The sequence below is a fragment of the Rattus norvegicus genome, chromosome 1 (genome assembly GCF_021556685.1).
Source record: "Rattus norvegicus strain SHRSP/BbbUtx chromosome 1, alternate assembly SHRSP_T2T, whole genome shotgun sequence".
Classification (NCBI taxonomy): domain Eukaryota; kingdom Metazoa; phylum Chordata; class Mammalia; order Rodentia; family Muridae; genus Rattus; species Rattus norvegicus.
The window spans coordinates 36,454,773-36,526,861 of NC_141534.1; the positions used below are offsets into that span (position 1 = coordinate 36,454,773).

The 72,089-nt window shown below is 40.6% G+C and overlaps 1 protein-coding gene, 1 long non-coding RNA gene and 1 pseudogene across 2 annotated transcripts; 1 reads left to right on the plus strand and 2 right to left on the minus strand.

Annotated features, from left to right (window-relative positions):
* On the minus strand, positions 16,782 to 17,384 carry Spry3-ps1 (sprouty RTK signaling antagonist 3, pseudogene 1; annotated as a pseudogene).
* On the minus strand, positions 24,154 to 42,273 carry Zfp729 (zinc finger protein 729). The gene is made up of 5 exons (XM_087604919.1): positions 42,194 to 42,273; positions 37,728 to 37,854; positions 37,190 to 37,285; positions 25,314 to 28,900; positions 24,154 to 24,639 (listed from the first exon to the last, which is right to left on the minus strand). The coding sequence occupies exons 2-4, from the start codon at positions 37,849 to 37,851 to the stop codon at positions 26,199 to 26,201; spliced, it is 2,922 nt and encodes a 973-aa protein (XP_087461045.1). The 5' UTR covers positions 37,852 to 37,854; positions 42,194 to 42,273; the 3' UTR covers positions 24,154 to 24,639; positions 25,314 to 26,198.
* Positions 42,274 to 42,348: 75 nt separating this feature from the next.
* Positions 42,349 to 45,879, plus strand: LOC120099100 (uncharacterized). Its single transcript, XR_015649167.1, has 3 exons — positions 42,349 to 42,519; positions 42,704 to 42,831; positions 45,408 to 45,879. It is a non-coding gene; the product is annotated as an uncharacterized LOC120099100 (long non-coding RNA).
* Positions 45,880 to 72,089: the final 26,210 nt, after the last annotated feature.

Sequence of the window (72,089 nt, forward strand, 5' to 3'; positions counted from 1 at the left end):
GTACTTGCACCTGGCCTCTCCCACCATCAAGAAAGAAGCACAATGTTTAGCAGGTCCATTTGGATTCCTGACACAGCACATTCCTCACTTGGGTAGGTTACTCAGGCTCATACACCAAGTGACTTGGAAGCTGCTGGCTCCTTGTGGGGCCTGGGACAGAGGAAGTCTCTTCAACAAGTCCAGACTGCTGTGTTACCATCAAACTGATAAGATTATATTAGAACAGGAGACAACTGAAAAAGAAAAGAGAATAGTTCATCAGACAGCTTGATCATTCAGTCCAAACTAATTTATAAAGACCAAAGATACCTTCCATTTGATCAGGCATGAAAAAATAAAAGTAAGAAATAGAGATTTCAATTTAAATAAATTTAAAGGGTAACTACAATTCAAACTTGTTTTTTTAATCTCTATGAGTTGGAGTGATCTGGAGCTAAAATATTTGAGCCCATGCCTTTAATCATAGCAGAGATAGTCAGATCTCTTTAAGTTAGTTGTTTTCGAAATCCTAGCATTACAGTAAACAAGGTGATGGTGGTTCACATCTTTAATCCCAGTACCTGGGAGGAATACACCCTGGCTTCCAACATTTTGGAAGCAGAGGCAGGTGTATAAAAATTGCAGTTATTTAAATTTAAAAGCACTTGAAAAAAGCAAGCTAAAATTCAGATTGAATGCCTTTATTTATCTAAAAATAAAAATGTTAGGGGTTCAGGAATTGCCACCCAAACCAAACAAAGACTGATCCTAGTTAAACAAGAATAGATTATTGCATGCATACCATAATACAGAATGTCCAGATCCATGAGAAGGAAAGACTTAATTGTGGTCCTAGTCTTCTTTCAGTGTAGGCTTTAAAAAAAAGATTTCTTCATTTATTTTATGTACAGCACACTGTAGCTGTCTTCAGACACACCAGAAGAGAGCATTGGATCCCATTACAGATGGTTGCAAGTCACCATGTGGTTGCTGGGAATTGAACTCAGGGCCTCTGGAAGAGCACTCAGTGCTCTTAACTGCTGACCCATCTGTCCAGCCCTCATTGTAGACATTTTAATAGGAAAAACCAGGTTCAAAAGTTAAAGAACAAGAAGGGGAACAGTTGGCTTACTAGGCAAAGTACTATCAGCTAACCTTTAAACTGATTGGTCCTGAGTAAGTGTGTAGGTGCAGGAGAGATTGCCCAGTGGTCAGTTCTGACTCAAGTCTTTTTAGACATTGCAGTTCACATTGACCTTTGTTTTGATGGTTCCTATGTAAAGTGTTGTGGAATTTCTTAAGATTAGCAAACCTACACCAAACAATTAGAACATACAGAACAAAATAGGGTCTGTGGTCTGTATGTCCTTGAGCCAAGTCACTTCTGTGTGTCAGTGACTGGCAGTCATGTTATAGCAACAATGGAGCTTTTCTTAGGGGGTTCAGACCGTAACAATAAAGAGAAAGGGGAAATAGATATATTTATCCACTAAGTTATATTTAGTTTCAATTGTTCATAAGAATTTTTATTTCAATTGAATGATTATGTTTTTTTCTATTGTTCAAGATATTTTGCTCTACAAAAGATTAAGAAAAGGGAATACCCCCAAAGTTAGATTTGGGACAGGGTTTTGCTTTTATTATTGCAGAATAAAAGCATCCAACAACAGAATCTGTAGACCACTGGACAAGTAAAACATCTGAAGAGGACGAATCAAAAGAATATATCCCATGCAAAAGAATAAATTGGACAAATGTAACCTTTGAGGTCTTCAAAATGATGATAACCCATTTTGATAAATCCACATGGACTGTGGTAATTCTAACAGTGTAAAATTTCCCCTTACCCCCTTTCTACCAGGTTTTATGCAAACAATGGACACCTTCTGGGTAACTGCCCAGAAGTTCTACCCAGTCAGGATTGACATTAAGCTGACAAATAACACCCAAAGATCAGCTTAAGACTACAAACTGCTCAGGACATTAAAATTGGTAAGTGCAAATGAGACTGACAGGAACATTTTACAGAAGTTTGAACTAAAAAAAAAAAAAACCACTTAATCCTGTGCCCATGTGTTTGAGGCTCTTCCTTACCCAGTGTTTCTGGTTTTGTGTGGAGGTCCTTGACCCACTTGGAATTGAGTTTTATACAAGGAGATAAGAATGGGTCAATTTGCATTCTTGTACATACTGACTGCCAGCATCATTTGTTGAAAATGCTGTCTTTTTCCACTGTATGGTTTTAACTCCTTTGTCAAAGAAAAAGTATAGGTGTGTGGTTTGATTTCTGGGTCTTCAATTCTATTTCACTGATCTACCTGCCTGTTTCCGTACCAATACCATACAGGTTTTTTTTTTTTTAAATCACTATTGCTCTGTAATACAGATGGATATTAGGGATGGTGATTCCCCCCAGAAATTTTTTTTAATATTTTATTTATTTATTATATATATGAGTACACTGTAGCTGTCTTCAGACACACCAGAGGGCATCAGATCCCCTTACAGATGGTTGTGAGCCACCATGTGGTTGCTGGGAATTGAACTCAGGACCTCAGGAAGAGCAGTCGGTGCTCTTAACCGCTGAGCCATCTCTCCAGCCCCCCCCCCCAGAAATTTTTTTATTGTTGAGAATATTTTTCACTATCCTGGGTTTTTTGTTATTCCAGATGAATTGTCAAATTGCTCTTTCTAACTCTGTGAAGAAATGCCTTGTGAACTTGATGGGGGATTTCATTGAATCTTTAGATTGCTTTTGGCAAAATGGCCTTTTTAAAAAAAATATTAATCCTGCCAATCCATGAGAATGGGAGATTTTTCCATTTTCTGAGATCTTCAGTCTCTTTCTTCAGAGACTTGAAGTTCTTGTTATACAGATTTTCACTTGCTTGGTTAGAGACACCCAAAGATATTTTATATTAGTTGTGACTATTGGGAAGAGTGTCATTTCCCTAATTTCTTTCTCAGCCTGTTGATCCTTTGAGTAGAGGAAGGCTACTGATTTGTTTGAGTTAATTTTATATCCAGCCACTTTGCTGAAGTTTTTTTTTTAATTTAGAGAATACTTTATTAGTTTTTGTAATCAAACCCACGTATATAAGACCTTACATATTTAATACAGTGTGTTACCCCTGTACAAATGGAAAAAACTTAAGTTCAACATTTCTAGACCAATATGGCTGTTAATTTCTGTACAGTGCCAACTCAACACAGTAAACGGGGATACTTTTTTCCAAAGTTGACAGCACAGGTAAAGTTTCAAAAAATTCAAATTATATATCTGTATATATATATATTTATATTTATATAAAAAGACCAATAATAGCAGTGTGTTATGCATCAACAGCAGCAACAGCTTTTCCAGGTTCTGCAGTCATCTGAACAAAACTGTAGAGACATCCAGCATACTCCATTAAAAAAAAAAAAGTCCCCGGCCCGCAGCAGCTCTCTGCTCCCAGACCCGGTGAGAGAGAGACCCAACCGCCTGGTCAGGTGGGCACTCCTGAGGCTGCAGAGCGGAAGAGACCACCAACACTGCTCACCCCTGCCCACATCCCTGGCCCAAGAGGAAACTGTATAAGGCCTCTGGGCTCCCCTGGGGGAGGGCCCAGGAGCGGCAGGACTTCTGCGCCTGAGACACCGCCGGAACCTGAAAGAAACAGACCGGATAAACAGTTCTCTGCACCCAAATCCCGTGGGAGGGAGAGCTAAACCTTCAGAGAGGCAGACAAGCCTGGGAAACCAGAAGAGACTGCTCCCTGCACACACATCTCGGACGCCAGAGGAAAAAGCCAAAGACCATCTGGAACCCTGGTGCACTGAAGCTCCCGGAAGGGGCGGCACAGGTCATCCTGGTTGCTGCCGCTGCAGAGAGCCCCTGGGCAGCACCCCACGAGCGAACCTGAGCCTCGGGACCACAGGTAAGACCAAATTTTCTGCTGCAAGAAAGCTGCCTGGTGAACTCAAGACACAGGCCCACAGGAACAGCTGAAGACCTGTAGAGAGGAAAAACTACACACCCGAAAGCAGAACACACTGTCCCCATAACTGACTGAAAGAGAGGAAAACAGGTCTACAGCACTCCTGACACACAGGCTTATAGGTCAGTCTAGCCACTGTCAGAAATAGCAGAACAAAGTAACACTAGAGATAATCTGATGGCGAGAGGCAAGCGCAGGAACCCAAGCAACAGAAACCAAGACTGCATGCCATCCTCGGAGCCCAATTCTCCCACCAAAACAAACATGGAATATCCAAACACACCAGAAAAGCAAGATCTAGTTTCAAAATCATATTTGATCATGATGCTGGAGGACTTCAAGAAAGACATGAACACACTTAGGGAAACACAGGAAATCATTAATAAACAAGTAGAAGCCTACAGAGAGGAATGGCAAAAATCCCTGAAAGAATTCCAGGAAAACACAATCAAACAGATGAAGGAATTAAAAATGGAAATAGAAGCAATCAAGAAAGAACACATGGAAACAACCCTGGATATAGAAAACCAAAAGAAGAGACAAGGAGCTGTAGATACAAGCTTCACCAACAGAATACAAGAGATGGAAGAGAGAATCTCAGGAGCAGAAGATTCCATAGAAATCATTGACTCAACTGTCAAAGATAATGTAAAGCGGAAAAAGCTACTGGTCCAAAACATACAGGAAATCCAGGACTCAATGAGAAGATCAAACCTAAGGATAATAGGTATAGAAGAGAGTGAAGACTCCCAGCTCAAAGGACCAGTAAATATCTTCAACAAAATCATAGAAGAAAACTTCCCTAACCTAAAAAAAGAGATACCCATAGGCATACAAGAAGCCTACAGAACTCCAAATAGATTGGACCAGAAAAGAAACACCTCCCGTCACATAATTGTCAAAACACCAAACGCACAAAATAAAAAAAGAATATTAAAAGCAGTAAGGGAAAAAGGTCAAGTAACATATAAAGGGAGACCTATCAGAATCACACCAGACTTCTCGCCAGAAACTATGAAGGCCAGAAGATCCTGGACAGATGTCATACAGACCCTAAGAGAACACAAATGCCAGCCCAGGTTACTGTATCCAGCAAAACTCTCAATTAACATTGATGGAGAAACCAAGATATTCCATGACAAAACCAAATTTACACAATATCTTTCTACAAATCCAGCACTACAAAGGATAATAAATGGTAAAGCCCAACATAAGGAGGCAAGCTATACCCTAGAAGAAGCAAGAAACTAATCGTCTTGGCAACAAAACAAAGAGAATGAAAGCACACAAACATAACCTCACATCCAAATATGAATATAAAGGGAAACAATAATCACTATTCCTTAATATCTCTCAATATCAATGGCCTCAACTCCCCAATAAAAAGACATAGATTAACAAACTGGATACGCAACGAGGACCCTGCATTCTGCTGCCTACAGGAAACACACCTCAGAGACAAAGACAGACACTACCTCAGAGTGAAAGGCTGGAAAACAACTTTCCAAGCAAATGGTCAGAAGAAGCAAGCTGGAGTAGCCATTCTAATATCAAATAAAATCAATTTCCAACTAAAAGTCATCAAAAAAGATAAGGAAGGACACTTCATATTCATCAAAGGAAAAATCCACCAAGATGAACTCTCAATCTTAAATATCTATGCCCCAAATACAAGGGCACCTACATACGTAAAAGAAACCTTACTAAAGCTCAAAACACACATTGCACCTCACACAATAATAGTGGGAGATTTCAACACCCCACTCTCATCAGTGGACAGATCATGGAAACAGAAATTAAACAGTGATGTCGACAGACTAAGAGAAGTCATGAGCCAAATGGACTTAACGGATATTTATAGAACATTCTATCCTAAAGCAAAAGGATATACATTCTTCTCAGCTCCTCATGGTACTTTCTCCAAAATTGACCATATAATCGGTCAAAAAACGGGCCTCAACAGGTACAGAAAGATAGAAATAATCCCATGCGTGCTATCGGACCACCACGGCCTAAAACTGGTCTTCAATAACAATAAGGGAAGAATGCCCACATATACGTGGAAATTGAACAATGCTCTACTCAATGATAACCTGGTCAAGGAAGAAATAAAGAAAGAAATTAAAAACTTTTTAGAATTTAATGAAAATGAAGATATAACATACTCAAACTTATGGGACACAATGAAAGCTGTGCTAAGAGGAAAACTCATAGCGCTGAGTGCCTGCAGAAAGAAACAGGAAAGAGCATATGTCAGCAGCTTGACAGCACACCTAAAAGCTCTAGAACAAAAAGAAGCAAATACACCCAGGAGGAGTAGAAGGCAGGAAATAATCAAACTCAGAGCTGAAATCAACCAAGTAGAAACAAAAAGGACCATAGAAAGAATCAACAGGACCAAAAGTTGGTTCTTTGAGAAAATCAACAAGATAGATAAACCCTTAGCCAGACTAACGAGAGGACACAGAGAGTGCGTCCAAATTAACAAAATCAGAAATGAAAAGGGAGACATAACTACAGATTCAGAGGAAATTCAAAAAATCATCAGATCTTACTATAAAAACCTATATTCAACAAAATTTGAAAATCTTCAGGAAATGGACAATTTCCTAGACAGACACCAGGTATCAAAGTTAAATCAGGAACAGATAAACCAGTTAAACAACCCCATAACTCCTAAGGAAATAGAAGCAGTCATTAAAGGTCTCCCAACCAAAAAGAGCCCAGGTCCAGATGGGTTTAGTGCAGAATTCTATCAAACCTTCATAGAAGACCTCATACCAATATTATCCAAACTATTCCACAAAATTGAAACAGATGGAGCCCTACCGAATTACTTCTACGAATCTACAATTACTCTTATACCTAAACCACACAAAGACACAACAAAGAAAGAGAACTTCAGACCAATTTCCCTTATGAATATCGACGCAAAAATACTCAATAAAATTCTGGCAAACCGAATTCAAGAGCACATCAAAACAATCATCCACCATGATCAAGTAGGCTTCATCCCAGGCATGCAGGGATGGTTTAATATACGGAAAACCATCAACGTGATCCATTATATAAACAAACTGAAAGAACAGAACCACATGATCATTTCATTAGATGCTGAGAAAGCATTTGACAAAATTCAACACCCCTTCATGATAAAAGTCCTGGAAAGAATAGGAATTCAAGGCCCATACCTAAACATAGTAAAAGCCATATACAGCAAACCAGTTGCTAACATTAAACTAAATGGAGAGAAACTTGAAGCAATCCCACTAAAATCAGGGACTAGACAAGGCTGCCCACTCTCTCCCTACTTATTCAATATAGTTCTTGAAGTTCTAGCCAGAGCAGTCAGACAACAAAAGGAGATCAAAGGGATACAGATCGGAAAAGAAGAGGTCAAAATATCACTATTTGCAGATGATATGATAGTATATTTAAGTGATCCCAAAAGTTCCACCAGAGAACTACTAAAGCTGATAAACAACTTCAGCAAAGTGGCTGGGTATAAAATTAACTCAAATAAATCAGTTGCCTTCCTCTATACAAAAGAGAAACAAGCCGAGAAAGAAATTAGGGAAACGACACCCTTCATAATAGACCCAAATAATATAAAGTACCTCGGTGTGACTTTAACCAAGCAAGTAAAAGATCTGTACAATAAGAACTTCAAGACACTGAAGAAAGAAATTGAAGAAGACCTCAGAAGATGGAAAGATCTCCCATGCTCATGGATTGGCAGGATTAATATAGTAAAAATGGCCATTTTACCAAAAGCAATCTACAGATTCAATGCAATCCCCATCAAAATACCAATCCAATTCTTCAAAGAGTTAGACAGAACAATTTGCAAATTCATCTGGAATAACAAAAAACCCAGGATAGCTAAAGCTATCCTCAACAATAAAAGGACTTCAGGGGGAATCACTATCCCTGAACTCAAGCAGTATTACAGAGCAATAGTGATAAAAACTGCATGGTATTGGTACAGAGACAGACAGATAGACCAATGGAATAGAATTGAAGACCCAGAAATGAACCCACACACCTATGGTCACTTGATTTTTGACAAAGGAGCCAAAACCATCCAATGGAAAAAAGATAGCATTTTCAGCAAATGGTGCTGGTTCAACTGGAGGGCAACATGTAGAAGAATGCAGATCGATCCATGCTTATCACCCTGTACAAAGCTTAAGTCCAAGTGGATCAAGGACCTCCACATCAAACCAGACACACTCAAACTAATAGAAGAAAAACTAGGGAAGCATCTGGAACACATGGGCACTGGAAAAAATTTCCTGAACAAAACACCAATGGCTTATGCTCTAAGATCAAGAATTGACAAATGGGATCTCATAAAACTGCAAAGCTTCTGTAAGGCAAAGGACACTGTGGTTAGGACAAAACGGCAACCAACAGATTGGGAAAAGATCTTTACCAACCCTACAACAGATAGAGGCCTTATATCCAAAATATACAAAGAACTCAAGAAGTTAGACCACAGGGAAACAAAAAACCCTATTAAAAAATGGGGTTCAGAACTAAACAAAGAATTCACAGCTGAGGAATACCGAATGGCTGAGAAACACCTAAAGAAATGTTCAACATCTTTAGTCATAAGGGAAATGCAAATCAAAACAACCCTGAGATTTCACCTCACACCAGTGCGATTGGCTAAGATCAAAAACTCAGGTGACAGCAGATGCTGGCGAGGTTGTGGAGAAAGAGGAACACTCCTCCATTGTTGGTGGGATTGCAGACTGGTAAAACCATTCTGGAAATCAGTCTGGAGGTTCCTCAGAAAATTGGACATTGAACTGCCTGAGGATCCAGCTATACCTCTCTTGGGCATATACCCAAAAGATGCCTCAACATATAAAAGAGACACGTGCTCCACTATGTTCATCGCAGCCTTATTTATAATAGCCAGAAAATGGAAAGAACCCAGATGCCCTTCAACAGAGGAATGGATACAGAAAATGTGGTACATCTACACAATGGAATACTACTCAGCTATCAAAAACAACGAGTTTATGAAATTCGTAGGCAAATGGTTGGAACTGGAAAATATCATCCTGAGTGAACTAACCCAATCACAGAAAGACATACATGGTATGCACTCATTGATAAGTGGCTATTAGCCCAAATGCTTGAATTACCCTAGATCCCTAGAACAAACGAAACTCAAGACGGATGATCAAAATGTGAATGCTTCACTCCTTCTTTAAATGAGGAAAAAGAATACCCTTGGCAGGGAAGGGAGAGGCAAAGATTAAAACAGAGACTGAAGGAACACCCATTCAGAGCCTGCCCCACATTTGGCCCATACATATACAGCCACCCAATTGGACTAGATGGATGAAGCAAAGAAGTGCAGACCGACAGGAGCCGGATGTAGATCGCTCCTGAGAGACACAGCCAGAATACAGCAAATACAGAGGCCAATGCCAGCAGCAAACCACTGAACTGAGAATAGGTCCCCTATTGAAGGAATCAGAGAAAGAACTGGAAGAGCTTGAAGGGGCTCGAGACCCCAAAAGTATAACAATGCCAAGCAACCAGAGCTTCCAGGGAATAAGCCACTACCTAAAGACTATACATGGACTGACCCTGGACTCTGACCCCATAGGTAGCAATGAATATCCTAGTAAGAGCACCAGTGGAAGGGGAAGCCCTGGGTCCTGCTAAGACTGAACCCCCAGTGAACTAGTCTATGGGGGGAGGGCGGCAATGGTGAGAGGGTTGGGAGGGGAACACCCATAAGGAAGGGGAGGGGGGAGGGGGATGTTTGCCCGGAAACCGGGAAAGGGAATAACACTCGAAATGTATATAAGAAATACTCAAGTTAATAAAAAAAAAAAAAAAAAAAAAAAGAAAGAAAAAAACAGAGACTGAAGGAACTCCCATTCAGAGCCTGCCCCACATGTGGCCCATACATATACAGCCACCCAAGTAGACAAGATGGATGAAGCAAAGAAGTGCAGACCGACAGGAGCCAGATGTAGATCGCTCCTGAGAGACACAGCCAGAATGCAGCAAATACAGTGGCGAATGCCAGTAGCAAACCACTGAACTGACAATAGGACCCCGTTGAAGGAATCAGAGAAAGAACTGGAAGAGCATGAAGGGGCTCGAGACCCCATATGTACAACAATGCCAAGCAACCAGAGCTTCCAGGGACTAAGCCACTACCTAAAGACTATACATGGACTGAGCCTGGACTCTGACCTCATAGGTAGCAATGAATATCCTAGTAAGAGCACCAGTGGAAGGGGAAGCCCTGGGTCCTGTTAAGACTGAACCCCCAGTGAACTAGACTGTTGGGGGGAGGGCGGCAATGGGGGGAGGGTTGGGAGGGGAACACCCACTAGGAAGGGGAGGGGGGAGGGGGGAGGGGGGAGGGGGATGTTTGCCCGGAAACCAAAGAATTATTATTAAGTATTAAATAAATTAAAAAGAAAAAGAAAAAAAAAACAACCCTGAGATTTCACCTCACACCAGTGAGAATGGCTAAATTAAAAAAAAAAAAAAAAAAAGTAAAAAAACAAAACCCGAGAAAACAGCACAGTTCTGTTACTCTTCTGGTACCTGGCACCATTTTTTTTTTTAAATTAGCTTCTCAATCATCATCTGGAAAGAAAACATTCTGAGCAACATCATTAAAAACAGCTCTGATAAAGCACGGTCACTACTACGTATCATAAAGCAGGTACAAGCTATTTTACATCCACAGAGGTATGATACAGTACTGTCCTACATCTATAATACTAGAGGATACAATTTAAAAGGCATTATTTGAGACTTGATTGTACTTTTCCAGCAGAGGGCCCAAAGGATGGTGTGACACAGCTTTGTAAAGAAACATACTCTAGACAGGATTTCCTTTCACTAGTGGCACAGTTCTAAGGATTCATTCTCTCCATGAATGTCAGCTAAAACCGTTATTAAAAAAATGAAATATCCCTAGAACAAAACCGTATAACCACCGGATTCACATGAAGATGACCTAGTGGAGACAAGCTGGACCTCACCTTACCAACAAGCTATCAAATCTGTTATGTTTAAACAGTGAGACCTCCAAGGAAGGAGATGCCAAGTAGTGCTTCAAAGCTTCGGACCACAATCAAACACAGCATCCTTTTCAACAGAAGCAGAAGCTCATCTGAATATGCTCAAGGATGCTGACATCAACATTTAATCATCTCCTCACTCATCCAGGAAGAGGGGGAGATCAGTTACTACTGTACTTTATTGTGTTCAACCAAATCACCATGTTACAAAAATAGCAAGCTGCCATAATAAAAAATAAGGCTCCTCTATCCAGCACCAGATAGCATCATTTTACTTTCAAGCCTAGAAATTGCACACTTGTATATAAACCAATCGAAGATGAGGATTGAGAGTTCATCTTGGTGGATTTTTCCTTTGATGAATATGAAGTGTCCTTCCTTATCTTTTTTGATGACTTCTAATTGAAAATTGATTTTATTTGATATTAGAATGGCTACTCCAGCTTGCTTCTTCTGACCATTTGCTTGGAAAGTTGTTTTCCAGCCTTTCACTCTGAGGTAGTGTCTGTCTTTGTCTCTGAGGTGTGTTTCCTGTAGGCAGCAGAATGCAGGGTCCTCATTGCGTATCCAGTTTGTTAATCTATGTCTTTTTATTGGGGAGTTGAGGCCATTGATGTTGAGAGATATTAAGGAATAGTGATTATTGCTTCCTGTCATATTCATATTTGGATGTGAGGTTATGTTTGTGTGCTTTCATTCTCTTTGTTTTGTTGCCAAGACGATTAGTTTCTTGCTTCTTCTAGGGTATAGCTTGCCTCCTTATGTTGGGCTTTACCATTTATTATCCTTTGTAGTGCTGGATTTGTAGAAAGATATTGTGCAAATTTGGTTTTGTCATGGAATATCTTGGTTTCTCCATCTATGTTAATTGAGAGTTTTGCTGGATACAGTAACCTGGGCTGGCATTTGTGTTCTCTTAGGGTCTGTATGACATCTGTCCAGGATCTTCTGGCCTTCATAGTTTCTGGTGAAAAGTCTGGTGTGATTCTGATAGGTCTGCCTTTATATGTTACTTGACCTTTTTCCCTTACTGCTTTTAATATTCTTCCTTTATTTTGTGCGTTTGGTGTTTTGACAATTATGTGACGGGAGGTGTTTCTTTTCTGGTCCAATCTATTTGGAGTTCTGTAGGCTTCTTGTATGCCTATGGGTATCTCTTTTTTTAGGTTAGGGAAGTTTTCTTCTATGATTTTGTTGAAGATATTTACTGGTCCTTTGAGCTGGGAGTCTTCACTCTCTTCTATACCTATTATCCTTAGGTTTGATCTTCTCATTGAGTCCTGGATTTCCTGTATGTTTTGGACCAGTAGCTTTTTCTGCTTTACATTATCTTTGACAGTTGAATCAATGATTTCTATGGAATCTTCTGCTCCTGAGATTCTCTCTTCCATCTCTTGTATTCTGTTGGTGAAGCTTGTATCTACAGCTCCTTGTCTTTTCTTTTGCTTTTCTATGTCCAGGGTTGTTTCCATGTGTTCTTTCTTGATTGCTTCTATTTCCATTTTTAATTCCTTCAACTGTTTGATTGTGTTTTCCTGGAATTCTTTCAGGGATTTTTGCGATTCCTCTCTGTAGGCTTCTACTTGTTCTCTAAGGGAGTTCTTTATGTCTTTCTTGAAGTCCTCCAGCATCATGATCAAATATGATTTTGAAACTAGATCTTGCTTTTCTGGTGTGTTTGGATATTCCGTGTTTGCTATGGTGGGAGAATTGGCCTCCGATGATGGCATGTAGTCTTGGTTTCTGTTGCTTGGGTTCCTGCGCTTGCCTCTCGCCATCAGATTATCTCTAGTGTTACTTTGTTCTGCTATTTCTGACCGTGGCTAGACTGTCCTATAAGCCTGTGTTTCAGGAGTGCTGTAGACCTGTTTTCCTGTTTTCTTTCAGCCAGTTATGGGGACAGAGTGTTCTGCTTTCGGGCGTGTAGTTTTTCCTCTCTACAGGTCTTCAGCTGTTCCTGTGGGCCTGTGTCTTGAGTTCACCAGGCAGGTTTCTTGCAGGGAAAAGTTGGTCCTACCTGCGGTTCCAAGGCTCAAGTTTGCTCGTGGGGTACTGCCTAAGTCCTCTCCGCGGCGGCAGCAACTGGGAAGATCTGCGCTGCTCTTTCCGGGAGCCTCCGTGCACCAGGGTTCCAGATGGCGTTTGGTGTTTTCCTCTGGCGTCTGGATGTGCACAGAGTGCAGTCTCTTCTGGTTTCCCAGGCGTGTCCGCCTCTGTGAAGGTTTAGCTCTCCCTCCCACGGGATTTGGGTGCAGAGAACTGTTTATCCGGTCTGTTTCCTTCAGGTTCCGGTGGTGTCTCAGGCAGGGATCCTGCCGCTCCTGGGCCCTCCCCTATGGGAACCCAGAGGCCTTATACAGTTGCCTCTTGGGCCAGGGATGTGGGCAGGGGTGGGCAGTGTTGGTGGTCTTCTCCGCTCTGCAGCCTCAGGAGTGCCCACCTGATCAGGCGGTGAGGTCTCTCCCCCACGGGGTTTGGGAGCAGAGAGCTGCTGCGGGCCGGGATCCGCAGGTGTGGGACTTCCGGTAAACACAGGAAGTGCCCGGTCCTAGCGGAATTTTGCCTCTGTGTGTCCTGAGTTCATCAGGCAGGTTTCTTGCAGGGGAAAAGTTGGTCCTACCTGCGGTTCCAAGGCTCAAGTTTGCTCGTGGGGTACTGCCTAAGTCCTCTCCGTGGCGGCAGCAACCGGGAAGATCTGTGCCGCTCTTTCCGGGAGCCTCCGTGCACCAGGGTTCCAGATGGCGTTTGGTGTTTTCCTCTGGCGTCTGGATGTGCACAGAGTGCAGTCTCTTCTGGTTTCCCAGGCGTGTCTGCCTCTCTGAAGGTTTTTCGAAGTTTTTTTTTTTTTTTTATCGTGGTTAGTAGTTCTCTGCTGGAATTTTTGGGGTCACTTAAGTATAGTGTCATATCATCTGCAAATAGTGATATTTTGACTTCTTTTTTCCAATTTCCCTTTAACATCTTCTTGCCTAATTGCTCTGGCTAGGACTTCAAGTCCTGTATTGAATAGGGAGGGAAGAGAGTGGGCAGCCTTGTCTAGTCCCTGATTTTAGTGGGATTGTTTCAAGTTTCTCTCCATTTAGCTTGATGTTGTATACTGGTTTGCTGTATATTACATTTAGATATGGGCCTTGAATTCCTGATCTTTCCAGGACTTTCATCATGAAGGGGTGTTGAATTTTGTCAAATGCTTTGTCAGCATCTAATGAGATGATCATGTGGTTTTGTTCTTTGAGTTTGTTCATATAGTGGATTACAATGATGGATTTCCAAATATTGAACCATCCTTGTGTCTCCAGGATGAAACCTACTTGATCTTGGTGAATATTATTTTAAAGTGTTCTTAGATTTAGTTTGTGAAAATTTTATTGAGTAGCTTTGCATTGGTATTCATAGGGAAATTGGTTTGACATTCTCTTTCTTTGTAAGTTCTTTGTGTAGTTTTATGTATAAGCATAATTGTGACTTCATAGAACAAGTTAGGCAGTGTTCCTTCTGTTTCTATTTTAGGGAATCATTTGGAAAGTATTGGTATTAGGTCTTCTATGAAGGTCTGATAGAATTCTGCACTAAAACCATATGTTCCTGGACTTTTGTTTTGTTGTTGCTGCTGCTGTTGTTGATGAGCAACTTTTTTTTTTTTTTAGAGTAATTTTGTATATATTTTAAATATACATGTGCAATACATTAAAATATATAGAGATGTGTGATTATATATTTACATATATATACATATCTATATGAAACCACAGAAGGAATACATATGCGGACTCACACGTCTGTGTGCGTACCTCAACAGGACCCATCTCTATGTAAACCAGACGCAGTCTATATCAGGCCAACTTGGACGTAAGTAAAAGCCCTGACTCGGCAGCAGATTGCATTCCAGAACCCTTCCGTTTCTCCTACCAAGTATAAGGCCATTTAAAAATACACTGAGAAGAACTCCTCTGGGTGTATGGCGGAGCCCAGGGCCCTCCTGGCAGTGCACAATTTGCCTGAGTAAGGACTGCAGGGTTGAAAGATCAAGGAGCTGTGAAGAAGGGGCTTGAAACTATTAAGCAAGCATCCGTAGTGTAACTCTAGCTCCAGAACGATGCACTAGGACCAGAGAATCCTCAGATATCTGGACTAGAAGCAGATTTTGGATAGAAGCAGCGGGAAGTGTGTGTTGCTGCACATCACCATCCAGTTTTACCCGGATAACCGGGTATAGCTTTTAGGGGTTTGATAAGTCTGAAGGACAATGAGGCAGATTTTTAAAGATTAAACACAAATTATTTAAAGTTAAAGGATTTAAAAGCAACACAAGAGGTTACAGGTATTCAGGTTATCTGTTTAGGGCTTATAAATGTTTCAAGAAGCCTAACCTTATATATGGCACCGTTTGCAGCAATATCATTAATATTAATAATCATGATGTATTTATATATACAAAAATAGGACAAAGCAATTCTACAAGAGGAAATGGAAGTGAAGGTGTGTGGCTGTGTGCAACCCGATGTCAATACACCCCAGGAAGTTTCATAGCCATTAAAGACTTTGTGGCCTATAATCCTGTAATATATATATATGCATATTACAGAATATGTATATATCCAATAAAGGGATGTGGGATTCCCTTTCTCCCTCCCGTGCATGATCACGACTTCTCCTCACTCCACCCTGCCACACACATCCACGCATCATTAAAAGAGATGACGCGTAGAGTCTGGAAGTCTTAAACTAAGTCGGAGCACCTCGATTTCGAGCAAGCGCCCCCGACATCTATCTGTATTCCTTGATAAATTTTGAGTTTACTCACAGAGAGAAACTATAGAACTCTCACATCTCTTAGCAGAGGCCTTTTGCGCCCCTCCCCCCACCATGGCGGCCTTTTCCTCACTGAGTTTGCAGCACAGGTTTTGTACATTTTATAAGTGGAGTCGCTGGTTTGCTTTGGGGGTCGCTGCTTTGCACTGGGAGGAGTCGCTGCTTTGCATTGGGGGGTCGCTGCTTTGCATTGGGGGTCACTGTTTTGCATGGGGGGGTCGCTGCTTGGCATTGGGGGGTTCGCTGCTTTGCATGACGTGTCTTTCGCCTCAGTCGTTCACGGTGACTGAAACCTAGGCTCTCAGGTTGCTGCCATTGCACACAAAGCCGGGAGGCAGCACAGCGTGTGCAGCAAAGTGTGGACGCCATGGCGAAGACACGCCTGACACTTGGTCAGGGTGTCTTTATGTTTCCCCCCACACATTTGAGCTTCTACGAGGTAACGGAATTAAAGGCGATGTGCACTTGGGGGGCGGGGAGTTAACGGAATTAAAGGAGATGTGCGCTGGGGGCTGCCTCGATACCCGGCAGTTGGTTAACCACTCACTTATCATTGTGGAAAGACCATTGCACTAACTTGCGGCTTCTGAAGCCATGGCGAGGGGGTGGCTTCCTGGGATTGTTGACAAGAGTGCAACTCCCTTCCTACGTCAGACCTCGGTCTTCCCATCTGTAAAATGACCACACTGAATCGGACTAATGTTAATGCCTTCCAGCTCTAAAGTGTTAAGACTTTTAACGTCCATCATGGAGGCCCGAGCCATGCAGGTGGTGGCGGTTGTGAGAGCTGAGGGAGGGTGAGAGAGGGAGGGTGAGGGAGGGAGGCCGGGCGTCAATCACCTGAATCTGCCTTGACAGCCATGACAGCTGAGCAGGCCGGGTGTCAATCACCTGAATGCGCCATGACAGCCATGACAGCCATGGCGGCCATCTTGGAGGAAGGTCATACCGACTTCTCTTGGGCCTTGGGGCAGGGTGAGCCCCCGGAAGACATTTTTCTGCACACGGTGTTGGTGTGCATTTTGCAGCGGCAGCCCGGCCGTCGGAGGCTGTCATAGCCCCGCTGGCACAGGCGGAGGCACCCCCGGGTGGGCAGGTAGCAGCACAGGCAGGGTAAGAAGACGGAGATGACACCCATGGCCGCCCAGCGGAGGAAGCGAGAGCCGGGCCCGCAGGAGCAGGGCTCGTTGGCGCAGTTGTCCTCGTCGTCGGTGGAGCAGTGGTAGAAGACGCCCTGGACACAGCAAAGGCAGGTGCCGTAGTCGAGGAGGCTCTCGGCGGAGCAAAGGCAACGCTGGTTGCACACCCAGCAGGAGGGCAGGGGGCGGACCGCCGTGCAGGGGACGCACTTGCAGCGCCCGCACTCCTCGCAGATGAAGAGGCGATGATCACTGGACTGCCCAGCCGACTGCTCAGCTCCTCCCTTCAGAGCACCGTCGACCTTCGGGTGGGTTCTGAGGATGGACGACGGGCCTGAAGGAGAGGGTGTCATGGTGGCCAAGAGCCTTTGGTCAGAGGCAGTGGTGGTTTGTGACACGGAGCTGGCCGATGAGCAACTTTTAATCACTAGTTTTATTTCTTTAGGGGATTGTTCTAGAAAATTGTCCATTTAATTCAGAATTTCCAGTTTTGTTGAGTATAGGCTTTTGTAGTAGGATTGGATGATTTTTTAAAATTTCCTCAGTTTCTCTTTCCGTTTCTGATTTTGTTAATTTGGATTGACTCTCTGTGCTTTCTGGTTAGTCTGGCTAAGGGCTTATCTAGCTTGCTGATTTTCTCAAAGAACCAGCTCCCGGTTTTGTTGATTCTTTGTATAGTTCTTTTGTTTCTACTTGGTTGATTTCAGCCCTGAGTGTGATTATTTCCTGCCTTCTACTCCTCTTGGGCATATTTGTTTCTTTGTGTTCTTGAGCTTTTAGGTGTGCTGTCAAGCTGCTGATGTATGCTCTATCCTGTTTCTTTTTGGATGCACAGAGAGCTATGATTTTTCCTCTTAGCACTGCTTTCATTCTGTCCCATAAATTTGGGAATGTTAAGCCTTCATTTTCATTAAATTCTAAAAAGTCTTTAATTTCTTTACTTCTTTCTCAATCAAAGTATCATTGAATAGAGTATTGTTCATCTTCTATGTATATGTGGCCTTTCTGTCATTTTTGCTGTTATTGAAGACCAGCCTTAGTCCATGGTGATCTGATAGGATGCATGGGATCATTTCTATCTTCTTTTACCTGTTAAGGACTGTTTTGTGACAGATTATATGTTCAATTTTGGAGAAGGTTCCATGAGGTGCTGAGAAAAAGGCATTTTCTTTTGTTTAACGATGAAGTGTTCTATAGATATCTGTTAAATCCATTTGGTTCATAACTTCTGTTAGTTTCACTGTGTCTCTGTTTAGTTTCTGTTTCCATGATCTGTCCATTGATGAGAATGCGATGTTGAAGTCACCCACTATTATTGTGTGAGGTGCAATGCCTGCTTTGAGCTTTAGTAAAGTTCCTTTTATGAACATGGGTGTCCTTGTGTTTGGAGCATAGGTATTCAGAATTGTGAGTTACCTTGGAGGATTGGTTATTCCTTTGATGAGTATGAAGTGTCCTTCCTTACCTTTTCTGATGACTTTTGATCGAAAGTCAAATTTTCTTGATATTAGAATGACTACTTTAGCTTGTTTCTTCAGACCATTTCCTAGGAAAGTTGTTTTCCAGCCTTTTACTCAGACGTAGTGTCTGTCTTTGTCTCTGTGGTGTGCTTTTTGTATGTAGCAAAATGCTGGGTCCTCTTTACATATCCAGTCTGTTAGTCTATGTCTTTTTCTTGGGGAATTGAGTCCATTGATGTTGAGAGATATTAAAGGATAGTCATAGTTGCTTCCTGTTTATTTTTCATTGTTAAAGGTAGAATTATGACTGTGTGTATCTCTTCTTTTGGTTTTGTTGCAAGGAGATTACTTTCTTGCTTTTTCTAGCGTGTAGTTTCCCTCCTTGTGTTGGAGTTTTCCATCTATTGTCCTTCATAGGGCTAGATTTGTAGAAAGATAAGGTGTAAATTTGGTTTTGTCATGGAATATCTTATTTTCTCCATCTATGTTAATTGAGAGTTTTGCTGGATGTAGTAGCTACCATTTGTGTTTTCTTAGGGTCTGTATGACATCTGTCCAGGATCTTCTGGCTTTCATAGACTCTGGTGAGAAGTCTGGTGTAATTCTGATAGGTCTGCCTTTATATGTTACTTGACCTTTTCCCCTAACTGCTTTTAATATTCTTTCTCTGTTTTGTGCATTTGGTGTTTTGACTATTATGTGACAGGAGGAATTTCTTTTCTGGTCCAATCTATTTGAAGTGCTGTAGGCTTCTTGTAGTTTATGGGCATCTCTTTATTTAGGTTAGGAAAGTTTTTTTCTATAATTTTCTTGAAGATATTAAAGATACTGGCCCTTTAAGTTGGGAGTCTTCACTCTCTTCTATACCTATTATCCTTAGTTATGATCGTCTCATTGTGCCCTGGATTTCCTGGATATTTTGGGATAGGAGCTTTTTGCATTTTTACATTTTCTTTGACAGTTGTGTCGATGTTTTCTATGGTATCTTCTGCCCCTGAGATTCTCTCTTATCTTTTGTATTCTGTTGGTGATGTTTGCATCTATGACTCTTGATACCTCCCCTAGGTTTTCTATCTCCAGGGTTGTCCTCTCCCATTGTACTTTCTTTATTCTTTCTATTTCCATTTTTTTAAAACCCTGGGCGGTTTTGTTCAATTCCTTCACCTGTTTGGTTATGTTTTCCTGTAATACTTTAAGGAATTTTTGTGTTTCCTCTTTAAGGGCTTCTACTTGTTTACTTGTGATTTCCTGTATATCTTTAAGAGAGTTATTTATGTCCTTCTTAAATTCCTCCATCATCATCATAAAATGTGATTTTATATCTAAATCTTGCTTTTCTGGTGTGTTTGGATATCCAGTATTTGCTTTGGTGGGAGAGTTGGGCTCTGATGATGCCAAGTAGTCTTGGTTTGTGTTGATTAGGTTCCTGTGCTTGCCTCTTGCCATCAGGTTATCTCTAGTCTTAGCTTGTCTTGCTGTCTCTGACAGTGGCTTGACCCTCCTTTAGGCCTGTGTGTCAGCACTCCTGTAGACCTGTTTTCTTTCAGCCGGATCTGGGTACAGAAAGCTCTGCTTTCAGGTATTTAGGTGCTCCTGGCAATTGGTTTTCAGTTCTTGTGTAGACAGAAACCTGAATGATCCTGCCCCTTATTGCCCCTAGGTCCCTGTGCCCAAGGGGCACAAATGGCATTGGGCAATTTCCTCTTGGGTCAGGAATGTGGGCAGAGAGTAGTCTCCTCTGAATTCTCAGGAGTGTGGACACTGAGGGTCCAGCTCTTTCACATAGAATTTGAGTGCAAGGAGCCATGTGACCACTTTGGTTCAGTTCTGGGCTCAGGCCAGACTCAGCAGGTTCCTGCTGCTGACTGCTTCTATATTCCTGTATCCAGAGGCATGATGAAGTTTCCTCTTCAGCCAGGGTTGTGGGAAAGGTGGGCAGAAGTGGCAGACTGCCCTGTATTCTTTGGATTGTCCCAAATTCTGATTTTTCAGCTCTCTACCCCCATGGGATTTGGGGGCAGGGAGGTCATGGATCAGTTCAGATAATTTCTGGGCACAGTCAGAAACCAGAAGTGCCCTGTTCCAGAGGACTTCTGACTTTATGTGTCCTGAGTCCACCAGGCAGATCGCTTGGAGCAGAAAAGTTGGTCTTACCTCTGCTTTCAGGTGTGTAGGCAAAGCAGCCACCGGGCAGAAATTGCCTATTTCATCTGCAGATGAAACACTGTCCAGGAAAAGGACACATTATGCAGAATAGTTGGCTGTTGACTCTCCTTAGTCATGGCAAACCGTCCTTAATAATTCTGCTTTGCAGGGGTCTGTCAGATGATCCTGGGCCAGAAGGCCAAAGACTGATGCTCCAAGTCTTAAGGAATTAAGGAGCTGTCCAGGTAGTCAGCTGTCTCTACAGTTGTTTGAGAAGCTGTTTGGTGCTTCCTATATACCTAGGTGATGTTTAAGTCATTCTCATATTCCTGATGGGGTTGTAAACTAGTTTTTGTCTCATAATCAAACTCAAGTTGTTTACAATTGAGAAAGAGATTATAGAGAAGACATGGTTTCTGATGGCATTATAGGCTAAAATATAAACATAATCCAGGGATAGAATCATAATCCTTTCAGATGATAGAGTGCTTTATATAATTGACAGGTATGGACTGGATGCCATTTGTTTATCATACTGTGTAATTTAGCTGATTGTTATGGTTTTGTTCAGTTTATTTCTAGGAGAAGAGATTTTTTTTAAAAAAATTTTTATTGGACAGAAATGGAGAGGTATAAAGGGTGGTTCTGATGTTAATGTCTGTTCCCCAATTGGTTCTTGATCTCTAAGTAAAGAAAGACTTGGATAAATGATGGCCAGAAAGGACAGGTGGGACTTCCATGTCCCAGGAGGAAAAGGCAGATGAAAGAAGGAGAGCAGTCTCTGCCATGCTTTGGAGGGAGGAGAAGCCATGAGGACTCAGGAGGAGCTGGGGCCTGTGGCCACTACTACAGGTAGCTGGTCATGAATGTTTGGCAGGGGCAAGGTAGGACTAGCCACTCAAGTTTAGGGCAAGTGGGAAGAGCAGAGATAAAAATATTATTGTTAAGTGTACATTTTTGTAGGCAGGAGATAGTAACACCGAGCGATTTTATCATGACAAGTTGAAATGGTACAAACTGTGTGTGTGTTTTGTCCAAGGATTCAAGGGAAGCCAGGAGGGATGCTGATATAGCACTGTCAACTCTCTTGAGTAAAGGTAAGTAGAGCATAAAACTATGCACAACTGTACAAAACTTTGGATTCAAGAATATAGAATAGATAGCAGAGTACTTTCTCCAAAGTTACCAAATAGAAATGGACTGGATAGTGTGAATGCAATTCTTACCATACAGTATGTTGCTTATTGATGTTAGCATGGGTCTTTTAAAAAAAGCAGGAAAGTTGCAGGATATTTGATCTCATTTTGAGCTCCAAAATTGTGAACTGGAAAAAAATTGTTGTAGTGTGTGACTCAGCCCTAGCACAAACTTTTAACCCAAGAGTCAAATAAATTCAATCCTAGGTAAAGAGGCAGAGCAAGCAACCAGCTGACAGTGAGTTACCATAAGTAAATTCTGGGAACCAGTAGAATTCAGGACACTGCAAGACCCTGTGGAATCATTTAAACAGGGCTCATGGTGGCTCACAGGGACTAAAGTGGGAATCATGGAGCCAGCTTGGGCCTGTGTTAGGTCCTTATGGTTGTTGGCTTTATGTTTGTGGGGCTCCTGACAATCCAAGTGGGGAACTTTCTCATCTCTTTCCAGCTCTTGGTACCACTTTGTTCTAGCCCGTGCTGGATTTGAGGGTGTGTACCTGAATCTTGTGAAGTATTCAGTTGATGTCCTGAAAGTCCTGTTCTTGTCTGAGGGGATACTAAGGACAGATGGGTGTCAGAAAGATGGGAGGAGGGGTAGGAAGAGTAGCTATGGTAGGGATGAGGGAAGAAATACATTTTAAAAAAATCCAAAATTGAAACAACCAACCAACCAACAAACCACCTAACCACTACAGAATTTCCCTAATTAACATAAAAAATTTCAAAGACTTCAACTGAATCCCTTCGAATATCATACTTTATAACTACCTGCTTTTATGTCTATGACAAAAGGTTTGCTCTACTTGTACAAATCTTGTGTTATAAGCCACACTGACAGAGAAAAACAGAATTCACACAATTCTTTCAATAGCTGCAGACAAGGCAGTTGTGAAACATCACAATACCTATAGAACAAATTATGAGGAAAGTAGAAATGGATTGAGAATCTTTTACTAGGGTAAGGGCTGTGCATGACAAACCCACAGCCAATCCTTAGTAAAAGGAGGAGAAAGTGAACACAAGTCCTATAAAATTTGGCATGAGGTAAGGATACCCTATCTACATTGCAATGCAACAATTGTGTCAAGTAATCATTAAAGAAATAAGAATAGAAAGTAGCAAATGTAAAAATGGGGAAGAGGGAAGTTAAACTATCCCTAACCTTATACGTAAAAGGTTCAACACCACATATAAAAATCTCATGAATTTAATTTCAGCAAAATGGCAGTTCAAAAGAGTAACCTTATAGAAATCATCACCTTTTATATAACAGCAGGAACTGACTTGCTGAGAATGTAATTAGAGAAAAAACATCGTTAGGACTATTTACAATAGCCCTCAGCAAAAAATACAGGAGCAACGTACCAAAGGAGAAAGATCTGCACATATAAAAATTAAAAAAAAAATACCCAAAGACCACATTGCCAAAGAGAAGTGTATTACATGTTCCAGGATTTCCAAATGTCATGCTGTAAAAAATGGCTATATTAATACTCACATAAATTAACCATGTAGGCCAAAGTACATTAAGGTTAAAATCCTAAGCTAAATCAGTAAGTTAAGTGATGTGAGATTTTTGACCAAGACATCAAAACCATATTCTGTATACTATAAGAGCACCAGTGGAAGGGGAAGCCCTGGGTCCTGCTAAGACTGAACCCCCAGTGAACTAGATTGTTGGGGGGAGGGCGGCAATGGGAGGAGGATGGGGAGGGGAACACCGATAAAGAAGGGGAGGGGGATGGATTAGGGGGATGTTTGCCCGGAAACCGGGAAAGGGAATAACACTCGAAATGTATCTAGGAAATACTTAAGTTAATAAAAAAAAAAAAAAAAAAAAGGAAGCCATAAAAAAAAAAATTCTGATACAAACAGCCTTTTCAATAAACACTGCTGGCAAAACTAGATGTCCAATTGTGGAAAAACAAAATGTTGCTCACCTTACAGAAAAATCAACTCAAAATGACTCATTATTTAACCCTGAAAATGCAACAAAATGATATATTAATACCAAACACAAATGTACACAGAAAACACATATGGTATCTACATTTTAGAAAAGGATTTATAATGCAAAAGGTTATACTGGTACTACATATGTGCTTGCTCATTTAGATGTGTATGTAGAGATATAAGTGAAGAGAAGAAAGAACACTTTCCACACAGAAGTCGGTAAATGGAGGACAATAATAGGAAAGGGGAGAAAGTATAAGATTCATATGTATTAAATGTCACATTGAAACTGCAGTTGGCAAGATTATTTAGTAAGGAGCAAGTTAAAGGGGTTAATCTGCATCATAGTTCAAGGTCATTGTCTACCACGGTATCTTATGCAGTGTATCTTATTGCTATGAAGAAGCACCAAACCAGGATAACTATTAGAAAGAAAGCATTTATTGGGCTTGTTTACAGTTTCAGAAGTTTTGAACATTATCATTATTGTAGGGAGCATGCTAGGGAACATGGTGGAGACAGATATGATGAAGTAGCTGAGAATTTTACATTTTGATCCACAATCAGGAAGAAAAGGGAAACACTGGCTTTGAGCTTTTGAACACTTAAATACAACCCCCAGTGATACACTTACTCCAATGATGCCACACTGCTTAATCCTTTTAAAGAAGTGCTCCTGCCTGATGACTAAGCATTCAAATCTCTGAGCCCTTGGGGTCTTACTCCAACCACCACACATGTAAGAAAGTAAAGGCGACAGGAGCTTAAAGCAGGTAGTCATGTTCCATCCACAGTCAGGAAGCAGGAGACTGATGAATAGTTGTTATCAGGGTATTTTCTTATACTGCAGCATTTCCAGCTTATGCTTCCAAGCACAATCACCAGATCTTCTGTTGTCCATTAAACTAATGAAGAAATTGCAAATCAACAATCAGTCTTGCTTCTCACATGCTAGAACTCATGGAGTTAACAAATGAGATATAAGCATTACCTCTTGACCCATCAACATAAAACACAAACATAATTCAAAATATAATTTAGGTTTATTTTGTCTTGGCACATGTATGTATGTATGTAAATGTGGCAGCCCATGCATGGAGATCAGAGGACAACATTCAGAGGTAATTACCTCTTTATATTTTGTAAGAACTGGGAACAATATCATGGGAATGGGTCTTGTTGGCAATTAAGTTTGTTCCCAAAGTCATCATGCTAGCTTTAGCCACAAAGCTTTAATCATAACAATTCTTCTCTTTTCCCCAACTTTACCCTTACCTCATAAGTAAAATAGGCTACAACCTGAAAGACCCACAAAGTATTTAACAATTATAACACTATGAAAGACTACAGTCCATGTGTCATGTGAGACTAAAGGCAATCTCTTAACTGTGATCTCCTACAACATAAGAACATGTGACTAATTTTACTACTCACTGGTATAGAATAAGTGTTCTGATTCTAAAAGAGAAGAAACAAAAGACAGCAAGGGAGGATTAGGCTCAAATCCAGAAGGAAAAACACACTCTGACAACTGTATTTTTGACATGATTGTGTGAAGGACTCCAAAGGTTTTACTTACCACATTTGTCAATCTTGTATGGTTTCTATTAAGCAGGAAGCTGCTAACTTTTAGGGTTTGTAGATGTGCTAACATATTAACATTTGTATTATTTCACTCCAGTTTGAACTATCTTGTGTTGAGAAATATAAGAAAGTTCACTCAAGGGTTTGCAACATTTTTCACATGTGGAATTATTAGGTGGAATTATGAGGTTTTTCACAAGTTCTTAGTAAGTAAAAAAAGACCTTGGAATGTTCTTCAGACTTGTGTGGTTTCTCTCACAGAGAAATTCTTGACTGTTGCTTAAGACCATAAGACTGGTAATAGTTTTGGCCACATTATCCAATTGTAATGTTTCTCTCCAGTAGGAATTATCCTGAGTTGGGACCATGCCATGGAACTTCTAAAGTATTTGCCACATTCTTTAGATTTGTATGGTTTCTAGGCAGAATGGATTTCTTGATGACCCCTAATGTTTTTGTTGAGCATTTGGACGTGTTCTTTGCATTTGTAAATGTCACCACATTGTGAGTTAATTTGTGTAAACATTGGTATATATTTGTAGAGATTGCTTTTCCACATTCCTCATATATGTCTGGTTTGAAATGAGTAGAATCTGACAAATTCTAAAGGAGTTGACTTGCCCTTAACAATTGTAAAGTTTTTCTGCTGTGTGAATTCTGTGTTCAGAGAGTAATTATGGACAACAGAAGGCCAGGATATATACTTCATACTTGCAGGGTTTCTCTGAATGACTTCTCTTGAGGTTAGAAAATAATGCTGGACATTGGAAGTAATTGCCACATACTTCACACTAATATGGTTTGTATGATTTTTTATTTTATCTATATGAGTGCTCTATTGGCACGAAAACCTACATAGCATAAGAGGAAACAGATTCCATCATACATGGTTGTGAGCCACCATGTGGTTGCTGGGAATTGAACTCAGGACCTCTGAAAGAGTAGCCAGTTCCCTTAACTCCTGAGCCATCTCTCCAGCCCCATGAATTTTTTTATGTTTGGAAAGTCGTGATGGATAATGGAAGGCTTTGCCACATACTTCACACTTGTAGGGTTTCTTTCCTGTATGAATTATCTTGTGTTTAGAAAGTAATGATGGATAATGGAAGGCCTTGCCACAAACTTCACACTTGTAGGGTTTTTCTCCTGTATGAATTATCTTGTGATGACAAAGTAATGATGGGTAATAGAAGGCTTTGCCACACACATCACACTTGTATGGATTCTCTCCTGTGTGAATTCTCTTGTGTTTAGAAAGTGACGAGGCAAAACAGAAGACATTTCCACATACTTCACACTTGTATGGTTTCTCTCCTGTATGAATTTTCTTATGGTTGGAAAGCTTTGAAGGATAATGGAAGGCCTTGCCACAAATATCACACTTGTGAGGTTTTTCTCCTGTATGAATCATCTTGTGTTTGGAGAGTAATGATGGATAATAGAAGGCCTTGCCACATAGGTCACAATTGTAGGGTTTTTCTCCAGTATGACTTATCTTATGTTTAGAAAGTAATGATGGAAAATGGAAGGCCTTGCCACATTCTTCACACTTGTAGGGTTTCTTTCCTGTATGAATTCTCTTGTGTTTAGATAGTGATGACGAAAAGCGGAAGGCCTTCTCACATACTTCACACTTGTATGGCTTCTCTCCTGTATGAATTATCCTGTGTTTAGATAGTGATGATGACACATGGAAGCCCTTGCCACATACTTCACACTGGTATGGTTTTTCTCCTGTATGAACTCTCTTGTGTTTAGAAAGTAATGATGGATAATAGAAGGCCTTCCCACATTCTTCACACTTGTAGGGTTTTTCTCCAGTATGAATTCCCTTGTGTATTAATAGTAATGATGGAAAGCGGAAGGCCTTTCCACATACTTCACACTTGTATGGTTTTACTCTTTTATGAATCTTTTTATGTTTAGAAAGTCGTGAAGGATAAATGAAGGCCTTCTTAGATAGTTGACTGTTAGAGTGATTCTCTCCTGTATGACTTATCTTGTGTTTAGAAAGTAATAATGGAATGCAGAAAGCCTTGCCACATACTTCACACTTGTAGGGGCTTTCTCCTGTATGAATTATCTTGTGATGAGAAAGTTTTGATGGAACATGGAACCCCTGGCCACAAACTTCACACTTGTAGGGTTTTTCTTCTGTATGAGTTATTTTGTGTTTAGAAAGTAACGATGGGTAGTGGAAGGCTTTGCCACACACTTCACACTTGTAGGGTTTCTCTCCTGTATGAATTCTCCTATGTTTAGAAAGTGATGACAGAGAGCGGAAGGCCTTGTCACATTCTTTACACTTGTATGGTTTCTCTCCTGTGTGAATTCTCTTGTGTTTAGATAGTGATGATGGAAAACAAAACGCCTTGCCACATTCTTCACACTGGTATGGTTTCTCTCCTGAATGAATCTTCCTATGATTGTTAAGTCTTGATGGATAATAGAAGGCCTTGCCACATACATCACACTTGTACAGTTTTTCTCCTGTATGAATCGCCCTATGTTTAGAAAGTACTAATGAATCATTGAAGGCCTTGCCACATACTTCACACTTGTAGGGTTTCTCTCCTGTACAAATTTTCTTATGTTTAGAAAGTCTTAAAGGATAAATAAAAGCCTTACCACATACTTCACTGTTATAGTAATTATCTCCTGTATGAATTCTCCTGTGTTTAGAAAGCGATGACAGAGAGCGGAAGGCCTTTCCACAGGCTTCACACTTGTATGGTTTCTCTTCTGTATGCATTTTTGAATGGGTAGAAAGTCTTGATGGATAATCGAAAGCCTTGCCACATACTTCACACTTGTAGGGATTTTCTTCTGTATGTATTATCTTGTGCTTAGAAAGTAGTGATAAAATACGGAAGGCCTTTCCACATACCTCACACTTGTATGGTTTCTCTCCTGAATGAATTTTCTTATGGTTGGAAAGTCTTGATGGATAATGGAAGGCCTTGCCACATACATCACACTTGTATGGTTTTTCTCCTCTATGAATTATTTTGTGTTTAGAAAGAAATGAAGAAATGTGGAAGGCCTTGCCACATACTTCACACTTGTAGGGTTTCTCTCCTGTATGAATTCGCTTGTGTTTAGAGAGTATTGATGGATAATGGAAGGCCTTGCCACATACTTCACACTTGTAGGGTTTTTCTCCAGTATGAATTCTCTTGTGTACCAAAAGTAACGATGGAAAGTGGAAGGCCTTGCCACACACTTCACACTTGTATGGTTTGTCTCCTGAATGAATTTTCTTATGTCTGGAAAGTCTTGAAGGATGTTGGAAGGCCTTGCCACACAAATCACACTTATAGGGATTCTCTTCTGTATGAATTATCTTGTGTTTCGAAAGTAATAATGGGATGCAGAAGGCCTTTCCACAAACTTCACATTTGTAAGGTTTTTCTACTGTATGAATTGTTTTCTCTTCAGGAAGTAATGATGGAATATGGGTGTACTTGGTACATTCTTCACACTCGTAGCCCTTCACTCCTAAATCAATTATCTGGTGATTTTGAAACACTTTTGTCCACTCAAAGACTCTGCCACATACTTTGCAGGTACAGCATTTTCCCCCTGGTGAGGAAGGGTTGAGAAATGAATGGAAGCAGAGCAAAATTCTGTACATTTACAATATTTCTTTTTTTAAAAACAAACATATACTCATACTTGAATTTATCTTTATAAATGATAAGCTACATTCAAATTTCTAAACCTGTATTCAATGAAGTCTGAGTTAAAACAGAGAATAAGTGAAAATCATGTAACCTTCTGTGGATTGCTGTTGATATGTAGGTGAAAGCTGGGGAAATATAATACTAGAGTCTGTGATTAGGCAATGAAAAAGGAAGGCGGTCCTGAGAGTTTCAAGGAGAGAGGACAGGGGAGAGACTGATAGAGGGCAGAGAAGATGGAGGAAGAAGGCAAACCAGATTCATGTGGCTTGAAATAGAATGTCAGAAATGGGATAGAATAATATAGGACAATTTGTCCAACATAGGAGGGAGGCTCATGTCAATATCAATTGGCTCTGATTTCACTGTGTGGGCATTTTGTGAGTTGAGAATTTATATCTGATTAATAAATTACAATCCTGTAGAGTTTTGATGGACAAAGGAAGGTCTTGCCTTATGGGTATTTGTGACAGTTAACCACAGGGAGGAGATAGCTGGAAAGATACAAGCTGTTGGGAGGAAAGCGAACTGAAAGAAGTTGGATGGAAGCTACATGACGTTAGCCATGGGAGAGGGGACACCACAAGGGCTGTAAAGTAGCCAGTGATAGCATGGGTTGTTTTTTAATTATACAACAACCTTCCATTAAAAGAAGAGCATGACCACACAGAACATGGAAACAAAGGAATATTAATCAAAGGAACATTAATCAAAATATAAGCAAAACAAAATATTAACTAAGAAAACCGATTCTGTAATTGCAAATCAGCCCCTAACAAATACAGAAATTTTATGACTAGTTGAAAACAAAGTATAAAATATTCTAACTTTCAACACACTGGAACAAACAATGCTTCTATATTGTATAAATTATATGTATATAATATATTGTATGAATATGATGTAGAGATAAAGTATTAGTAAAGAGTTTAGTTTGCATAGTTATGAATAATAAATTTCAAGGGTTCAAGAAAGAAGTTTTTGCATATGTTTAGGCATGATGTGTTGGTGCAGTATGTAAAGATTATCCTTGAATTATTCAAATACCGATTTTTCTGCCTCATATCTACTTGCCATCCATACACGGTACTGTAGTGCTTATTCTAAGAATTTTGTGTAAAGATTGTTCTCATTGTATTATCTAACTTGTCAATAAAACTGACCAGCCAGAAAAGAAAACAGGAAAACAGGTCTACAGCACTCCTGAAACACAGTCCTATAGGACGGTCTAGCCAGTGTCAGAAATAGCAGAACAAGGTAACACCAGAGACAACCTGATGGTGAGAGGCAAGCTCAGGAACCCAAGCAACAGAAACCACGACTACATGGCATCATCAGAGCCCAATTCTCTCAACAAAAGCAAACACTGAATATTCAAACACACCAGAAAAGCAAGATCTAGATTTAAAATCATATTTGATCATGATGCTGGAGGACTTCAAGAAAGACATGAAGAACTCCCTTAGAGAAACGCAGGAAAACATAAATAAACAAGTAGAAGCCTATAGAGAGGAATCACAAAAATCCCTGAAAGAATTCCAGGAAAACACAATCAAACAGGTGAACGAATTAAAAATGGAAATAGAAGCAATAAAGAAAGCACAAAGGGAGACAACCCTGGATATATAGAAAACCAAAGGAAGAGACAAGGAGCCATAGATACAAGCATCACCAACAGAATACAAGAGATAGAAGAGAGAATCACAGGAGCAGAAGATTCCATAGAAATCATCGACACAACGGTCAAAGAAAATGTAAAACGGAAAAAGCTACTGGTCCAAAACATACAGGACGCAATGAGAATATCAAACCTAAGGATCATAGGTATAGAATAGAGTGAAGACTCCCAGCTTAAAGCACCAGAAAATATCTTCAATATAATTATAGAAAAAACTTCCCTAACCTACAGAAAGAGATGCCCATAAACATACAAGACACCTACAGAACTCCAAATAGATTGGACCAGAAAAGAAACTCCTCTCGTCACATAATAGTAAAAACATCAAATGCACAAAACAAAGAAAGAATATTAAAAGCAGTAAGGGAAAAAGGTCAATATAACATATAAAGACAGACCTATCAGAATCACACCAGACTTCTCACCAGAGACTATGAAAGCCAGAAGATCCTGGACAGATGTCATACAGACCCTAAGAGAACACAAATGCCAGCCCAGGTTACTGTATTCAGCAAAACTCTCAATTAACATAGATGGAGAAAATAAGATATTCCATGACAAAACTAAATTTACACAAAATCTTTCTACAAATCCAGTCCAACAAAGGATAATGAATGGTAAAGCCCAACAAAAGGAGGCAAGCTACACCCTAGAAAAAGGAAGAAACTAATCATCTTGGCAACAAAATAAAGAGAAGAAAAGCGGGCTGGAGAGATGGCTCAGTGGTTAAGAACACTGTCTGTTCTTCCAGAGGTCCTGAGTTCAAATACCAGCAACTGCATGGTGGCTCACATCCATCTGTAATGGGAACCGATTCCCTCTTCTGGTGTGTCTGAAGACAGCTATAGTGTACTTATTATATATAAGTAAAGAAACCTTAAAAAAAAAGAGAGAGAAGAAAAGCACACAAACATAATCTTACATCCAAATACGAATATAAAAGGAAGCAACAATCACTATTCCTTAATATCTCTCAACATCAATGGACTCAACTCCCCAATAAAAAGACATAGATTAACAAACTGGATATGCAATGAGGACCCTGCATTCTGATGCCTACAGGAAACACACCTCAGAGACAAAGACAGATACTCCCTCAGAGTCAAAGGCTAGAAAACAACTTTCCAAGCAAATGGTCTGAAGAAGCAAGCTGGAGTAGCCATTCTAATAACAAATAAAATAGATTTTCAACTCAAAGTCATCAAAAAAGATAAGGAAGGACATTTAATATTCATCAAATGAAAAATCCACCAAGATGAACTCTCAATCCTAAATATCTATGCTCCAAATACAAGGGCATCTACATACATAAAAGAAACCTTACTTACTCAAAGCACATATTGCACCTCACACAATAATAGTAGGAGATTTCAACACCACACTCTCATCAATGGACAGATCATGGAAACAGAAATTAAACAGAGACATTGACAGACTAAGAGAAGTCATGAAGCAAATGGACTTAACAGATATTTATAGAACATTCTATCCTAAAATAAAAGGATATACCTTCTCACCACCGCATGGTACTTTCTCATACATTGACCATATAATCGTTCATAAAACAGGCCTCAACAGATACAGAAAGATAGAAATAATCCCATGCATCCTATCAGACCACCACAGGCTAAAGCCGGTCTTCAACAAAAATAAGGGAAGAACGCCCACATATACATGGAAGTTGAAGAATGTTCTACTCAATGATAACCTGGTCAAGAAGGAAATTAGAAAGACATTAAAGACTTCTTAGAATTTAGTGAAAATGAAGGTAGAACATACCCAAACTTGTGGGACACAATGAAAGCTGTGCAAGGAGGAAAACTCATAGCTCTGAGTGCCTACAGAAAGAAACAGGAAAGAGCATATATCAGCAGCTTGACAGCATACCTAAAAGCTCTAGAACAAAAAGAAGCAAATACACCCAGGAGGAGTAGAAGGCAGGAAATAATCAAACTCAGAGCTGAAATCAACCAAGTAGAAACAAAAAGGACCATACTAAGAACCAACAGAACCAAAAGGTAGATAAACCCTTAGCCAGACTAATGAGAGGACACAGAGAGTGTGTCCAAATTAACAAAATCAGAAATGAAAAGGGAGACATAACTACAGAATCAGAGGAAATTGAAAAAATCATCAGATCCTACTACAAAAACCTATATTCAACAAAACTTGAAAATCTGGAGGAAATGGACAATTTCCTAGACAGATACTGGGTACTGAAGTTAAATCAGGAACAGATAAACCATTTAAACAACCCCATAACTCCTAAGGAAATAGAAGCAGTCATTAAAGGTCTCCCAACCAAAAAGAGCCCAGGTCCAGACGAGTTCAGTGCAGAATTCTATCAGACCTTCATAGAGGACTTCATACCAATTCCAAACTATTTCACAAAGTTGAAACAGACGGAGTGCTACCAAATTCCTTCTATGAAGCCACAATTACTCTTAACCTAAACCACACAAAGACACAACAAAGAAAGAGAACTTCAGACCAATTTCCCTTATGAATATTGAGGCAAAAATACTCAATAAAATTCTTGCAAACCCAATCCAAGAGAACATCAAAACAATCATCCACCATGATCAAGTAGGCTTCATCCCAGGCATGCAGGGATGGTTTAATATACAGAAAATCATCAATGTAATCCATTATATAAACAAACTGAAAGAACAAAGCCACATGATCATTTCACTAGATGCTGAGAAAGAATTGGACAAAATTCAACACCCCTTCATGATAAAAGTCCTGGAAAGATCAGGAATTTAAGGGCCATACCTAAATAAACACAGTAAAGGCCATATACAGCAAACCAGTAGCTAACATTAAACTAAATGGAGAGAAACTTGAAGCAATCCCACTAAAATCAGGGACTAGACAAGGCTGCCCACTCTCTCCCTACTTATTCAATATAGTTCTTAAAGTTCTAGCCAGAGCAATCAGACAACAAAAGGAGACCAAAGGGATACAGATTGGAAAAGAAGAAGTCAAAATATCACTACTTGCCAGATGATATGATAGTATATTTAAGTGATCCCAAAAGTTCCACCAGAGAACTACTAAACCTGATAAACACCTTCAGCAAAGCGGCTGGGTATAAAATTAACTCAAATAAATCAGTAGCCTTCCTCTACACAAAAGAGAAACATGCCAAGAAAGAAATTAGGGAAACGACACCCTTCATAATAGTCCCAAATGATACAAAATACCTCGGTGTGACTTCAACCAAGCAAGTGAAATATCTGTATGATAAGAACTTCAGGGTTGGGGATTTAGCTCAGTGGTAGAGCACTTGCCTAGCAAGCGCAAGGTCCTGGGTTCAGTCCCCAGCTCCGAAAAAAAAAAAAAAAAAAAAAAGAGAAAAAAAAAAAAAAAAAGAACTTCAAGCCTCTGTAAAAAGAAATTGAAGAATACCTCAGAAGATGGAAAGATCTCCCATGCTCATGGATTTGCAGGATTAATATAGTGAAAATGGCCATTTTACCAAAAGCGATCTACAGATTCAATGCAATCTCCATCAAAATGCCAATCCAATTCTTCAAAGAGTTAGACAGAACAATTTGAAAATTCATCTGGAATAACAAAAAACCCAGGATAGCTAAAACTATCCTCAACAATAAAAGGACTTCCGTGAGAATCACTATCCCTGAACTCAAGCAGAATTACAGAGCAATAGTGATAAAAACTGCATGGTATTGGTACAGAGACAGACAGACAGACCAGTGGAATAGAATTGAGGACCCAGAAGTGAACCCACACATCCATGGTCACTTGATTTTTGACAAAGGAGCCAAAACCATCCAATGGAAAAAAGATAGCATTTTCAGCAAATGGTGCTGGTTCAAGTGGAGGTCAGCATGTAGAAGAATGCAGATGGATCCATTCTTTTCACTCTGTACAAAGCTTAAGTCCAAGTGGATCAAGGACTTCCACATTAAACCAGGTACACTCAAACTAATACAAGAAAAAGTAGGGAAGCATCTCAAACACATGGGCACAGGAGAAAATTTCCTGAACAAAACAGCAATGGCTTATGCTCTAGGATAAAGAATCGACAAATGGGATCTCATAAAGCTGCAAAGCTTCTGTAAGGCAATGGACACTGTCGTTAGGAGAAAATGACAGCCAACGGATTGGGAAAAGATCTTTATCAATCCCACAACTGATAGAGGGCTTATATCCAAAATATACAAAGAACTCAAGAAGTTAGTTGGGAGACAAATAACCGTATTAAAAAATGGGGTTCAGAACTAAACAAAGAATTCACAGCTGAGGAACGCTGAATGGCTGAGAAACACCTAAAGAAATGTTCAACATCTTTAGTCATAAGGGAAATTCAAATCAAAACAACCCTGAGATTTCACCTCACACCAGTGAGAATGGCTAAGATCAAAAACTCAGGTGACAGCTGATGCTGGCGAGGATGTGGAGAAAGAGGAACACTCCTCCATTGTTGGTGGGATTGCAGAGCAGTATAACCATTCTGGAAATCAGTCTGGAGGTTCCTCAGAAAATTGGACATTGACCTACCTGAGGATCCAGCTATACCTCTCTTAGGCATATACCCAAAAGATGCCCCAACATATAACAAAGACACATACTCCACTATGTTCATAGCAGCCTTATTTATAATAGCCAGAAGCTGGAAAGAACCCAGATGCCCTTCAACAGAGGAATGGATACAGAAAATGCGGTACATCTACACAATGGAATATTACTCAGCTATCAAAAACAATGACTTTATGAAATTCATAGGCAAATGGATGGATCTGGAAAATATCATCCTGAGTGAGGTAAGCCAATCACAGAAAAACATACATGGTATGCACTCATTGATAAGTGTATATTAGCCCAAATGCTCAAATTACCCTAGATGCACAGAACACATGAAACTCAAGAAGGATGACCAAAATGCGAATGCTTCACTCCTTCTTTAAAAGGGGAACAAGAATACCTTTGGGAGGGAAGAGGGAGGCAAAGTTTAGAACAGAGGCAGAAGGAACACCCATTCAGAGCCTGCCCCACATATGGCCCATATATATACAGCAAATAAGTGCCGGATGACAGGAACCGAATGTTCCTGAGAGACACAGCCAGAATATAGCAAATACATAGGCGAATGCCAGCAGCAAACCACTGAACTGAGAACGGGACCCCCGCTGAAGGAATCAGAGAAAGGACTGGAAGAGCTTGAAGGAGCTCAAGACCCCTTATGAACAACAATGCCAACCAACCAGAGCTTCTAGGACTAAGCCACTACTGAAAGGCTATACATGGACTGACCCTGGGCTCCAACCTCATAGGTAGCAATGAATATCCTAGTAAGAGCACCAGTGGAAGGGGAAGCCCTTGGTCCTGCCAAGACTGAACCCCCAGTGAACGTGATTGTTGGGGGGAAGGGTGGTAATGGGGGGAGGATGGGGAGGAGAACACCCATATAGAAGGGGAGGGGGAGAGGTTGGGGGATGTTGGCCAGGAAACCGGGAAGGGGAATAACAATCGAAATGTAAATAAGAAATACTCAAGTTAATAAAGATGGGAAAAAAATTAAAATTTAAATCTGAAAAAAAGAAATGTAAATAAGAAATACTCAAGTTTATAAAGAAAAAAGTACAACTTATATTAGGTACTAAGATTAGAATTAAAATCCATTTTTTTCTTAAAAAACAAACAAACAAAAAATCCAAAAAAACTGAACAGCCAGTAGACCAACTGCAGGGAGGAAAGAGTTGATCACCTGCCAGCCCAAGGAAGAAGAGACAGAGAAAATGTGGGGGAGGGAGGTGAGAGAGAGAGGGGGGAGGGGGGAAGGAGAGAAAGGGGAGGGGAGGAAAGAATTCACTATAAGGAAGGGGTCCTGAGAAACATCAGGTAAGGACACATGAAGCCCAGAGAGCCAGAGCAATAAAAAAAAATGCAAGTATTCTTAGAATTTTGGCTGGGAGGTAGCCAGATTAATTTAGAAGATTAGAATTGATTATTAACCGCCCAGTCATTGACTTGTGAATCTTATCAAATAAATCTTACAGTTTGTCTCTTTCATTTTGGAGCTAGCCAGGAATAGAGACAAATCTTCACTTTAAAAAGTGCATGTGGGTTGGGGATTTAGCTCAGTGGTAGAGCGCTTGCCTAGGAAGCGCAAGGCCCTGGGTTCGGTCCCCAGCTCCGAAAAAAAAGAACCAAAAAAAAAAAAAATAGTAAGTCTTTGGAAAAAGTGCATGTATACATTTTTAAATGCAGGTTTTACATCTTACATATAAAAAAAATAAACATCCAAGTTAAAGACTACTTAGAAATGACAGAGACTTGGCTGTCTCAAGTTAATCTCATGGTAGAAGATAGCAAAGCTTATGAGACTCAAAGCATCCGTAACATTAGATAATGTCCTTTCATATAAAAATATAGAATATTAGAGCTTTAAAAGGTGACTTATACCACAGTATTGTGTTTCTGTGGCTTTATATTAGATCTTAGAATTTCCCACTCTGTTCTGTGATAGGCTCCCTTCAGACATACCTGGGTGCATAGTGGTAGTTGCTCTTCCCTTCACATCTGAAGGCTCTTGTATTTGCTCCAGAAATGTGACGAGATATGGCTTACAGGAAGCAAGACCTGTTTGCGGGAAAAGGGAACAACAGCAATGCTCCTGGGAGATAAAATGGTCCTTTCCAGGACTATGTGTATAAGGAACGAGAAGACACAATACAGGAGTATAGGGGATTAATTTTTCACATGTTTCCTGATGGGCACTCCAGAATCCTTAGGAGAAACTTAGCACTTCTAGGTCCTAAGCTTCATATCCCTTAGTTACCAGGACAACTCTTAAAACTGAAGTATGTGACAACTTACTTTCTAATAAAAGACTTTTATGGGGGGAGGGGGAGCCAACACCAGAAGAAATAGTTCTAAGGTATATGAATAATGTTAAGTTTCTTGAAAAGTAGCCCTGTAAACAGATATTGTTGGAAGCACAAGCTCCCATGAGGTATTGTACAAAGGGAACAAGTTTCATAGTGACAATTAATTAAGAATTCATCATGGAAGTTTTCCTCACCCAAGAATACAAGGTTGTTGTAATTCTCCAACATCACATCCCTGTACAATTTCCACTGAGCAAGGTCTAGGCATTCCCACTCCTCTGCAGAGAAATCAATGGCCACATCCCTGAATGAAAGCATTTCCTGAAAAACAAAAAATGAGGAAACACCACACATTGTTGGAGGTCGATTTGGTGCTTCTACATGTTCAAGTGCTATATCAATACCATAAGATCTTGCTGTCACAAGACAAGCAAATTCTAAAGTACACCTTCATTTATTTTGTAAACCTTGCTCTCAAATTTAAAACTATTGATTAAATAAAACTGGTAACAGCTAATTATGTGGAAAAAATAGAGGTTGATAGGGCTTCAGTGACCAGGCTGGGAGTCAAAGTAAGGATCATGAGAAGGAGAAATAAGGAGAAGGGGAAGATGGGAAGACATGAGGTCTCCATTAGACATGATAGATCAGTAGCACATGCCCAAGTGAAAGGATCCTCAAACCTCAGCAAACATTGATAGAGCAGAATTTATTCAGGAAAGACTGTCAGCAAGGAATTGGGAAGAACAGCAGGGGAAATAGTCTAGCTTTAGAAAAATAGATTAGGCATTAATCCCCCAGTAATTGAGCAAAAGCTCAATCATAGTATGAGTCTTATTCATTTGGAAGCTAAACTGGGATAGAAATAACCACAATTAACTTACACATTATGCAAGTTAGAACCATCAATAATAACATGTATACAAAGAGGCATCATGTGCTTCTGCATATAAATATAAAGGTGGCCCTAAGTGAGAGGAGAGCTGTAAACACTTCTGATATAAGTAAGGAAGAATCCTAAAATACTTCTCATCTGGTGTTGTTTTAAGTGAAGTAGATCACAGAAAATATTAGAAACTTCTACAGTATAATACATCTAAGAACAGTAAACTGGAGAAAAAGGTCAACTACAAAACAGTGTGTTGGGGCTGGAGAGATGGCTCAGCAGTTAAGATTACTGACTACTTTTCCAAAGGACATGGGTTTGATTCCTAGATGTCACATGGATACTCACAACTGTGTGTAACTCCAGTTACAGAGAATTGGACAATCTCTTAGACATAAAAGGTAACAAAATACAAACACATAAATACCTTAGTTAGAGCTTCTATTCTTGTCATGAAACTCTGATCAAAAATTAGCTTTGAGAAGAAAGGGATTATTGGGCTTATACTTCCATAGCATGGTTCATCATTGAAGGAAGTCAGTACAGGGTCTCAAACAGGACAGAAACCTGCAGGCAGGAGATGCTTTAGAAATAATGAAGGAGTTCTATTAAAGGGCTTTCTGTACATGGCTTACTCAGCTAGCTTCTTTATAGAACCCAGAGCCACCAGCCCAGGTGTAGCACCTCACAAATCAGGTTGTGCCATGTTCTGTCCTTCACTAGGAAAATGTTATACAGGCTGACACACAGCCCGATCTTAGGGAGATGTTTCCTAAATTGTTATTTCCTATAGTCACATAAGTAAAGTTTGTTTAAAGTGCACAATAATCTAGCCAGCACAATAAAAAATAGGAAATTCAAAAAAAATACTTTAGTGTCCCCTCCTTGCATTATATTACAGTGCACATTACACATATTTCTCACACTAGAGAGCTGTGGTAATGGAGAAGGTACTTCTTAACCCAGTATGCACACTCACAATGACAAATACAATGAAGATGCAGATCTGATGAGCACCTCTGGGCTGAGGTCAGCATCCTGAGCATGTACAGAGAGATGCAAATGACAGGGCACCAAGAGACCTCAGCGTGAGCAGCCAGTGAGTAGAATAATACATGAAGAATTTGTTTACAAATCTCTGATGGGCTCCTAGAGCAGCATCCATCTTCTCATTCCCAAGCCCCTCACCTGTGTCTCTAAAAGGTTTAAACTAGGTTCTTCCCAACATACCTCCCCATCCCATGATTCCAGTGTTAGTGACCATCTCTGTGCATACTAATAAGCAGCCTTATCTGTTGTTCTCAACCTCTTCCCTGCCTTTTTCTTTTTTTATAATGTGCTCAAAAGTCTAACATTGTCTATATTTTCACAAATGACCATATTGCATCCTGTGATCACTGAATAAGATCACAAATTAAGCTGTGAATTAAGGAATATAACAGAGAGAAACTGTGTACCACAATCTCCTAATTCTTTTCCTTTTATGATATCCTTAAAAATTAATTCAAACTAAAGACATTCATTTGTAACCACATAAAGATGACCTCAGAATCACAGAAAAGGAGAATATAAATAAAAATAATATATTTGGGTTTAGGAATGTAGAGCTTAAAGGAAGCTGTTATTAAGTCAGACACACAAAAGAAATAAAACAACAATTAATTTTGCAGCAGGTAGGTTGACTGGTAGGTCCTGCCTGTATTTTTTTCCTAAAAACCATATGACAAGATCTCATAGAAAAAAACTAAACAATACAAAAGATCAAACTGGCATTTCCCCTCAGTATCCTACAAGATATCATTTGAAAGATTTCCCATGAGCATGGGTAAGGATTAACAGTGGATATGGCCATCTTATCAAAAGGAATCTACAGATTCATTGCACTTCTCATCAAAACTCCCATATAATTCTTTACAGACCTTGAATGAACAATTCAACTTCATATTAAAAAATAAAATGGCCCAGGCTGCTGTACCCTCTCTATGCTGTAAGGAGTGTGCTTTGATGTCTAAGGTAGCATGCGATTCCAACTTCATACACTGTTCATTCATATTTTTCCTAAAGATATAGTAACATAACTAGGAAATGTCTAGTCATTCTATATATGTTTACAAACTCATTGGAAATCCCAGTAGATAGGACAAGGTGGTCTGAAGCCCATGCTTTCCGAGAGTAGACTTGAATGCCGTAAGCCAAGTTCCGGCTCACTAACACTCTGTGTGACTGAAGAGTGACAATATAAGGAAGGTCACCCGAGATAGGGGGAGGGTCTGTGGAGGAGAAATCCTGAAAAACAAAACCCTGTGTCTGGCAGTGAATGAAAAACTCTTGGAAGGAGTCTGTGTGTGCAGAGACTGATGACCCTTGTGCAAGTTCATTGAGGGTCAGAGCCTGGAATTTTGCAGGTTCAGGGGTAGCTAGCTGCCTTACCTTGGGCTGGTTTGACCCTGTAGAGATCATAAGTTCTTGCCTCACTCTGTAGTGGACCTCACGGCTTGTGACAATAGATTTAAAACCAGTCATAATCTAACTTGGCAGAACATGAGATTCTATCAGTGCAAAACCTAAAATCTCATCAGATGGTATCTTAGGTGAATAGGGTATCTCCCATGTCTCATAGTACATGCCTCTAGCGGACGCATACCAATGTATTTTAAACTTTCCTTGGTCAATGAAATTATTTGTTCTGTAAAGCCATGAAACTGATTCCACGTTGGAGCATGGAATTTGGATTAAACTAAATCTGTGTTCTCAGATCATGGCCAAATGGCTCTGGACTAAACAGTTCTCTTAACCCTTCAGGAGGAGAGCTGTGCATTTTGCATGAACAGGAACCTACTATGTATAAATCATAAGATCCCCAGTGTGCCATGGCTTTTGAAAGTCTCTCAAGCACAGTACAAAAACTTGAGGAATCCTTTCTAGAACTATTCAGGGAGCAACAGTGAACCAGAAATGCACGTTGAGGGACAGGGTACATTTAAGAGAGTCTACTGCTGATAATGTGAATAGACAGAAATAAATCATGTGGTAACAGAGCCCGCAGATTAGCAGAGGCATTTCCCCCTTACCTTTCAGACATCCCAGCCCCTCCCAGTGTTCTTTCTCTCATCACACCAGTCACCTATCCTATCAGAAAAGCAGTCCAGATTTTGGGAAAAAAAAACACATACTCAGGATTACTGGGGTATTACTGTCTAATGATATTTAATCTTAAGTATAAAACCACAATTATTTGGATTGTGCAAACACAGGTTCATACCAATTCCAAGATTATTCTGTGGAGACATACCTAAGACTCAGGTCACAGCGGCATATATTAGAAATTCCTACTCAACCCGAGGCATCCATAAATCTAACAATTCATTACAAAGGAAAAGGAACCAACATCCCACACAACAGTTGCTCTCACACGACTCTCTGTCCTTGGACACTAGGAAGTTAGGGAAGTTCTGTAAGTCTTGAGAGTATGACTATAGTCAAGTGAGCACGGGTCAGCTAGGCAGAGCAGGCTCTCCAGCAAAGTTGAGTGAGCTTCCTTTAGCATCTTGCACATGCAGTCATCAGACCCAGCCTACTCTTGCAATCCTCTTGCTTCAAACATTCTCCCTGGTCAAACCTGCGCTCAGGCGCAGTGGCCCAGCCTAGCTCAGCACCTCCAGGTCAGCAGCTTCCCTTGTTTCACAACAAACCCAAGTCAGCTCCCTCCTCGCCCAACCCGCCACACTGCACAGCCCGTCAGATCTACAGGACGGCGCTGCTCCCTGCACCAACCTCAATGTCAGAGATCCAAACCCAGTCTGAGCAAGCTTAACTTTGGGGAGAAGCGAGGTTTAAGAAGAATCCGGAAGTTTGATACCAACAGCCCCTTTTGGTGACGTCATAATTGTTGAGACTACATTTCCCACAAGTCAGTGCAAAGGACTTCCAGGAAGAAGCCAGAGGAGTTCTGTGTACTGCCTGGGGACCTGACCTGCTGTGTGCAAGTGAAGTTGTTATGAAAGGAGTCTAACGCACATGGGCAACCACAGGGCTTTCGTGCTTTTTGAAAGTGCTGTGGTATCAGCGCGCGATGTTAGTCTATGAGTCGAGCCTTTCAAGTAATGTTTATCACATTTACTAGTTATTTCTGCTAAAACTCGATTTTAAAGCTCAAATCGACTTATAAAATCGACAAGGGAAATCTTCCATGGTTTGCTTTACTTAAAAATAAGGAAGCAGCAAACTAATTAGGACTGCGAATTTCTTATTGAACCATGCTTGATAACCCTGCCTGACATGCAGCATTTCAGGTGCTTAAGACAGAAGAATGGGAATTCAAAACTAGTCACCACCAGGTGTTCTCTGAGCACAGGCTTTTCTCATCGTCATCATCTCCCAAGAAGAGACACAGAGCTCCTGGGCTCACACTGGTGTGTATACCGACTCTTGGTACACTGTGCACTATAGGATTTCCCTTGTTCCCTTTGATGTTCCTTATCGAATTTTCTCTCTCCACTGATCATGTCATTGTTCATGTTTGACACTATTTAAACATTTGGTATCTGTCTGGAACTTCCCTCACTTCTAAGCAGAGCACTGAGATGATTCTTCTTTGAATACAAAAGCATCAGAAATATGTCCTTAGGATTGTCAAATGAGCTCACTGTGGTAGAGACATTGAACCCTACATTGGAACGATTGAGCACTCAGAATGCCCGTCTCTTCTTGGGAAGGTTTATTCCACTGCAGTTCATGCTTGAGACAAAGGTACAAACCCCATCACAAGGAAGACTTCATGCTTCCATAATGCATACTGATTGACAAGGAATCTGTTTCAGAGCCGAGACTGTGTTAAGTTCCTATTCAATTCTTCTATTCCAGGCAGTGTATTAACCCAGTGATACAGCTAGAGGAACTAGAGTCAACAAGCAGTACATTCACCTAGACACTTGATTCGCAAGTCTGTTTCGAATGAGGTCAGTAGTGGTCTGTCCTCCTCCTGAATGCTGCAGTGAGGGCATTGCCAGTAACCACAAGGTTAGAATTTCTGAGCATAGCTAGATTTTCAATATGTGAAATAAGTGTGTACATACATGTCTGTTACATGGAAACCTACCTGAAAGTGTACTGACTCGTATGAGAGGCACTGATCTGTGAGGATGCAGCCTTCATTCTCAACTGTTCTGCAATATCCTTTCCCTCCTACTGAGAGTGTTTAAGAGGAGGAGAAGGAGTAACTTAATGTGGTGCAGGCACAAAGTGAATATGAAGACTCTAGAGGAAGCCTTGTTTGGCATGATATTAGGGACCAGCCATACTTAGGGAAAGTTTACCATAGCCCAGTCCTCGTCCTTTGGTTAGACTATGTTGGCAGTTTCAAGTTTATTACGTATACTACCATTTTATAACATCTTGATCATTTAAGTTTCTTCCATAAAAACATTCTGCATTAACTGTGATTTTTGGCCAAATTCCTTTAAAATCTATGTTTACATAAGCTAAAGAGATTGTTCAGTAGTTGAGAGTAATTAATATTCTTACAGAGCATGAATTTGTTTTCTAATAATATTGTTCTTGCTGAGATGAATATGGCATGTAGGAAGGTTTCCACACATACATGGACAAAAGAAAGTTTGCCTAAAGAAGGATCATGCATAATGTCCTTAGGCCTGAGTATTCTGCAGTTACTCCCATAAGCAGAGAATGGTGGGCTTCTGGGAAATTGTTCTTGTCTGGCAGCCTGTCTTGTTAAAGTAATAGATAACATGAACCATAAGAGTTTTGATGATGAATTTTATAACTAGTTTCTGCTTGCTCTAAGCTGAGCAAACAGGGCATGTAGCAGAATCAGCTAGCCAATCGCCTTCTGTAAGGGCCCAGATTAATGTGTGTCTAAAGATGCCTTACAAAATTCAGGGAAATTCTACTGTGTAAAAAAGTTGCAACTTAAATAAAAGTGAAGATATGGTAGTTTTGTTTAGAGCCAGAGTAGTGGTTTCAATGGCTGGGAAAACTTTAACTACATATTGTTAATCAGAGTAGAGAAGAAAAGGACAGTCTTGTAACTTAGTAAAGGCAAAAATTATAGTGATTAGTTCTGTCCTCTGTGCAGAAGTTTCAAAGGTTTCTTGAGTAAAAGTTTCACCATTAATGATAGTTACAGCCTTGCCTTTTGCAGTTCCATCAGTAAAAGCAAAAGCTGCATTGGGCAAAGACTCAACAGACTACTGTAAGGGGAAGATAATCTGTAGAGATTTCAAAAGTTGTAACAAAGGATGACTGGGCAAATAGTGTAAACTCTGGCCTGTAAAGTTAATTAGCATAATCTGTCAATCTTCTGGATCTAACAGGAGCTCAGTCAGTTGTTCATTCTTGTAAGGCACTATAATTTTAGAAGCATCTTTACCCATTATTTCCTTACAGCACTTGTGCCCTTTGGAAAACACATGAATCACCAGAGTAATATAGGAAGTGCCATTTTTTTCTAGAGTGACAGGCAGAAGGATCCACTCCAAGGGACCATTCTGCCATAACGCTCATGTAGGTGTATGAATAGTAGTGGGCAGTCCATAAAGCCCCATGGACCATCGTCTTATCCTCTGCAATTGTTGTCTACTAATAGCCTGTTTCATATTCATTAATGCATTTTTGTTTCCTCAGTTCAGAAGCAAGAAGACAGTGGGTTGGAATCACCTCTAAGAAGGTCACATAAAGGCTTAAGCTCCTCAGTGTTTAATTTAAGAAAAGGATGAATCCAATTAATTTCCCCTAAAGTCCTTTGAAAGTCATTTAAGGTAGTTACTTTGCTTTAATCAAGCTTTAAAGGTTGATGGGCCACAGTATCTGAATAATTAACTCTCCCCAACTTTATGGTTTTGCAACTTTATGACTCAGAAAGTGGAATACACCATGAAAGGATATAGGAAAACACATATAGAATCTGCTTTGGAGACATGATGCAATTATAATTTTAATTTGAACATAAATATTGCATGCTTTGTTCTAGATGAATCTGTGGATTTTAAAGAGCCCATATATTGTTCTGAGTCTTAAAGCATCAATACATGGAGTGTATTCAGTGAAGAGTGGGGACTTGTACTCTGATCCATCTGACTTATGTTTACATGGATTCTGGAAAGAAGAGAACATGGAATTCAGATGTAAAGAGAATTGGCACGGGGCTGGAGAGATGGCTCAGCGGTTAAGAGCACCCGACTGCTCTTCCAGAGGTCATGAGTTCAATTCCCAGCAACCACATGGTGGCTCACAACCATCTGTAAAGAGATCCGGTGCCCTCTTCTGGTGTATCTGAAGACAGCTACAGTGTACTTATATATAATAAATGAATAAAAGAGAGAGAGAGAGAGAGAGAGAGAGAGAGAGAGAGAGAGAGAATTGGCACTATATGTTATGGCATTTGATAATGACTATGGAGGACATTATGACAGACACCTGTATACCAGAAAATGACAATGTCCTGAGAATCTGGGTTCCTCTGCTTTATTACTTGCAAATGTGTTTGACTCCTGTTCCAATCCTTTGTAATTTCTCTTCATGGCCTCTGACATAATTATATACATCAGCAGGATCTGAATGTCAGCACCCAGCACAGATCCCCTCAGAGTTTCCCAGATATGACATGTCCAACACAGCGAGGTTCATGCATGAGCTGTAAAGACAAGTAACTCCTTCCCTCATACTAACATACAATGAAGGAAGCCTGGGAGGGCAGAGAACAACCCACCAAGGGGAACTGGGCTTAAACCTGTGCAAGAGGAAGGCGTCCCACACTAGCAGTTTGCTTTACTGGCTGGAGATGGCAGTATGCATGAGAGACAGTGGAGGTTTTGTTCCTGGTAACTGGAAGCAGCATCTGCAAACAGCTGAAGCTCTGGGACAGGGACACGGGAAGGCATGTGCGACGCAGCTTTAGAAAAAGACACAGGGATGTAAACCACAGCAGCCTGCATCAGTCGGAAAGAAAATAAAGAAATGATGAGTCTCAGCTTAGATATGAAAGGAGTAAACTGGAAGAATTTAGGGAGGACCAGAAGAAAGCATTATCAGGTCATGGCAGAATCTAACACAAACTACTTTCTAAAGGGAATGAACATTCACTGCAAATAGGAGGAAATTAAAGCACAAGAAAGAGGAGAATCAGTCCTTACACAGTAAATGCAAAGAAGTATCTAGTCACCAAAATTTAATGTCTTTTACAAGAGTAGGCTAGTGAAAAAGGTTAAAATTACACATTGAATGGGTCAACAGAAGTACACAAAGTTTATAAGTCAGGAAAGTGCTGATTGTATGCGTTTCTCTCAAGGTGTTTTCTCTAAGAAACATGAATTGAATGATAGAAAAGTGTTTCAGAGCCTGCCCCACCTGGGGATCCAGACCATATACATACAGCTACCAAAATTAGACAATATTGATAAATCCAAGAAGTGCATGCTGACAGGAGCCTGATATAGCTGTCTCCTGAGAGGCTCAGCCAGAGCATGACACAGAGGCAAATGCTAGCAGCAAACCATTGAACTGAGAATGGTGTCCCTATTGGAGGATTTAGAGAAAGGATTGAAGGAGTTGAAGGGGCTTGCAACCCCATAATAACAATACCAACCAACCAGATCTCCCAGGGACTAAATCACTACCCAAAGAGTACACATGGACAGACACATGGCTCCAGCTGCATATGAAGCAGAGGATGGCCTTGTTGGGGACTAATGGGGGAAGAAGCCCTTGGTCCTGCCAGGGCTGGACCCCCTAGTGTAGGAGAATTTCAGGACAGGGAGGGGGAAGGGTAGGGTGGTTGCAGAGAGGGAAGGCCCTCATAGAAGTAGGGGGGGCGGAATAGGAGGCTTATGGATGGGAAACCGGGAAAGGGAATAACATTTGAAATGTAAATAAAAAATATCCAATAAAAATTTTAAAAAGTGTTTCTCATGTCCATCAATTTCCCAAGCTTGATGTAACCACAATAAATACCTTACACTGCTAGAGTTGAGGCTCGCAATTCTGACCCACTGAGATGATTACTGTGAGAGTCTTTGCTTTCGAGCTCATAAGAAAGACCCTTAAGTGTTTGCATTGGAGTTGGCTCCTTGGTGGTCTTTGGAGTTCCTGTGACTTGGGCATAACAACAATAATGTGGACACAGTACTTTTCCCCTCCCTCTCCTCCTCAGTCCCTGTGGTTTCCTGCTAACCCATGAACTGTATCAAGAAAGAGCAAACACAGCACATTGGTACAAGACCAAGCGAACCTGGTTGGCGGCAACTGTGGTCACAGTAAGAGATGTGATAGATAATTACCAAGAAAATTCTGATTTAATTATTGGCATGTAGCATCTCCCCCATCCTAATCAGGATATCTCAAATGTGAATCAGTTCCTTACCCTTTTTGGCTCACCTCTGAATGTTCCTATGAAATCTTGGAACCAACAATCTAGGAAGACCTTCCTATGGGCTTGCAAACCCCACTCCTTTAGTCCTTTCTCTAACTCCTCCCATGGGGACCCTGTTCTCAGTTCAATGGTTGGCTTGTATTTGTCATGCTCTGGCAGAGCCTCTCAGAAGACAACTATATCAGGCTCCTGTCAGCATGCACTTCTAGGCATCTGCAATAGTGCCTGGGTTAGGTGACTGTATATAGGAAGGATCCCTGTGTGTGGCAGTCTCTGGATGGACTTTCCTTCAGTCTTTCCTCCAAACTTTGTCTCCATATTTCCTCCTGTGAGTATTTTTGTTCAGCCTTCTAAGAAGTACTGAAGCACCCACACTTAGGTCTTCCTTCTGAACTTCAAGTGGTTTGTGAATTGTATCTTGGGTATTCCAAGATTTTGGGCTAATATCCACTTATCACTGAGTGAATACCATGTGAGTTCTTTTGAGATTGAATTAGCTCACTTAGGATGATATTTTCTAATTCCATCTATTTGCCAAAGAATTTCATGAAGTCATTGTTTTTAATAGTTGAGTAGTACTCCATTGTGTAAATGTACCACATTTTCTGCATCTGTTCCTCTGTTGAAGGATATTTGGGTTCTTTCCATCTTCTGGCTACTATAAAGAAGGCTGCTAAGAACATAGTGGAGCTATAGTGTCCTTGTTATATGTTGGAGCATCTTTTGGGTATATGCCCAGGAATGGTATAGCTGGTTCCAATTTTGTGAGGAGATGCAAGACTGATTTCCAGAGTGCTTGTACCAGTCTGCAATCCCACCAAAAATGGAGGAGTGTTCTCTTTCTCCACATCCTTGCCAGCATCTGTTGTCACCTGAGTTTTTTTTTTTTTAATCTTAGCTATTCTGACTGGTGTGAGGTGGAATCTCAAGGTTGTTTTGATTTGCATTTCCCTGATGACTAAAGATGTTGAACATTTTTTAGGTGCTTTATGACTATTCTTAAGTCCTCATTTGAGAATTCTTTGTTACTGTTCTTGTAAAAAGATAAAAAATAAAAAAATATGTTGGTCTTTTATCCCACTAGGTCCAGAACTGCAGTGCTCCAAAATATTTGCTAGATATCTTGGCAGAAACACATCCCAACTCCACGGTGGCCGAGTGTCGCCAGCCACCACACACTTTCCTATACTCAAACCGTCACATAAAAAAACGCACAACACAATAATCTTTGACCCAATTGATAAGATATAATTGCCCACTTAAACATACCAAGCCCAGTACCATCCATCCCTTAAGAACATTAATAACGGCACTCAAGCTGCAGGTCCCCTGGTGTCCAGACTGCTCCCGGATCAGAAGGGACCCAGTTAAACAGCTCCCCGCACCCAAATCCTGTGGGAGGGAGAGCTAAATATTCAGAGGGGCAGACACGCCAGGGAAGCCAGAGGAGACTACACACTGCCCACATTTCTGACGCTAAAGGAAAGCATCTAAAGCTATCTGGGGCTCCTGTGCACAGAGACCAGAGAAAAGGCTTGGCAGGCCCTTCTGGTTGCTGGCCTCACGGAGAGCTGAAATGCAGCACCCGAGGAGCAACTTCAGGCCTAAGACCAGAGGTAAGACCAACTTTTCTGCTCCAAGTGACCTGCCTGGTTGACTCAGAACACACAAAGGCAAAATTACTCTGGAACCAGACACTTCTGGTTTCTAGCTGGAGCTCGAGCCTCCCTGATCATGGCCCACAGCTCCCCGATCCCAAACCCAGTGGGAGAGTTCATTGCCCAGACAGGTGGGCACTCCTGAGACTGGAGGGCAGGAGACACTTCCAGTACTGCCCACCCTTGCCAATATCCCTAGCCCAAAAGGAAACTATATAGGGCCTCTGGGAACAGGAAGATAGGGGCACTCAAGCTGCAGGTCCCCTGCTGTCCAGACTGCTTCCAGATCAGAAGGAACCCAGTTAAACAGCTCCCTGCACCCAAATCCCATGGGAGGGAGAGCTAAATATTCAGAGGGGCAGACACGCCTGGGAAGCCAGAAGAGACTACACTCTGCTCACATTTCTGACTCTAGAGGAAAACACCTAGCACCATCTGGGTCCCCTGTGCAAAGGGACCCGAGAAAAGGTGGAGCAGGCCCTTCTGGTTGCTGGCCTCATGGAGAGCTGAATCACAGCCCCGGAGAAGCAACTTCAGGCCCAAGAGCAGAGGTAAGACCAACTTTCATTCTCCAAGTGACCTGCCTGGTGGACTCAGGACACATGCCCACAGGAACAGCTGAAGACCAGTAGACAGGAAAGACTATACACCTGAAAGCAGAATACTCTGTTCCCATAACAGGCTGAAAGAAAACAGGAAACAGGTCTACAGCACTCCTGACACACAGGCCTATACGATGGTCGAGCCAATATCAGGAATAGCAGAACAAGGTAACACCAGAAACAACCTGATGGTGAAAGGCAAGCGCCGGGACCCAAGCAACGGAAACCAAGACTACAAGGCTTCATCGGAGCCCAATTCTCCCACCAAAGCAAACACTGAATAACCAAAGACACCAGAAAAGCAAGAGCTAGACTTCAAGAAAGACATAAAGAATCCCCTTAGAGAAATGCAGGAAATCATAAATAAACAAGTAGAAGCCTACAGAGAGGAATCACAAAAATCCCTGAAAGAATTACAGGAAAACATAATCAAACAGGTAAAGGAATTAAAAATGGAAATAGAAGCAATAAAGAAAGAACAAAGGGAGGCAACCTTGGATATAGAAAACCAAAGGAAGAGACAAGGAGCCGTAGATACAAGCATCAAAAACAGAATACAAGAGATAGAAGAGAGAATCTCAGGAGCAGAAGATTCCATAGAAATTATCAACACAACTGTTAAAGATGAGGTAAAATGGAAAAAGCTACCCCAAAACATACAGGAAATCCAGGACACAATGAGAAGATCAAACCTAAGGATAATAGGTATAGAAGAGACTGAAGACTCCCAGCTCAAAGGACCAGTAAATATAATAGAAGAAAACTTCCCTAACCTAAAGAAAGAGATGCCCATAAACATACAAGAAGCCTACAAAACTCCAAATAGATTGGACCAGAAAAGAAACTCCTCCCTTCACATAATACTCAAAACACAAAATGCACAAAACAAAGAAAGAATATTAAAAGCAGTAAGGGAAAAAAAGTCAAGTGACATATAAAGGCAGACCTATAAGAATCATACCAGACTTCTCACCAGAGACTATGAAAGCCAGAAGATCCTGGACATATGTCATACAGACCCTAAGAGAAGACAAATGCCAGCCAAGGTTACTGTATCCAGTAAAACTCTCAATTAACATAGATGGAGAAACCAAGATATTCCATGACAAAACCAAATTTACACAATTCTTTCTACAAATCCAGTGCTACAAAGGATAATAAATGGTAAAGACCAACATAAGGAGGCAAGCTACACTCTAGAAAAAGCAAGAAACTGAATGTCTTGGCAACAAAACAAAGAGAAGACAAGCACACAAACATAATCTCACATCCAAATATGAATATAACAGGAAGCAACAATCACTATTCCTTAATATCTCTCAACATCAATGGACATAATTTACCCAATAAATAGACACAGATTAACAAACTGGATACGCAATGAGGACCCAGCATTCTGCAGCCTACAGTAACACACCTCAGAGACAAAGACAGACACTACCTCAGAGTAAAAGCCTGGAAAGTAACTTTCCAAGCAAATGGTCTGAAGAAGCAAAGCAAGCTGGAGTAGCCATTCTAATATTGAATAAAATAGATTTTCAACTAAAAGTCATCAAAAAAGATAAGGAAGGACAGATCATATTCATCAAAGGAAAAATCCACCAAGATGAACTCTCAATCCTAAATATATATGCTCCAAATACAAGGGCACCTACATACATAAAAGAAACCTTACTAAAGCTCAAAGCACATATTGCACCTCACACAATAATAGTTGGAGATGTCCACTCTCATCAATGGACAGATCATGGAAACAAAATTAGACAGAGACATAAACAGACTAAGAGAAGTCATGAACCAAATGGACTTAACAGATGTTTATAGAACATTCTATCCTAAAACTAAAGGATATACCTTCTTCTCACCACCGCATGGTACTTTCTCAAACATTGACCATATAATTGGTCATAAAACAGGCCTCAATAGATACAGAAAGATAGAAATAATCCCATGTGTCCTATCAGACCACCACAGGCTAAAGCTGGTCTTCAACAACAATAAGGGAAGAACGCCCACATGTAAATGGAAGTTGAACAATGCTCTACTCAATGATAACTTGGTCAAGGGAGAAATAAAAAAAGAAATTAAAGACTTCTTAGAATTTAATGAAAATGAAGGTACAACATACCCAAACTTATGGGACACAATGAAAGCTGTGCTAAGAGGAAAACTCATACCTCTGAGTGCCTGCAGAAAGAAACAGGAGAGAGCATATATCAGCAGCTTGACAGCACACCTAAAAGCTCTAGAACAAAAAGAAGCAAACACACCCAGGAGGAGCAAAAGGCAAGAAATAATTAAACTGAAAGCTGAAATCAACCAAGTAGAAACAAAACGGTCCATACAAAGAATCAACAGAACCAAAAGTTGGTTCTTTGAGAAAATCACCGAGATAGATAAACCCTTAGCCAGACTAACGAGAGGACACAGAGAGTGTGTCCAAATTAACAAAATCAGAAATGAAAAGGGAGACGTAACTACAGAATTAGAGGAAATTAAAAAAATCATCAGATCCTACTACAAAAGCCTATATTCAACAAAACTTGAAAATCTGGAGGAAATGGACAATTTCCTAGACAGATACCAGGTACCAAAGTTAAATCAGGACCAGATAAACCATTTAAATAACCCCATAACTCCTAAAGAAATAGAAGCAGTCATTAAAAGTCTCCCAACCAAAAAGAACCCAGGTCAGGTCAGGTTTAGTGCAGAATTCTATCAGACTTCCATAGAAGACCTCATACCAATACTATCCAAACTATTCCACAAAATTGAAACAGATGGAGTGCTAACGAATTCCTTCTATGAAGCCACAATTACTCTTATACCTAAACCACACAAAGACCCAACAAAGAAAGAGAACTTGAGGCCAATTTCCCTTATGAATATTGAGGCAAAAATACTCAATAAAATTCTTGCAAACCAAATCCAAGAGCACATCAAAACAATCATCCATCATGATCAAGTAGGCTTCATCCCAGGGATGCAGGGATGGTTTAATATATGGAAAACCATCAACGTAATCACTATATAAACAAACTGAAAGTTAAAAACTACATGATCTTTTCATTAGATGCTGAGAAAACATTTGACAATATTCAACACCCTGAAAAGAACAGGAATTCAAGGCCCATACGTAAGATAAGAATTTCAAGCCTCTGAAGAAAGAAATTGAAGAAGATCTCATGCTCATGGATTGGCAGGATTAATATTGTAAAAAACAGCCATTTTACCAAAAGCGATCTACAGATTCAATGCAATCCCCATCAAAATTCTTACTCGATTATTTATAGGGATAGAGGAATTTGTGAATTCATGTGGAATAGCAAAAAACCCAGGATAGCCAAAAGTATACTCAACAATAAATGAACTTCTTGGGGAATCACCATCCCTGACTTCAAGCAGTATTACAGAGGAATAGTGTTAAAAACTGTATGGTATTGTTACAGAGACAGGCAGATAGATCAGTGGAACAGAATTGAAGACCCAGAAATGAACCCACACACCTATAGTCACTTGATCTTTGACAAAGGAGCTTAAAGCATCCAATGGAAGAAAGATAGCATTTTCAACAAATGGTGCTAGTTCAGCTGGAGTTTAGCATGTAGAAGAATGAAAATAGATCCATTCTTATCACCATGTGCAAACCTTAAGTCAAAGTGGATCAAGGACCTCCACATCAAACCAGATACACTCAAACTTACAGAAGAAAGAGTAGGGAAGCATCTCGAACACATGGGCACTGGAAAAAATTTCCTGAACAAAACACTAATGGCTTATGCTCTAAGATCAAGAATCGACAAATGGGATCTCATAAAACTGCAAAGCTTCTGAAAGGCAAAGGACACTGTGGTTAGGACAAAACTGCAACCAACAGATTGGGAAAAGATCTTTACCAATCCTACAACAGATAGAGGCCTTATATCCAAAATATACAAAGAACTCAAGAAGTTAGACTGCAGGGAGACAAATAACCCTATTAAAAATGGAGTTCAGAGCTAAACAAAGAATTCACAGCTGAGGAATGCCAAATGGCTGTGAAAAACGTAAAGAAATGTTCAACATCTTTAGTCATAAGGGAAATGCAAATCAAAACAACCTTGAGATTTCACCTCACACCAGTGAGAATGGCTAAGATCAAAAACTCAGGTGACAGCTAATGCTGGCGAGGATGTGGAGAAAGAGGAACACTCCTCCATTGTTGGTGGGATTGCAGACTGGTACAACCATTCTGGAAATCAATCTGGAGGTTCCTCAGAAAATTGGTAATTGAACTACCTGAGGACCCAGCTATACCTCTCTTGGGCATATACCCAAAAGATGCCCCAACATATGACAAAGACACATACTCCACTATGTTCATAGCAGCCTTATTTATAATAGCCAGAAGCTGGAAAGAACCCAGATGCCCTTCAACAGAGAAATGGATACAGAAAATGTGGTACATCTACACAATGGAATACTACTCCGCTATCAAAAACAATGACTTTATGAAATTCATTGGCAAATGCATGGAACTGGAAAATATCATACCGAGTGAGGCAATCCAATCGCAGAAAAACACACATGGTATGCATTCACTGATAAGTGGATATTAGCCCAAATGCTCGAATTACCCTAGATGCACAGAACACATGAAACTGAAGAGGGATAACCAAAATGCAGATGCTTCACTCCTTCTTTAAAAGGGGAACAAGAATACCCTTGGGACATAATAGGGAGGCAAAGTTTAGAACAGAGGCTGAAGGAATGGCCATTCAGAGCCTGCCCCACATTTGGCCCATACATACATGCCACCAAACTAGATAAGATGGATGAAGCAAAGAAGTGCAAGCTGACAGGACCCAAATGTAGATCTTTCCTGAAAGACACAGCCAGAATATAGCAAATACATAGGGAGTGGTTAGGGGATGTTTGCCTGGAATCTGGGAAAGGTAATAACAATTGAAATGTAAATAAGAAATACCCAATTTATTAAAGATGGAGAAAAAATATGAGGATGTAGAAAAGAAGAAAATAGTATACAGTCGGTGTCTTAGTCGGTGTTGGTTTACTTCTGTGAATCAACACCATGTCCAAGGCAAAAAAAAAAAAAAGAAAGAAAGAAAAAAAAAAAGAAAACATTAATAACAACCTGTAAATACACAGAGGGGAATCTTAATGTCAGCCTCCATTGTACTTCCATGGCTTCTCTCCCTCTCCCTCCTGTCTCTTCTCATTTCCCTTCCAGTCTCTTCCTCTTCCTTAAAGTTCTCTCCCACCCATCCTTCCTTCTCATCCAATGACAGGCCTCCTTCTATCCTGTACCTGCCCCTTACCTGTATTTTACAGATTCAATGGGGAGAAGAGTCTGGTGAAGTCACCTGAGTCCTGAGTACATGACTAGGCAGCTGTCCTTTGGGTAGTGGAATTAGCATCAAAATACAGATAACTCCAGGGCAAACCATAACAATGTACCCCATTTTTAATCGGGTTATTTGGCTCTCTGGAGTCTAACTTCTTGAGTTCTTTGTATATTTTGGATATTATCTCTCTATTAGAGGATTGGGAAAGGTCGTTTCCCAATCTGTTGCTTATCGTTTGTCCCAATGGCAGTGTCCTTTGCCTTATAGAAGCTTTGCAATTTTATGAGGTCCAATCTGTCAATTCTTGATCTTAGAACCTAAGCCATTTGGTGTTCTGTTCAGAAAAATTTCCCCAGTACCCATGTGTTCAAGGTTCTCGTCCACTTTCTCTTCTATTAGTTTGAGTGTATCTGGTTTTATGTGGAGGTCCTTGATCCACTTGGACTTGATCTTTGTACAGGGCAATAAGAATGGATCAATTTGCATTCTTCTACATGCTGACTGGCAGTTGAACTATCACCATTTTTTGAAAATGCTGCCTTTTCCACTGGATGGTTTTAGCTCCTTTGTCAAAGATCAAGTGACCAGAGTTGTGTGAGTTCATTTCAGGGCCTTCAGTTCTATTACACTGAGCTACCTGCTCTCTCTGTACCAATACCATACAGTTTTTATCACTATTGCTCTGTAATACAGTTGGAGGTCAGGGATGGTGATTCACCCAGAGGTTCTATAATTGTTGAGAATATCCTGGGTTTTTTGTTATTCCAAAGAATTTTGAAATTGCTCTTTCTAACTCTGTGAAGAATTGCCTTGGAAATTTGATAGGGTTTGCAGTGAATCTGTAGATTGCTTTAGACAAGATGGCCACTTTTACTATATTAATCCTGACAATCCATGAGCATCGGAGCTCTTTTCATCTTCTGAAATCTTCAATTTCTTTCTTCAGAGACTTAGAGTTCTTGTCATACAGATCTTTCACTTGCTTGGCTAGGGTCACAGAGAGGTATTTTATGTTATTTGTGACTATTGTAAAGGTTGTCATTACCCTAACTTCTTTCTCAGCCTGTTTATCCTTTGAGTAGAGGAAGGCTACTAATTTGTTTGAGTTAAGGTTATATCCAGCCACTTTGCTGAAGTTGTTTATCAGGTTTAAGAGTTCTCTAGTGGAATTTTTGTGGTCACTGAAATATACTATTATATCACCTGCAAATAGTGATATTTTGACTTCTTTTCCAATTTGTATCCCTTTGACCTCCTTTTGTTGTTTAGTTGCTCTGGCTAGGACTTCAAGTACTATATTGAATAGGTAGGGAGGGAATGGGCTGCCTTGTCTAGTCCCTGATTTTAGTGGGATTGCTTCAAGTTTTTCTCCACTTAGTTTGGTGTTGGCTACTGGTTTGCTGTATATTGTTTTCACTATGTTTAGGTATGGGTCTTGAATTCCTGATCTTTCCAGGACTTTTATCATGAAAGGCTGTTGAATTTGTCAAATGCTTTCTCAGTATCTAATGAGATGATCGTGGGGTTTTTTTTCTTTGAGTTTATATATGGATTACATTGATGGATTTCCATATATTGAACTATCCTTACATCCCAGGGATGAAGTCTACTTGATCATGATGGATGATCCTTTTGATGCATTCTTGAATTTGGTTTCTGAGAATCTTATGGAGTATTTTTGCATTTATATTCATAAGCGAAATTGGTCTGAAATTGTTTTTCTTTGTGGTTTAGGTATAAGTGTAATTGTGGCATCACAGTAGGATTTGGATAGTGTTCCTTTTGTTTCTATTTTGTGGAATTGTTTGGACAGTATTGGATCTGGTCCTGGGCTTTTTTGGGTTGAGAAACTCTTAGTGACTGCTTCTATTTCTTTAAACGTTGTGGGACTGTTTAGATGGTTTATCTGATCCTCATTTAATGTTGGTACCTGGTATCTTTCTAGAAAATTGTCCATTTAATTCAGATTTTCCAGTTTTCTTAAGTATAGGCTTTTGTAGTAGCATCTGATGATTTTTTGAATTTCCTCAGATTCTGTTGTTATGGCTCCCTTTTCATTTCTGATTTTGTTACTTTTGTTATTCTCTCTGTGCCCTCTGGTTAGTCTGGCTAAATGTTTATTTATCTTGTTGATTTTCTCAAAAAACCAGTTCCTGTTTTGTTGATTTTTTGTATTATTTTTTGTATTGTTTGTTTGTTTGTACTTGGTGGATTTCTGCCCTGAGTTTGATTATTTCCTGCTGTCTACTCCTCATAGGTGTATTTGCTTCTTTTTGTTCTAGAGCTTGTAGGTGTGCTGTCATGCTGCTAGTGTATGCTCTCTCCAGTTTCGTTTTGGAGGCACCCAGAGCTATGAGTTTTCCTCTTAGCAGTGTTTTCAATGTGTTCCATAAGTTTGAGTATGATGTATCTTCATTTTCATTAAATTCTTAAAGAGTTTTTACTTTCTTTATTTCTTCTTTGACCAAGTTATCATTGATTAGAGCATTGTTCATCTTCCATGTATATGTGGGTTTTCTGCGGTTTTGATTGTTACTGAAGACCGGCCTTAGTCCATGGTGATCTGATAAGATGCGTGGGACTATTTCTATCTTCTTGTATCTTTTGAGGCCTGTTGTGAGACTGGTTCTATGGTTAATTTTGGAGAAGGTATCATGAGGTGCTGAGAATAAGGTATATTCTTTTGTTTTAGGATGAAATATTCTGTAGATATATGTTAAATCCATTTGGTTCATAACTTCTGTTAGTTTTACCGTGTCTCTCTTTAGTTTCTGTTTCCATTATCTGTCCCTTGATGACTGTGGTATATTAAAGTCTCTTACTATTATTGTGTATGGTGCAATGTATGCTTTGAGCTGTAGTAAAGTTTCTTTATGAATGTGGGTGCCCTTGCATTTGCAGCATAGACATTCAGAACTGAGAGTTCATCTTGGTGGATTTTTCCTTTGTCGAATAAGAAGTGTCCTACCTTATCATTTTTGATAACTTTTGGTTGAAAGTCCCTTTTATTTTATATTAGAATGGTTACTCTAACTTGTTTCCTGAGACCATTTGCTTGGAAAATTTTTTCCTAGCCTTTTACTCTGAGGCAGTGTCTGTCTTTGTCACTGAGGAGTGCTTCCTGTATATAACAAAATGCTGGGTCCTGTTTATATATTCTGTCTGTTATTCTATGTCTTTTTACTGGGGAATTGAGTTCATTGATACTGAGAGATATTAGTGACAAATAATTGTTTCCTATTACTTTTGTTGTTAGAGGTGGAATTATGTTTGTGTGGCTATCTTCTTTTGGGTTAGTTGAAAGATTACTTTCTTGCTTTTTCTAGGTTGTAGTTTCCCTCCTTGTGTTGGAGTTTTCCATCTATTAACCTTTGTAGGGCTGGATTTGTGTGAAGCTATTGTATAAATTTGGTTTTGTCATGGACTATCTTGGTTTCTCCATCTATGGTAATTGAGAGTTTTGCTGGCTATAGTAGCCTGGGCTGTAATTTGTGTTCTCTTAGGGTCTGTATGACATCTGCCCAGGATCTTCTAGATTTCATAGAAGTCTAGTTGCTTCAGCAATGAAGGATAGTAAAATGATTTGCCACATTCTTCACACTTGTAGTTTTTTTTCATCAGAATGATTTTTCTGGTGTATAAAAACTGATAAGCAACTAGTAAAGTCATATGACACTCTTTATATTTGTAGAATTTGTCTCCAGTATGAAGTCTCTTGTGTATAGAAAGTGTTGAGAGAGAACTAACTTTACCACATTCTCCACACTTCTAGGGTTTCTCCTAGAAATGAATTCTCTGTTGTTGAATAAGTCATAACTTATGTTCAGTGGTCTTGCTGTGATCATTAAACTTATTGTTTATTCTTTCTGTTGACTTAAAGTTGAGATATGAACAAGAATTAAGGAATATTCTCTATATTTACAATGCTTAATTTTAAAATGAAAACATTAATGTATACATATTTAATCATAAATAAAATTCTGCAGTATATTTCCATACCTGTAGGCACAGAGGATAATTAACAGAATAGAGTAGGTAGAAATAATCTATACTTCTACTGGACAACCAAATAGAACATAGAAATCGTGGCATATTATTCAAAGCCAAATAGCTAAGCAAGTTGTAAGGGCAGTTTTCTAACAGAAATATGTCCATCAAGCAATATAGTTATTATATGGCCAGATAACCATGAAATTATAAAATAGCCAAGCCTGAAGAAAATGTTCATTGTGCTTATATGAGATTGGATGAACACTGAAATATACAACTTTCATATTCGGTTTTGAAGATACAAAGGTACACAGCATAGGAGTAGACTTTCCAAAAGACTAGATAATATATCTTTACAATTCAAGATGGTATTTTGTTTTCTTTTGCTGAAAAGAAAATATTTATCTGAAAGATGTGAAGTTATGATAAATCTTAAATTTCCCATGGGAATAACAGAAGTTTTGCATCTTTGTCAATAAATGGATGACAAAATTACCCAATCTTTGTTTCTTTGTTGTTGGTTTTTGAAACCAGGTTTGTCTGAGTAGTCCTGACTACCCTTGGCTATGTAAACAAGGCTGGCTTCAAGTTCAGAGAACCTCTACCTACCAAGTGCTGGGGTTAATGGAGTGAGCTGCCATACCCCAGTGATAAAAATAACATATTGTAGGGTTCCCAGCGCTGGGGTGCTCTCCCATAGAGATCTCTCGCCCAGCTAGGTGCTGCAGCTTTGGTTGCTTGGGCCAGGCTAAGCCAGCAGGAGACTGACTAGCCAGTGAGGGGTGCAGGGGAGCTTCTGGCAGCGATTTCGATTTTGGGAGAGCTGATCTCTTCACAAGCAGCAGCCTTACAGTTCTTATGACAGAAGCTCTCAGACAATGGAATAATTCCTGCACACCTTTAATTTTGAACAGGACCCTTAAATACAGTGTTTTGGATGGGTCAGTGTCTGACAGCAGGTACTTCCTATTGGTTTGTCCTGAGAACTTGGGAAGACCTCATCTACATATTCAGGGATATGGTCCTGTTTCTGTGACTGATCTGTCTTGACCCTACAAGACCTGTGGTCATGTCCTCACCTGTGAAGGAGGGGCTTGGGGCATTGCTCCACATGAGTCATCTGTCTCAAACCTAGGGTGCACAGCTATGTGACACCCTGATATTCTCAGAGAATGGGAATGTACCTGTCATCCCTTTTAGGGCCACCCGAGGATTCAACCTGTCTCCACCAACCTTTCAGCACCGCAGCATATTTATAAGATTTACTCATTTATAAGATTAAACAGCCCCTGAGCACTGACTGGAGAGAGACAATGTATAAAACATAAAAACTAGAGACTTCTATTTTCTATGAAGTGGAAATCCATAGAAGCAGAGTTCACTGATCTTGCACTGCCCTTATGTGTTTTTATTGATGTGCTTTACCGACCCACGGAGATGCATTACTTTAAACAAATAACTATAGGCAATGCATACTTCCATGCAGCAGTACAGAATATAAAATTGCAAAGTAGAAAGAAAACTTTAGATCCACAAAATTCTGAAAGCTTATTGGTGAGCTGTTAAGCATATCCTCCTAGTTGCAGACAGTTTTGATCTTTGACTATATATATCCACAAATGGCATGCTTTTTTTAATTTTTTTATTAACTTGAGTATTTCTTATTTACATTTTGAGTGTTATTCCCTTTTCTGGTTTCCAGGCCAACATCCCCCTAACCCTTCTTCCTCCCCTTCTATATGGGTGTTCCCCTCCCCATTCTCCCCCCATTATCGCCCTCCCCCCAAAAATCATGTTCACTTGGGGTTCAGTCTTGGCAGGACCCAGGGCTTCCCCTTCCACTGATGCTCTTACTAAGATATTCATTGTTACCTATGAGGTCAGAGTCCAGGGTCAGTCCATGTATAGTCTTTAGGTATTGGCTTAGTCCCTGGAAGCTCTGGTTGGTTGGCATTGTTTTTCATATGGGGTCTTGAGCCCCTTCAAGCTCTTCCAGTCCTTTCTCTGATTCCTTCAACGGGGGTCCCGTTCTCAGTTCAGTGGTTTGCTGCTGGCATTCGCCTCTGTATTTGGTGTATTCTGGCTGTGTCTCTCAGGAGAGATCTACATCCGGCTCCTGTCGGCCTGCACTTCTTTGCTTCATAATGGCATGCTTTTTAAATCCTTATTACTGAGTGTGTGATTAAAAAAAAAAACCTTTAGAGGATATCTTTGTCATTCACAAAGAATTCAGATGAAGTGACTTTCATTAACATGAAGGACATATGAAGAGACTTGTGTGAGGTTACGGTCTTACAATGGTTTCACACCTAGGCTTGTTAGAAAGTGCAATTTTCTGAGACACAGAAACAGTAAAAGGGAAGTAACTGAACTGTTCACCCAAGCTAACCATTCCTGCTGAGAAAATATTGTCATGGAGCCTTACCTGTAGCATTGGAAGATCTACTGTTTTACAACATAAAGAAAATAGTTTGGAGAGACCTCACCGCCTGGTCAGTTGGGTACTCCTGAGGCTGCAGAGCAGAGGAGACCACCAACACTGCCCACCCCTGGCCCAAGAGGAAACTGTATAAGGCCTCTGGGTTCCCGTAGGGGAGGGCCCAGGAGCGGCAGGACCCCTGCGCCTGAGACACCGCCGGAACCTGAAGGAAACAGACAGGATAAACAGTTCTCTGCACCCAAATCCCGTGGGAGGGAGTGCTGAACCTTCAGAGAGGCAGACACGCCTGGGAAGCCAGAGGAGACTGCACTCTGCACACACATCTCGGATGCCGGAGGAAAACACCAGGCGCCATCTGGAACCCTGGTGCGCGGAGGCTCCTGGAAAGGGCGGCGCATATCTTCCTGGTTGCTGCCGCCGCAGAGAGCTCGTGGGCAGCGCCCCGCGAGCAAACTTGAGCCTCGGGACCACGGGTAGGACCAACTTTTCTGCTGCAAGTGACCTGCCTGGTGAACTCAAGACACAGGCCCACAGGAACAGCTGAAGACCTGTAGAGAGGAAAAACTACACGCCCGAAAGCAGAACACTCTGTCCCCATAACTGGCTGAAAGAAAACAAGAAAACAGGTCTACAGCACTCCTGACACACAGGCTTATAGGACAGTCTAGCCACTGTCAGAAATAGCAGAACAAAGTAACACTAGAGATAATCTGATGGCGAGAGGCAAGCGCAGGAACCCAAGCAACAGAAACCAAGACTACATGGCATCATCAGAGCCCAATTCTCCCACCAAAATAAACATGGAATATCCAAACACACCAGAAAAGCAAGATCTAGTTTCAAAATCATATTTGATCATGATGCTGGAGGACTTCAAGAAAGACGTGAAGAACTCCCTTAGAGAACAAGTAGAAGCCTACAGAGAGGAATCGCAAAAATGCCTGAAAGAATTCAAGGAAAACATAAATAAACAAGTAGAAACCCATAGAGAGGAGACACAAAAATCCCTGAAAGAATTCCAGGAAAACACAATCAAACAGTTGAAGGAATTAAAAATGGAAATAGAAGCAATCAAGAAAGAACACATGGAAACAACCCTGGATATAGAAAATCAAAAGAAGAGATAAGGAGCTGTAGATACAAGCTTCACCAACAGAATACAAGAGATGGAAGAGAGAATCTCAGGAGCAGAAGATTCCATAGAAATCATTGACTCAACTGTCAAAGATAATGTAAAGCAGAAAAAGCTACTGGTCCAAAACATACAGGAAATCCAGGACTCAATGAGAAGATCAAACCTAAGGATAATAGGTATAGAAGAGAGTGAAGACTCCCAGCTCAAAGGACCAGTAAATATCTTCAACAAAATCATAGAAGAAAACTTCCCTAACCTAAAGAAAGAGATACCCATAGACATACAAGAAGCCTACAGAACTCCAAATAGATTGGACCAGAAAAGAAACACCTCCCGTCACATAATTGTCAAAACACCAAACGCACAAAATAAAGAAAGAATATTAAAAGCAGTAAGGGAAAAAGGTCAAGTAACATATAAAGGCAGACCTATCAGAATCACACCAGACTTTTTGCCAGAAACTATGAAGGCCAGAAGATCCTGGACAGATGTCATACAGACCCTAAGAGAACACAAATGCCAGCCCAGGTTACTGTATCCTGCAAAACTCTCAATTAACATAGATGGAGAAACCAAGATATTCCATGACAAAACCAAATTTACACAATATCTTTCTACAAATCCAGCACTACAAAGGATAATAAATGGTAAAGCCCAACATATGGAGGCAAGCTATACCCTAGAAGAAGCAAGAAACTAATCGTCTTGGCAACAAAACAAAGAGAATGAAAGCACACAAACATAACGTCACATCCAAATATGAATATAACGGGAAGCAATAATCACTATCCCTTAATATCTCTCAACATCAATGGCCTCAACTCCCCAATAAAAAGACATAGATTAACAAACTGGATACGCAACGAGGACCCTGCATTCTGCTGCCTACAGGAAACACACCTCAGAGACAAAGACAGACACTACCTCAGAGTGAAAGGCTGGAAAACAACTTTCCAAGCAAATGGTCAGAAGAAGCAAGCTGGAGTAGCCATTCTAATATCAAATAAAATCAATTTTCAATTAGAAGTCATCAAAAAAGATAAGGAAGGACACTTCATATTCATCAAAGGAAAAATCCACCAAGATGAACTCTCAATCCTAAATATCTATGCCCCAAATACAAGGGCACCTACATACGTAAAAGAGACCTTACTAAAGCTCAAAACACACATTGCACCTCACACAATAATAGTGGGAGATTTCGACACCCCACTCTCATCAATGGACAGATCATGGAAACAGAAATTAAACAGAGACGTAGACAGACTAAGAGAAGTCATGAGCCAAATGGACTTAACAGATATTTATAGAACATTCTATCCTAAAGCAAAAGGATATACCTTCTTCTCAGCTCCTCATGGTACTTTCTCCAAAATTGACCATATAGTTGGTCAAGAAGCGGGCCTCAACAGGTACAGAAAGATAGAAATAATCCCATGTGTGCTATCAGACCACCACGGCCTAAAACTGGTCTTCAATAACAATAAGGGAAGAATACCCACATATACGTGGAAATTGAACAATGCTCTACTCAATGATAACCTAGTCAAGGAAGAAATAAAGAAAGAAATTAAAAACTTTTTGGAATTTAATGAAAATGAAGGTACAACATACCCAAACTTATGGGACACGGTGAAAGCTGTGCTAAGAGGAAAACTCATAGCGCTGTGTGCCTGCAGAAAGAAACAGGAAAGAGCATATGTCAGCAGCTTGACAGCACACCTAAAGGCTCTAGAGCAAAAAGAAGCAAATACACCCAGGAGGAGTGGAAGGCAGGAAATAATCAAACTCAGAGCTGAAGTCAACCAAGTAGAAACGGGGAGGACCGTGGAGGGAATCAACGGAACCAAAAGTTGGTTCTTTGAGAAAATCAACAAGATGGATAGACCCTTAGCCAGACTAACGAGAGGACCCAGAGAGTGTGTCCAAATTAACAAAATCAGAAACAAATGAAACTCAAGACGGATGATCAAAATGTGAATGCTTCACTCCTTCTCTAAAAGGGGAACAAGAATACCCTTGGCAGGGAAGAGAGAGGCAAAGATTAAAACAGAGACTGAAGGAACACCCATTCAGAGCCTGCCCCACATGTGGCCCATACATATACAGCCACCCAATTGGACAAGATGGATGAAGCAAAGAAGTGCAGACCGACAGGAGCCGGATGTAGATCGCTCCTGAGAGACACAGCCAGAATACAGCAAATACAGAGGCAAATGCCAGCAGCAAACCACTGAACTGAGAATAGGACCCTCGTTGAAGGAATCAGAGAAAGAACTGGAAGAGCTTGAAGGGGCTTGAGACCCCATATGTACAACAATGCCAAGCAACCAGAGCTTCCAGGGACTAAGCCACTACCTAAAGACTATACATGGACTGACCCTGGACTCTGACCTCATAGGTAGCAATGAATATCCTAGTAAGAGCACCAGTGGAAGGGGAAGCCCTGGGTCCTGCTAAGACTGAACCCCCAGTGAACTAGACTGTTGGGGGGAGGGTGGCAATGGGGGGAGGGTTGGGAGGGGAACACCCATAAGGAAGGGGAGGGGGATGTTTGCCCGGAAACCAAAGAATTATTATTAAGTATTAAATAAATTAAAAAAAATAGACCTGAAAAAAAAAAGAAAATAGTTTGAGGCAATGGAAGAGAAACTTTTGAAATTTTATGCCCCTGGCCTGGGTTTGGTATTAGTAGTAGTCTGCTTGGGAAAGGGACAAAACATAGTGCACAAAACAACAGCTGAGACAGCATACATTAAGCAGATTGTTCAATCACTCGTTCAGCATCTACAGAAATGACATAAGGTGATTAACCATTGCTTCTCTAGTCAACATGTTTACTCTTACAAGACCCATGGAAGGAGTTCTCCAATCAATTGAAATGACCAATGTATTTCCTGACACCAAAATCCAGCATAGTCCTTCTGGTCCTCCAAGGAAATATGTTGGGTATATTTGTCGGTCCAGATTGTGGTGCGTGTGTTGGGGGGCATCTTGTCATTCAAAGCATAACAGTTTAACAGTATGTGCACAGGTAATATTAATTCATCATAATCCATTAAAGATACCAGAACATTTATTTACCTGTTGTGTCCAGACACATCAGAGCTAGTAAAATGTCAGAGTTATTAGACATAGTCTTATAGGTAACATTATGGCTAATATTACCATAATTCTCATGGGAGGAAGAGATCCTATGGTCCCTACTTCCAAGTTCTCCTGTTGAATTCTGCAAGCTTCCTCCTTGTGTGCATAGGCTCTCAGGTCTGTAACAGGAGCAGGGCTGAGGAGCCAGTCCAGTTGTCTCTGAAATGTGACTCAGAGAGACTGCTCTGGGTGGGCTTTCACAGTCCACATCTCCTCTCCTTAGGCCATATTGCTTCCTTTACCTGGCTGTGGTGGGTCCACATGTGGCACATGTACCTTCGTTGAAGGGAATGCCCACAGTTCAGCCTGCTGTGCTAACTGGCCCTGTGGTAGAGCCTCTGTCATATACTGTTTCACACTGTGCTAAGGACTGCTTACAGAATCAGGCATTAGCTTTGTTAGGAGGAAGAGAAATCAAAGCATGGCCATTTGAACTATCATGTAGTTCCCATACCATTTGGGTGGCAGGTGCTGTTAATGAGGTGTCAGATGCTCCTGGGCCCCCGTCAGTGTTTGACCCCTGGTGAGCCTTGCTGATGCATGTGGAAGCCTTTGTTCCTAACAAAGGAACACCCTGACCTTTCTGTTTGCCCTGGGTGGTGTACCTGAGTTGTAACACTGTTAAATTGGTTCCTGTTTTCTGTTCCTGTTTCTTTGTTCCTGAGGGCTTAAGCATGTTTTTCACTGTGCTCCTGGACTTCTTCACCCAGTGAACTTGGGATATATATATTTTGTGAACCTCAGTAAAAACTTTGGCATTCTCATAACACGAATGTGTTTTTTCTTAAACCTCACAGGCCTATCCCCAGTTCTCAGTACCGTGGCAGCGCGTTCCCTGTATACTATATCCTCAATTATCAGATCAAGAGACATTGAATGAGAATAATTTCAATGAGTGCTTCCATTTGAGACTTTAAGACAGTTGGTGCTAAGTCTGAGAACCACCTCAGCATGAGAAGATCCATCCCCCTGTCTTTTGAAACAGGAGTAATTAATTCATTTTCCTTGCACATAAGGAGTAGGAGTTCCTTACAATGTCTTACAGGCCAGAGGGAGTCAGGAGCAGCAGCTGCTGGCAAGTCCTATTCCTCATGCAGCCTTATCCTGTGATGAGGCTAGCATGCCGTTTACTCTGATAGGTCTATGTTGCAAAGAAGGGTAAGTGTACTATTTGATCATAGGTGTGTCCTCCATACAAGTGTAGTATCCCTTTTTACTCAAAGCTTCAATTCACTAGTTAGGTTTTTTTTTTTAAATACATCTGATTTTGAATATTATTACATATTAAGTAAACTTCAAATTGACTTCAAAATTTTTTTGAGATATGTTCTTTAGTCTTAAGATGGACTATGCTGGACAGTTCTCCAGTCAACTTCACACTAGCTAGCTAGCTAACATCATTTGAAGAGAGAGAGGCACTGTGTGAAAGAAATGCCTCCATGAGATTGTCTTATAGCCAAGCCTATGGCATTTTCCTAATTAGTGTTGATAATGAGATACCCACAGTACATTATGGGTGGGACCCCACTGGGGAAGTATAGAAAAGCAGGCCGAGGAAGCCATGGAAAGCAAGCCAGAGAGCAACATTCCTCTGTGGCCTCTGCTCCAGTTCCAGCCTCCAGGTTCTTGCCTTGACTTCCCTCAGTGATGGGCTGTTACTTCAAGTTGTAAACTGAAATGAACCCTTTCTTCTCCAAGCTGTCTTTCCTTGTGGTCTTTATTACAGTGATGCAAACCTTAACACAGGCATCATGTGCTGTGGACACAAACCTAGATTCTGTGTAAGGATGAAAGAGAGCTAGAAGTGCTTCTTACATCACTGAGTAACATTCCTCAGACACGTCAAAAGTGCTCATGTGACCTCACAATGGACCCATCTTCAAGGTAAAACAAGGCAAAAGATGCTATGAGACCATGTGGATTCTATACATTGAAGACAGGTGAAATGTAAAATGAGTGCATCCACAGAACATGCATTTACTGCTATATGCTTGGATTGAACACTGCACATGTAAACATTTCTCAGAGGAGGATGTCCTGCTGAGGGAGAAGGTACTGTTAACCCTGAACATGCAGAGTCATGAATGTGAAATGAAATAAAAATGCATCAGACTCTGATGAGGTGGCTCTGGCTGTTGTCTGGGTTTCTGAATTTGTCCAGAGTTCAGCAGTGTGACACAAAGCATGGTGACAAGTGACAGGGGATGGAGGAGTCAAGGGGTAGAACTGTAAATGAAGAACTCAGAGACTAATGTCATTTAAGTATCTGAACATATGGGAAAATCAGCATGCTTTGGACTAACCACACAGAGAATTTAAAATAGAGCAGAAGCCTCTGTGCTCTTTAGGCAGGTTCCCTCTCTGTCCTTTCTCTGATGGGTACTGAATGATGTTTGTGGCATTCCTAAAGTGTGTTTTGCACATATGCCACTATGTACCAGTGTGCTATAGTTGAGCAACAAGTTTGCTATGTTGTTCTGTATTTCAAAAATTTCTAATTATAGAATATATATATTTTTACATCTCTTTGAGTAATGTCCAAGAATGACCTACAAGAATAATCATACATTCCCTTTTCTTTTTATTGATACATGAAAATATCAGCAGTTTATGAATTAATGGGGTACTTTTAAATAACTGTATGGGTAAGCTTTAGATTGTCTAAGTATTGCTATGCTCATCCCAAACATTATCTTCTCAGATTCTAAGATGTAGCCTGCATAATCCTTACACACCTCCAGCACTCAGGGCAACAAGACTGCAAGCTTCTCTCTATTCCACTGTTCTAGAGCATCCATTGCTCAGGATATCCCTGAGCCTTGGCTTTCTGACATCACTGGTCCATAATAAAAAACTATTTTCTCTCCTTCTTCTATAAGTTACAATTCTGTATCTTTAATTTAAAAATCTCTCAACGATTTCAATGTGTGATGAGAACATGTTGACACTCTGGGTGTCATGGTGCATGCCTTCAGTCCCAAAACTAGAGAGGCAGAGTCAGGGGTATCTCTGCGAGATCCAGGTTAGTATGGTATAGAAAGTTAGTTCCACGACAGCCAAGAGAAATTCTGTCTTGAAAAAATAAAAAAACAAAAAGCAAAACAATATGACATGCTGACATAACCATTGTGGGTCAAGCACACATTCTTTTTTTTTTTTTTAAATAATTACTCAACCCTAAATTAGGTAAGGAGGACCTTTTACTCCAGTCCTCAAGGTGAAACAGGGCTCAGATTCCCCACAAGAAGATCTCTCTGGTGCATGTGTGTGCTCTCACTTCTGGTCAAAACCTTTTTATAGCAGTTCATTCTGGCTCATTAGTCTCCTATATTCAAGAATTTGCCACCTGCTACCCGTTGCGCCTGGGATTTACCCTAACTTAGTTCTTTCACTGACACAGAAAATGAACACAATCAGACCCCAAGACCACTACAATCAGCCAGTTACAGAGTACAGGAGGAACAAGAAAGCCATTTTCTCTAAAGATATCGAGGAATCTGCATCCAAGTGAGAATGGAGCAGCAGCTAGTGAAGGATGCTCCCTGGCAAAGTTGTTACATGAACTCCTGAACCACCTCAGAGACAGATGAAGTCCTGACCCTTGCACTTGTTATCCACTCCTGGGATTGCAGGCTGCTCTGGTGTGCCAGAAGTACAGGGCGAACTCGGGCTGCACGCGGTGTCCTAAGGAAACCATTACCTAGGGTACAATTCCAGTTACCCTGATCTACAACCTCACATGTCCCAGCCACTTCAGCCCAGCAAGTCCAAGCAGCAACCTCCTTGCCCTCCCACCCAGCTCAGGTTCGCTCCCTCTGAGACAGAACCTGTTCCCGGAACACAGCCCCAGGCTGTGCTGTTTCCTGGACCAACCTCCATGTCACAGACAACGGGAATACACAGCCACACAGGACTCTTGCAGAACTTGGGGGGAGACCGGCATGTGTTGAGCAAAAGCCTGGTGGGGATTTCCTGGTTGGCTCCCTGTGATGCCCCGGTTTCCAGACTACATTCCCCAGAAGTCTATGCGAAGGAATGCCTGGAACCCAAGTATTATACCTGCTAGGGTGATTCCTCTGATTCTTGAATTTGTCTCTGGCAACCCAAGGTAGAGAGTAGATGGAAAGAAGCAGAGTCTGTAGCACAGTCTTGGGGAGTCAGGCTGGTTTTCATCCCCGGATCCACAACAGGAGATAAAGTGAATGAGTCAAGTCTTAACAGAAATGGGGATTTAGCTCAGTGGTGGAGCGCTTGCCTAGCAAGCGCAAGGCTCTGGGTTCGGTCCCCAGCTCCGGGAAAAAAAAAAAAAAGGAGAAAAAAAAAGAAACAGAAATATTAGGAGTACACGTAATTCCTGGCCCATATGGTGTAATTTTAATCTTACTTAAAAAAAATCACGCTGGCTCAGTTGTATTTTTTTTCTCCATCTTTATTAACGGGTATTATTTACATTTCGAATGTTATTCCCTTTCCCGGTTTCAGGGCCAACATCCCCTTAACCCTTCTTCCTCCCCTTCTATATGGGTGTTCCCCTCCCCATCCTCCCCCCATTACCTCCCTTCCCCCAACAATCACGTTCACTGGGGCTTCAGTCTTGGCAGGACCAAGGGCTTCCCCTTCCACTGGTGCTCTTACTAGGCTATTCATTGCTATCTATGCAGTTGGACCCCAGGGTCAGTCCATGTATAGTCTCTGGGTAGTGGCTTAATCCCTGGAAGCTCTGGTTGGGTGGCATTGTTGTTCGTATGGGTTCTCAAGCCTCTTCAAGCTCTTTCAGACCTTTCTCTGATTCCTTCGACCGGGGTCCCGTTCTCAATTCAGTGGTTTGCTGCTGGCATTCGCCTATGTATTTGCCGTATTCTGGCTGTGTCTCTTAGGAGAGATTTACATCCGGTTCTTGTCAGCCTGCACTTCTTTGGTTCATCCATCTTATCTAGTTTGGGGGCTGTATATGTATTGGCCACATGTGGGGCAGGCTCTGAATGGGTGTTCCTTCTGCCTCTGTTCTAAACTTTGCCTTCCTATTCCCTCCTAAGGGTATTCTTGTTCCCCTTTTAAAAAAGGAGTGAAGCATTCACAATTTGCTCATCCTTCTTGAGTTTCAAGTGTTCTATGCATCTAGGATAATTTGAGCATTTGGGCTAATATACATTTATCAATGAGTGTATACCATGTGTATTTTCCTGTGATTGGCTTACCTCACGCAGGATGATATTTTCCAGTTCCATCCATTTGCCTATGAATTTCATAAAGGCATTGTTTTTGATAGCTGAGTAGTATTCCATTGTGTAGATGTATCACATTTTCTGTATCCATTCCTCTGTTGAAGGGCATCTGGGTTCTTTCCAGCTTCTGGCTATTATAAATAAGGATGCTATGAACATAGTGGAGCATGTGTCTTCGTGTTGGGACGTCTTTTGGGTATATGTCCAAGAGAGGTATAGCTGGATCCTCAGGTAGTTCAATGTCCAATTTTCTGAGGAACCTCCAGACTGATTTCGAGAATGGTTGTACCAGTTTGCAATCCCACCAACAATGGAGGAGTGTTCCTCTTTCTCCACATCCTCCCCAGCATCAGCTGTCACCTGAGTTTTTGATCTTAGCTATTCTGACTGGTGTGAGGTGGAATCTCAAGGTTGTTTTGACTTGCATTTCCCTTATGACTAAAGATGTTGAACATTTCTTTAGGAGTTTCTCAGCCATTTGGCATTCCTCAGCTGTGAATTCCTTGTTTAGCTCTGAACCCCATTTTTTAATAGGTTTATTTGTCTCCCTGTAGTCTAACTTCTTCAGTTCTCTGTATATTTTAGATATAAGCCCTCTATCAGCTGTAGGATTGGTAAAGATCTTTTCCCAATCTGTTGGTTGCCGTTTTGTCCTAACAAGAGTGTCCTTTGCCTTACAGAAGCTTTGCAGTTTTATGAGACCCCATTTGTCAATTCTTGATCTTAGAGCATAAGCCATTGGT

Coding starts and splice junctions, on each gene's coding strand:
- Zfp729 (XM_087604919.1), bottom strand. CDS start 37,851: ATGCTTTCATTCAGGGATGTGGCCATTGATTTCTCTGCAGAGGAGTGG. Junction 37,286..37,727: donor CAACAACCTTGTATTCTTGG/GTGAGGAAAACT, acceptor TCCCGCAAACAG/GTCTTGCTTCCTGTAAGCCA. Junction 28,901..37,189: donor AACTACCACTATGCACCCAG/GTATGTCTGAAG, acceptor CTTCCTCACCAG/GGGGAAAATGCTGTACCTGC.